Source organism: Schistocerca americana, chromosome 1 (assembly GCF_021461395.2).
Source record: "Schistocerca americana isolate TAMUIC-IGC-003095 chromosome 1, iqSchAmer2.1, whole genome shotgun sequence".
NCBI classification, from domain to species: domain Eukaryota; kingdom Metazoa; phylum Arthropoda; class Insecta; order Orthoptera; family Acrididae; genus Schistocerca; species Schistocerca americana.
This window is the reverse complement of record NC_060119.1, coordinates 323,614,513-323,686,601: the sequence shown is the minus strand read 5'-3', so window position 1 is coordinate 323,686,601 and position 72,089 is coordinate 323,614,513. Positions and strand designations below refer to the sequence as shown.

General features: G+C 41.6%; 1 protein-coding gene and 1 non-coding gene across 2 annotated transcripts; one reads left to right on the top strand and one right to left on the bottom strand.

The window, feature by feature from the left end:
- The first annotated feature begins 15,699 nt into the window (after positions 1 to 15,699).
- On the top strand, positions 15,700 to 50,448 carry LOC124546785. Its single transcript, XM_047125066.1, has 11 exons — positions 15,700 to 15,784; positions 17,181 to 17,248; positions 17,766 to 17,857; positions 19,620 to 19,805; positions 21,958 to 22,072; positions 22,442 to 22,493; positions 27,674 to 27,815; positions 39,516 to 39,654; positions 42,161 to 42,310; positions 44,468 to 44,625; positions 50,274 to 50,448. The coding sequence occupies exons 1-11, from the start codon at positions 15,700 to 15,702 to the stop codon at positions 50,446 to 50,448; spliced, it is 1,362 nt and encodes a 453-aa protein (XP_046981022.1).
- A 12,465-nt stretch (positions 50,449 to 62,913) lies between these two features.
- Trnat-ugu lies at positions 62,914 to 62,987 on the bottom strand. The gene has a single exon. It is a non-coding gene; the product is annotated as a tRNA-Thr (tRNA).
- Positions 62,988 to 72,089: the final 9,102 nt, after the last annotated feature.

Sequence of the window (72,089 nt, the reverse complement as noted above, 5' to 3'; positions counted from 1 at the left end):
TTATCGGCATTCAATCTCCTCCGTGTAAACGCCACCTGTGATGCTTACATAGAAATACCTGATTAGGTGTCCAGATATTACCCATGCAACTTGAGAGACAGTGTTGCTCAAGTAACTCTGAATATCGTGGTTCTCTTTGAGCTGTACGATAGGCCTTGGATGCAGTATCCTGTGCAAGACGCCTATGCAGAGCTTGAAGTGTCGCTCATGAGAAAGGGGCGTGTGTGATTGATGCGTCGCCCTATACTCGATCCCATCACACGTCACATGGTCTGCATCTGAATGCCTCTGGTAATAGTCCTCTAGCACTCTATGTTTTCTTTAGGTCATCTGCTAGACAATTTTCTTTCAAAAACAGAGCTGCAAATTGAAAACATATATGTAGTCGAAGCTGCTGTCAGCAAAGCATACTGCCATAACAGAAATAAGAAAGAAAACTTATTTACACTCTTCCACCAAATCCTACAAAGTTTTGTTATTTATAAGGATGAAATTGTAGTTTGAGTAGAGGAATACGAAAAATAATATTTTGCACAGAACCTGATTTAAAAATTGATAATATTAGGTTAAAAGAAAACCGTATCAGTGAAGAGAGCTGCGGTCACTGGAAGCTAGCAGACTGATTATATTACTGTAGGACAGAGCAGTTGAAAGGGCAGTTGAAAGGCATGGATAGTGGGTTGAGAAGAGATCATAAAACGGCCGTCAACAAAAGTAAAACAATGGTAATAGAATATTGTCGCACAAGAGCAGACGATGCTGAGGGAGTTACATTATAATATGAGACACCAAAAATTATAAATGAATTTTGATATTTGCGCTGAAAAATAACTGATGATGAACCAAGTAGAGAGGATATAATATGCAGATTGCTACTAGCAGAATAGTATTCCTGAAAAATAGAAATTTATTAATATCTAATTTAATTTTAAGTGTTAAGAAGTCTTTGCTGAAGGTATTTGTCTCGCATTTAGCCTTCTACGGAAGTTAAACGTCGGTGATACGCAGTTCATACAGGAAGACAATGGAATCTTTTCAGATATGGTACTATAGAATAACGCTGAAGATTAGATGAGAAGATCGATTAACTAAAGATTATGGTACTGAATCGAATGGGGAGAAGCAGTTTATGGCACAACTTTTCTAAAAGAAACCATCGGTTGAAGGAACACATCACGAGTCATCATGGAGTCGTGAGTTTTATAGTGGAAGCAAATCGGTGGGGGAACTATAGATGGAGTAAACAGTTTGAAATGCATGTAAGTTGCACATGATAGACTAGCACATAGAGCTGCACCAAACAAGTCTTCGGAAATAGGACCACAATAACAAGTGGAGTTACAGCAGATGTGTTATTATCGTCAGAAAGTAACTTACAAATCACTGGAAGTAAGCAGAAACATCTGTACGAATACAAGCTAAAGCTATGCTACTATACAAACAGCAAAGGTAAAGACGGGCTGGCTATAAATACAACGTTCTGTGACAAGTCCCAAGTACTACAACGTAATAGCTATTGTTTTGGGTGTTGAACACATCTTTAAATGTGTTATAATAGCAGGGGGTCTGGAAGCATAAGTCTTTTCGTTTTGTTTACAGGCCATTCGGAGGAGACGATATTACATTGGACTGTAGACTCGATATTTGCAAAGGTTTTCATATGAAGGTCATGCTTGGTGGTGCTGAAAGAGAGCACCTATATTTGTTGATAACTAGCTATGGATCATTTCCCACAGTACAGCATCCCAACATGGATTTTACGTCAGCAGCTGTTGTCAGATTGTTTTAAGACCTCAATGTCGTCGATGATAAATATATAAAAACGACATCGTTTCACTGACTACGATGGTCTAAGACTGGCCACAAGAAAAATCACTAATCATTTATACTCAGGACACGAAATACAGCATATAAGAATAACATAACAATCAACTCAGTCACGAAGGAAAATTGAAAGAACAGTCGGAAGAGTTTCACAAAGCAGACAGCTGACGGAAACATTCATTTCCACTAAACATTATCCTTTAGATCCTCGAGTCAAGGATTAATAAGACAATATTAAACAAAACTAGGGAGGGGGATTGATAACACGTGAGAGTAAATTATCCCGTGTAAGGAAGAGAATAGCAAATACTGAGGACAAGAGCAAACGAAGAATTAATTTAATACAACAAGTGACATGCAGTAGCCAAGACACTGAACTTACACTCGAAAGAAACGATGTTCACTTACTCCTCCAGAACTAGATATCCCAAATTACCCGTAAATGGTTAACGTAAATGCTGGGCTGGTCGTTTGAAGAGTATACTGATATATTTCGTTATTGCCGTCCGAGTCATTGCTCCATTTCTACAGACCTTGTCGTTGACGAAACGTAAAAAGCTAAACTATCTTTCATGCATTCCACAATTAGAGTATTGTAAAATCCTTCAGACAGCTGACAATAAACAATACTTCTCTGCCACACAAAAAAAATGATACACGTCAACAAAGAAAGCAAATTAGCCTGAATAATTACTAAATAGCACAAAAATGAAAAAATTGTCGAAAATCTAACTCACTTCAAAATGGTATTTGAGATGTAAATGGATATAAAAATTATTGCTTCAGAATTTCAATAATTACTATAATTCAATACTGAGGAACATTACACCTGATAATAAACAACAAAATATAGGTGAATTATATTTACTCGGGCAGCAATTACTTAAACTTGCACCTCGAAGATGATAATGAACATCCTGTCATCAAAAGGAACTCATATTTCTGGAAATGGTTAGTATCTATCAGAGAAACAGAAGATTGTGGTGACATACATGAATTATATGTCATCTCTCAAGAGCCAAACGATATTTCTTCGCAGCATATCTATATCCTAATCTGTGGATGAAAACTTAGGTAAAGATGTCCGACTACATACCAGTTTAGCCATTTCCACTATATCCTAAATGTTTAAAGAAGTGACCTACAATAGAACACTGTCTCGTTTTTCACAGAATAACTTGTTAGCTTTTTTGTGTATTGACTGAAGAACGTCTTGCATCCTTTCACTACCTTTCGTCTTACAGAATTATCTTCAGGCAAAACGCAGATAAAGTAAACGTCTGGTAGAATAAACGTCGTACTATTTGTTTAGCAGTACCTGCAGCTAAGAGTACTGTGTAAAGTTTGCAGAGGCCACCTCGTACATTTTTAAAGTCTTACACTCACTTAAGAGAACATTTACTCTCTAATGGTTTTTGCTGATAATAATAAAAATTAATAGTGTAATTGTAATTTACGATATCACAAGACCCAAAAATAATTTCCATTTGTACTTTGTCTCCTTGCCTAGAATTCAGAATAAGTTTTTGTGATCTTACCTGAACGTCTTCAACAAGTTGTAATTTGTCACAAAGCAAGAAACAGCTATCAGTTCAAAAGAAAATAATAAAAAATTGTTAGCTGCCACTACATGCAGAAATTCTTACTTTAAGTGAAAAGGAAAAAAACATAATGTTTTATTCAGTTAGTGTTACTTTATAACTGGCTGGTTTCTGGGTTATTAGACCACCATCAAGTAGCAACAAATGATAAATACTACCAATACCGCATACCTCTCAGACATATACGGAAGCTTAATAAAACATAATGGATTAAAATTAAACAATTAATGGGGGAACCAAACGCAGTTCTCTGCCTGTAGCAAACCAATATGGAATAGTTCTGACTAGGAGTGACTGAGAAAGAACTTAACATCAATTATTATCTACACTCATGCTCATAAATTAAGGGTAATGCTGATAGATGGTGAAACAACTCTCTGGTGGGCGGTTTGCGGGTTTAAATCACCTCGCACAGTGTCGCTGGTAGCAGTCCACATAAGCAGAGGTGTGTTGGTGCATGTCAGAGTACGGTGCAGCGAGTAAGTGTGCGGACGTTTTCAGACGTGCTGATGGTGACTGTGTGTTGAAAATGGCTCAAAGAACACATTTTGATGACGTTATGAGGGGTAAATACTAGGGCGACTGGAGGCTTTTAAAACATAGCAGGTCCGTGTGGCACAAAGTGTGATCTCAGGATTATGGCAACGATTCCAGCAGACAGGATACGTGCCCAGGCACTACAGTACGTGACGTCCACAGTGTTAAACACCACAAGAAGACCGATATCTCACCATCAGTGCCCCCAGACGGCCACGGAGTACTGCAGGTAGCCATGCTCGGGACCTTACCGCAGCCTCTGGAACAGTTGTCTCCGGACACACAGTCTACAGACGACTGAACAGACGTGGTTTATTCGCGCGGAGACCTGCAAGGTGCATTCCACTGATCCCTGGTCACAGGAGAGCCCGTAAAGCCTGGTGTCAAGAACACAGTATATGGTCATTGGAACAGTGATCCTAGGTTATGTTCACGGACGAGTCCAGGTATAGTCTGAACAGCGATTCTCGCCGGGTTTTCATCTGGAGTGAACCAGGAAGCAGATATCAACCCCTTAATGTCCTTGAAATGGACCTGTATGGAGGTCGTGGATTGATGGTGTGGGGTGCGATTATGATTAGAGCACGTACACCCCTGCATGACTTTGACAGTGGAACTGTGACAGGTCACGTGTATCGGGACGTCATTTTCCACCAGTACGTCCGCCTTTTGAGGCGTGCAGTTGGTCCCACCTTCCTCCTGATGGATGATAACGCCCCACCGAGCTGTCATTGTGAAGGAGTACCTTGAAACAGAATATATCAGGAGAATGGAGTGGCCTGCCTGTTCGCCAGACCTAAGCCCCATCGAGCACGTCTGGGATGCTTTCGGTCGAAGTATCGCTGCACGTCTTCCAACCCCTAACACTTCAGGAGCTCCGACAGGCACTGGTGCGAGAATGGGAGGCTATACCCCCGCAGCTGCTCGACCACCTGATCCAGACCCGTTCTGTGGCCTGTGTACGTGTGCATGGTGATCTCATATTGATGTCGGGGTACATGCCCAGGAAACAGTGGAGTTTTGTAACCTATGTGTTTCGGTACTGTTTTCTCAACTTATCACCAATACCGTGGACTTGCAGAGCTGTGTCGTGTGTGTTCCCTAAGTGCCTATGCTATTAGCGGTAGTTTTGTGTAGTGCCACGTTGTGTGGCACCGCATTCTGCAATTATCCTTAATTTATGAGCATGAGTGTAGATTCAAAGACTGACGATTCTCGTTAAAAGCATTATAGCTAGGAGATCTGTATTCCTATGTAACTTAAGCGACCGTAGCTCGCTGATAAAAATCAGTGTCGGACTATCAAAATTAATGCGGTAACAGGCGATAAAGAACAGTTGTTCCATGTATGAAACTATAGTTCTTTTAATTCCAAAGCTGCAGTTCCTGTTAATATTACTATGTAAACTCATCTTGTATGTTCATGAATTAGTGTTTCTTACCACGACAATTATTTTTCGTTTCAGGTTTATTTTCTTTATTCGACTCTAAATCTCGAAACGTGGAACTGAAGGTACATCGACGTATATTTCTCAGAGACAAAGTCGTTTTAGTATTTGACAATGATGTAGATACACATGGTATTTTCTTTTACGTACACATTACAATCAACAACGTCGATCGTTTACTGTTCAAGGCACTATCATATTATATCTTAAAATGCTTTCCGATCACCTAGATTCACGTTTCGATTCTTTCAACAACCCCACCACCGATTAATACTTCTGTCCTCCTTCAAAGATGGAACCAGTGCTCTGTCTGTAAAACCCACCTCTAGGATTTTAAGTGTAAAAATTGTTCACGTAGTGGCGACTTCAGGTAACTAAGAGTCGCATAGAGAAAAAAGTAATTTTGGTTATACCCTAGACCGCTGCCGCACGGTTATGCCCTGCCGTTCTAGACGTAGATGGCCGCTTCAAACCCCGGTGAAGCATAAAGTTTCTCTGCCAGTATTTGATCAGTGGTTGGGATGTTAGCACTAGTTAACTGCGTATAGTTTCTAACCAATAGACTAACCACCAGCCGCCTGGACTAAATTGCAAACCTGTCTTAAGAGTGTCATGGAGTGGAGCTCTTTTGACATCATGGATGGGATGGCGACATGTTCGCAGATTCAGCGACTAAGTTAATTTAACCGATGTGTGTGTGTGTGTGTGTGTGTGTGTGTGTGTGTGTGTGTGAGAGAGAGAGAGAGAGAGAGAGAAAGAGAGAGAGAGAAAGAGAGAGACAGGTTCAGAAAATTGAAAGAAAGCAGCGCGTTTCCTTTCGGTACGAGATGGTTAAGAAAGCACAGGAGAGGCTGAAATGCTTTCTTAACAACCTTCAATAGCAGACGCTAAAAGTTATAGAGGAGGACCTTAACGGAGGCTCCAAATTTCAGTTTTAACGAATTAGTATGCTATTTCACCCATGTCGTGTCTCACATAATGACTATTGGAGAAATAAGGAGGTTATACATAGTGGTTCCGACAGTCTTTCGGCAACATCCACTAAAGTATGTTCCGTCAGCAGATACGGATGTAGGCGTGTGTGTGTGTGTGTGTGTGTGTGTGTGTGTGTGTGTGTGTGTGTGTGTGTGTGAGAGAGTGTGTGTGTGTGTCTGTGTGTGTGTGTGAGAGAGAGAGAGAGAGAGAGAGAGAGAGAGTAGGTTTTTCAATGCCGTTATGCCATTGTGTTTATATAATTATCCTCCCCTATCCGTATCTATACCGTTTGTTTTTATCTTGTATAATTTAAAAATCTATAATAACAAATGTCCTGTAATTCCTATATCCGAATGCTGGGAAAAGAGATGTGAATTTTTCATTATTTCCTCTTCCCCCTTTCAGTTTCAGCGTATTTGGGTTTCATATTAAAACATTGTATCTTTCTACAAAACACTTGTATTTCTGTGTTATGTGCCCTTATTAATCTCCTCTGAAATTATTACTGTTGTAGTGCTGTTCCCCAGCTGCAGTCTTTTCGGAACGTTCAGCGTTTTCAACATAATTTGAAGACAGTCGTGTGCAACAAACATTTCTTCTGTGTAACGGGTCTCGGAGAAGGAGATTACAGACTCATAATGGGATCGCATCTTCTCGTTGTCACCTGTTTCGCGCCAGAAATGAGAGTTACAGAAATGGGAGCCCTAGCTGGCCAATTATTTCGAAAAATAGCGTTTTTGGCATGAATCGGGTGCTATACGAGCCATTTACATTTGCATGGCTTATAGACAGCAGTTGGCATAGCGGGAAGAGTACAAATCTGATGGTTGTAGGGTCATGTCTCTAAGCGGGAACCTTTCTTGTTTTCATTTTTCACGTTACTTACAACGGAAATAAACCGAAACAATGCCCCGTGTATTGTATTTTTAATATGTTCATAAAAGGCACGGAAAAGGAAAATACGGCATTGCGTATAAATATTCAGAAGACTTCAAGGCGTACAACAGAACTTCATATATAAAACTAGACTCTTTACTATTTCAACGTTGATGATTCACATTACCATCCATAAGTTTGGAAACTCCAACTACGTATCACAAAATAGTAAAATGGATGTTATCTGTATCAGTTATTGGTTACAGTAGAAAATAACATTTTCCAATAACACAATATTGTACAGACACTTATTGGAGACATACACACATGTTGGTACGCATTGGTATCGCTCAGTTTTATATAAACAGACTTTACATGTCCAAGCAGTTCTACTAAACACGTCAGCTGGCATAAGTCGACGGCACGACTGCGTAGAAGTACCGTACATTGTTTACAGTTCAGTTCACTTGTAGTTTCATTTGTATAAATATAGGATATCCCACGAGAGAAGGTGATACAAGCAGCGAAAGTAATTGAAAACGGCCCGTAAGTGCCAGATTCCTTATGATTTATGCGTGGAGATAATCACTATACAGCAAGAAGGCAATAGACAAAGAGAAGGGGGAAAAAACGTTTCCACATACCGATTCGACCCCGCAACCCTTGGATTACCGCTATGTACTCTTTCCGTTACGCTAACCACTGCCCAGAAAATGTACAGATGTAAATGACTCAGGCCTCGACAGACCAGAGCCAAAAATGCTGTCTTTTCTAAACACTTGGCCATAGGGAGCTCCCACTTCCGTCAATCTCATTTCTGGCCAAGTTTTGCAAATACAAATTCGGATGAAATGGGTGACGACGAGTAGGAGCGGTCCCCTTGTCAGACGAACTGGAAAATAAAATAAGCCGAAGTTCTATGCAGAACAACAGAAGAATAAGAGTGGTAAAGAAGAAAGTTTGAAAACTTGTTCTAGGGAATCTCTAACACAAGGAAAAAAGCGTTCTGTAAATTCTGTATTTGTAACATCGATATATCAAATAAAGTGAGTGTGAAAAGTCCATTTCGTCCAAACTGCGAGATAACAATACGATAGCTAACAATAGAGAGTATCGAGACTGGTAAATGAGTTTTGCAAGAGCGTGTAACTACAATGGAGAGATAGCAGCTAAATGAGAGCCCTAGGAAGAGGTCTCTCACATTGTGTTTGTGTCTGTGACACCAAAACAGCGGCCAGCACAAAAGGCGCCGCTCCGGCGTTCCACTTGCTCTTATCGCTAGGCTTCAGTAGCTTACGATCTGGTTTCCATTTAATCCGGTTCGGCGCTGTCAGATACGGAAAGCTCTCTTTTATCTGTTGGCAGAGCCCGTCGGCGCGCCGAAGCGTGGTGCGTCAAGGAAGCCGAGCGCTAATCCCTCGCAAGCTGTGACAAGAGCTCCAACTCTCCGCTGACACTATCAGGTAGCATACGCTCAATCTCTCAGATAACACTCAATGACTTCTTTATTTAGCTGCTACGTCCACTTTCAGCCTACAATCTTCGCCTATTTTGGAAGATGGTGACGGCGCCGGCGCCGCTTCCTAATGCGTATCTGCCATTCCACTGTCACGGCTCTTTCATGAGATTGTATCGAAACATATTCCATTTTTAAGTACTAGAGACTATGAGTGAACTCGTGGCTAGTGTAATGTAACATCTGTAACTGTTCGGTTGCTGTGCTGACAACAATGGATTTTACTCTTAGAGTTTTCACCACAGTTAAAATTTTTTGCAAACTCTAGAATTCGCACGAAACTTACGCTTCTTTACAAGGAATCTTAGGTTAGGTGAACAAACTTTTATTTCAAAGGAAATAGACAGAAACGAATACAAACCATGCATGCTTTACGCCGTCAGTCCAAACAGTTACGAAACTGAATTAATAAAATATAGAGAAACGTTAAAATGGTGATTTCAGTGCGTCTTGTTTTCTATATAGTAGCCTTGTAAGAAAAGTCCTTCTTTTGTATGTTATTCAACTCTTGCTTCTCATTGCATTGAATGTCGGTTATGTCGTCAGTGTTGACCTTTCATTCGAATTTCTGAAGTACTTTTTTGCAGTAGGTTCGCCTAGATAACACCAAGTCTCGTCACCTGCGATGATTATTTTCCAGAAAATAATTGTAGGCGTTTTCTATTTCCATCATATGGCAGTAGGCATCCGCGTTTCGTTATTCTTGCTCGAGAAACAAGGTGTGCGGGACAAATTTTGGACACACTTTCCTCTTCTTAAAAACATTCTGGAGAATGTCTTGAATATTTGACTTAGAAATGTTGTTCCACTGCTATTTGTAACGCAACAACGTTGACACTTAAAGATCGCACGTCCATTGCTTAACATTGCTCACAACTGACTGGTCGAATGCACATCAGCTACATCTACAACTACAGTCTGCAAGCCATTGTGAAGTGCATGCATTTCTCCAGTTATTAGTGATTTTTTCCGTTTCATTCGCGTATGGACGGGTGTGGGGGTGGGGGGGGGGGGAGAATTACTGTTTAAATGGTTCCGTCCGTGCTGTAGTTAATCTAATCATGTCCTCACGATCCAAACAGCGGCGACATGTAGGGGGTTGTGGTATACTCCTAGAGTTTTTTACAGTTGTCATCTCAAGTAACCATCGTAGTTACTGCTCTGACGTCGCTTGTACTCTAGAAGAAAAATCATATACTGAATTTTATGGACGGGCGGTGTAAGACGATGTAAGATGAAGCCTCCAGTTACAATTTAACGTTTTGTTGATTTGCTAAAGGTGTCACACAGTACACTGAGTTTATGTTAGGTTAGGGAATATAAACGAACCTGAGTTTCTACAGAAATGGTTTCGGCATTCGCCTTGATGAGTTCGGAGCTTCTGCAGACAGGATGTTCTTACTGTCGAGGTTCGAACCCCATCGTCCTAAATTAGAGACAGTGCTCCATCATTGCGCTCGTCTGTCACGGATACATCTGCTCTCTTTCAAAAGCTAGAAATGCCATTTCTTTTTAGTGTGATTATACTCTTTATTCAAAGACCACCTAAAACATGCACCACCGAGCGATGTGGAGCAGTGGTTACCATACTGGACTTACCTTCGGGAGGACGACGGTTCAATCCCGCGCCGGGCATCCTGAGTTAGCTTTTCCGTGATTACCCTAAATCGCTTCAGGCAAATACCGGGATGGTTCCTTTGACAGGGCGCGGCCGACTTCCTTCCACATCCTTCCCTAATCCAATGAGACCGATTACCTCGCTGTTTGGTCTCATCCCCCAAATTAATCCAATCCAATCTTGCTGCTGAGCACATAATAATTTTTTGAATGAATTCGATTTGGATTGGTTTCATTTTGCTACTGTGGGTTTATGTAATTTTACAGCTACATTGCTTTTGATAGTTCCCAGTTGCTGTTACTGTGAAATACCTAGTATATCTTATATTATCTTAGGATAACGATAAATTTCCAGTAATGTTAAGCTGACAGGAAACCTTTCCCGACTTTGGTTCTCATAAAGAGACTGAAACTAAAGAACTACACTTATTTTGTTAAAATTGGTATTACTGTGATACATTTACCCACTTCTATATACAAAAAGGCGTCACGCATTTGTATAAGTAAACTTATTAAGTGGCAGGACATTCTTAGTATAAAACGACATTTAAAGCAACTTCGACTGAAAAGGATTCCTATAAACTAAAACTGAATGCCTGCATTCTATGGTGTCGAGCACTAATTTGATACATTATTATTCATTGCTTAGTGTGCGTCATACATTGGCGTTTATGATAAGAGAGTTAAATAATTACAACTATTTATTGCTTACGTCTAACTAAGCTCAACAGTGCTATTTTATGTCTGCAGATTTTAACAACCAATTTTGTCCTTTCCATTGCGAATTTTGTGACTGAACGGTAAAGACAGAACAATTGTAACAGTAACAGCAACCAGTCGTCTTGAAATGTTAGTTTTATTGAAGCAATCTTTCAGTCATCAACCTGTCATAATGCGTTGATTGAAAAACTACACACTAAAAGCAAACTGTGCTGCAGATACCGTCATCAAAGAATAGTTCTCATGCGACCAAAACAGCGAATGTGCTGTAAATGTCCCATTGTGGCGATAAACCTGCTAAGATCTGAACTCTAGCTTACGGACAATAAAAGTTTCTAGATATTACATCACGACAAGTAGTTATCTCTGTTACAATTCCTTCTGTGCATTACAACATACTGCATTAAAAAGTTGTATGGTTAGTTCTAAATCCACTTAATTGGTGGAGAAGTAAGTGCGCATATACCTCTTGCCCTAGTACAGTATTAGTCGTCTTCTCGTACGCCGACTCCATGTTCGCTGCTCCATATTTACAATTTATAGATTTTTTTCGTACCACTTGTGCAGGCAGCATTGAATTGCTCTCTTCTATAGTCGCAAAACGTTTACACGACGATTGACTGTTAATAAATTTGGAACATTGTTGTATTACTGTAACTCGTTGCTGTTTTCCTTCCATTACATTTTAAACTTAATGTCGAGACCTATGATATTTCTCATCTTCTTCAGTTTATGTGGCAGACTTAATTCCACTGCATTTTCGCAAATAATTTATCATGGGTATGCATCTAAAACTGAATTTCCCCACCACTCATTCATGTAATTGATTCACCTCGTTGGGCTATGAATCCACAACCTTCAATGCAAATTAACATGTACCGTACATTTGATTTCCAGCGTGAATCTAAAATTAGCGATCATGGAGTGCATGGACAGGGACTGTGGGTGAGCTGGGAGTCAGCCAGGGAGCGTGCCGCGATACTTGTTGGATTTGCGATAAACACTATGTCCTATTGGAGCAGTGGTTCAACCAACTGCCTAATAAGCATCAGATCCAGATTTCGAGATCCGGTCCAACACACATTTTCACTCTTGGCGCTGATTCCACACGCGGCTCATGTTATTAGTTCCTTCCCTTTCCTCCCATCTCCCCCTTCCATCTACAGCTGGCATAATACGTATCACAGCTGCGGATTCCGCGCGGCGTCTGTTCTTTTGGACATGACTGAAAGAACACACACCATTCATTCATATAAACTGGCACCAAGGTAAAATTTTAATTACGATGCGTTACTTAAATCTGACCTCAAGTTTCAAGCTTCATCCACACAGAAACTGTGCTCTTGTGAAATCGTGTGCATCTTTCGGAAACTGCCTGTGCTACAATACCTCAGTTGGTTATCGAATCGGTACTTGCTCGTCCTGCGGTCCGTTCCTGAACACTGTACAAATATACAGAGTACAACGAGTATAACTGCCGATATATCTATATGTGGTGCCTTAAGATGTACACACATCATTGTGATGGTTGCTTTTTCTCTGCGTCCAACTGTCTACACACAAACACGTCACAGACTTTACGACTGCTATTTTCTGCATAATCGTCACTGCGCCACTAGGTGGGCAACGCGTATCGGGGATACACTAACCGTTTTGTGCCCATGCGTCCTCACTGTAATACCTGAGCCGCTGCCCAGGGGAAAATAAGCATTAATGGCTTGCTCTTGCCCCGAGTACTTGGAGGTACTAATCAGCCTAAAAACATACAATTTGCAATACCTACAATTATTAGTCTGCAAATGATTTAAATACTGTTGTGTTGTTATTCAGCACGCTATCCTCCACCTATAAAAAAATCTGCACTTACACCAGATACATCTTGCGTGTGAGTAAGAAATGTGTGGAATACCTAATTGGTCGTTAAAAAGCAGAAATTCATTGCTAGAAGCCCATGCGACATACGAGAAGGTCGTGGCTACATGTAAGCTTGTGTGCGCTCAATTGGAGTTTGTTTAAAGAAACACAAACGGAAAAATACTTGGAAGAATGTTGGTACTGAGTCATGCTATATTATTGATTTTGTCTTTTCATCCACGTCATGAAGTTCTCTCTTGGTTAACGATTTCAATAAGAGATGACGTGATAATGATAATGGATCACAATGTAATATAGATCCGGAACTGTAGCTAGCAAATGTTTCCGTTGAATAAACTTCGACAGTCACCCAACAACTGACTGCAGCGCAATGTAAGTATGAAGGCCTAAAAGTCGCATTACTCCAGTCAGTGTCACTGGAGGTACACGAAAAAGCGTTACCTATCAGAATGCTATATATTTCTAGCACTGGAACACAGCATGGACACAAGAATTCACTGCAGCTGCAATCCAGACTTACACTGACGGTAAAAACACCGCAAAATCAAGGATTTGTGCGACGTAAACGACAGTTTGTACGCGTGTTACTAGATCTCGAACATGATGGCAACAGTAGCGCCACTGTAAGGATGCAAATCAAGTCTACTTTAAATACAAGCTATAGCGCTCATGCGAGTTAGTTACCTGGTATGTTAATATTAATGAACGACGCCTTTAAGGCCACAAACACGCCAGTATCACCACCTGACTGAGTTTGAACGAGGTCATGTAACAGGGCTACGAAAAGCTGGATGTTCCTTCTGCGATACTGCAGAGGGGCTTGACAGGAATGTAGCCATGTGATTGTTGGCAGCGATGGTTACGAGAATGTACGGTCGCAAGAACACCTGTCTCCGGACGGTCACCTGGTACTACCGAGAGGGAAGACCATCGTGGTCGGTGTATGGCTCTGGTGCATCGTACTGCATCTGCAACAATTCGACCAAGAGTTGGCACCACAGTGACACAACGAAGTTTTACAAATCGGTTACTTTGAGGAAAGCTCCGAACCAGACACCCCGTAGCGTCCATTCCGTTGACCCCAAACCATCCCCATTTGCTACTTCATTGGTGTCAAGCGAGAGCTCATCGAAGGACAGGTCGGAGATCTGTTGCGTTTGCTGATGAAATCTGGTTCTGTACCTGTGTCAGTGATGGCTACGTGTTGGTTTAGAAGGAAGCTAGTTGAGGACTTGTAACAAATTTGTTTGCGTGCTAGACACATTGGAACTACACCTGGAGTTACGGCCTGGGGTGCTATTTTTTGTGAAAGCAGGAGCACTCTCGTGGTAATACCATGCAGTCTGACTGAAAATTTGTGCGTCAGTCTGGTGATTCGACTAGCTGTGCTCCTGTTCACGAATAGAATTCAAGGTGGTGTTTTCCAACAGGATAACGCTCTCCCACATTTAACTGTTGTAACCCAACATGCTCTGCAGAGTGTCGACTTGTTGTCCTGGCCTGCTCGATCTCCAGATCTGTCTCCAATCGAGCACATATGGGACATCATCGGACGTCAACTCCAGCGTCATCCACAAACAGCAACAATCGTCTCTTTACGGACCAACCAAGTGCGACAGGCATGGAACTCTATCCCACAAACTGACATCTGGCGCTTGTACAACATAATGACGCACATTTGTTTATTTGCATTCAACATTCTGGTTGTTACACCGATTATTAATGTACCAGAATTTCCCATTTACAGTTGCTTATCTCTCGTTTGCATTATCCTGCGATCTTGCACTGTTAATAATGTAAATGCATGCCGAAATTCCATTGTTCTACATTAATTAGTTTTAGGTGTTTTGGTTTTTTTCTATCTTTGTATTTCATTTCGTTGGTACACTTTCGGTAGTAACGAATATAGAGTGCCAGTTTATCTACGGTAATGTTTTATTGAAATGTGGTGGCCACTCCATTTCATCTGGCGGAAAGATGGTGTCTCTTGTTTCCCGTGATTCAAATGAAATTGTGAGCATTGATTGATTTCTTATTGCTAACAAAATAACTTCAAAATGTCTTGTTAGCCTTTAGCAACGATGTAATGAAAAAATACTTGAGAACAATGCAGGTAATGAATGAAACAAGTCATTTTATAGCACGAAGGCGAATCAGGTAAACACAGGCACTTTAAATACGGATTTTTGGAACATTCATACTTGACATCGGAACTCGTGCTATTTGAAGTCCGCCTACATCCACATTTAAAGACGTTTGTGTGACAGGTATGTTTAGAGCTCGCTGAAGAAGTTAGAGCGTCCGGAGGTGGGTAGCTCGCAGACCACCCACGTGTGAGCGAAGCACTGGGGAGGCACTGTACATAGTACGCTAAAGGAGGCTGTGCCGATGAATTTGTGCATGTGTTAATAATAATAATAGTAATAATAATAATTACAGGCAGTAAAAGCGACGTTGTCCGTAATGGTGCCACGAGCGCCCAAAACGATACTTATCTTTGTAAGTACTGGTTATAACACAATGACTTGTACACCTTTCAAGGAAGAAAATTAAAATGTTGACATCCAAAATTTCAATACTCCCCACTTTTTTATCAGAGCATTTTAGCAGTCTAAATCTTTTCCATCTCCAGCCTCACGTAAAATCTGGGTACTTGGTTACTCTGTTTGCAGAGATTACGCAGAGCGTTGGTGTTCTGCGCAGCCGACATCATGCGAACCATCCCTGCTGTGCTGTTGCTGTTTCTGGCAGGGAACACCGTCGCCATGCCAACCAAGCAACAAGGCTCCTTCCTAGGTATGTCGCTGTAACGTACGTTACCTAATTGCTGATTATATCTTGTTCTGTTTCATAATGTTTCATCTTTCAGGACGTATCACGCGCAGTCAATTATGAATTTCACATTTCAGTATCACACCTTCACGGGGAATGAGGTGGTTCATTTAGTAGATAACGGTACATTTCATTTAGAAGTGGCACTCGTTGCAGTATGAATCGGAAATTATCGTGTACATCCTGGAAACCAAATACATTCTAATTGAAATTATTCTATGGATCCATTATATGAAAAAAGTAGCTGTTTTTTTAATGCTAACTTACTCCCGTAATGTGTAGAGTTCTATTTTTACACAATTGTAAATCACTGAAATTATGTCCACAAAACAATTTTTTTAATGAACATGCTGTGTTTTTGTTCGAGACCTGATAAGATGAAATGTGGCGTCTCGGAAAGCAAATCCATTTTAGTGAATCGAAATTCTTCAGATATTGCAATATGCTTCAATTTTTTCATAGATCCAATCTATGAAACGAAGTAGCTCCTTTTTAATGCTAACTTATTCCTGTAATTTGTAGAGTTCTATTTTTACAGAATTATAAATCATTGAAAGTATCTCCTCAAAATAATTTTTGTAATGAAATTGCTATGTTTCTGTTCGAGATCTGGTAAGATGAAATGTGGCGTCTCAGAAAGTTAACACTTACAGTGAATCTAAATTCTTCAAGCATTGCATACTTTTCATCTAAGTGATGATAAATGTCTTTAGCACAGGTCGCAAGCCATTAACGTTAAATAATGTTTATTTGAAACAGATCAGTAATTTGTTCATGAGTAAAGCTAACTGCACTTCGTGAAAGTAGACGTTCTCGTTGCAAAGATCCGAATCAATGGTATAATTATAAGTTTTGTCCAAATCTCCCGTTTTTTAAAACTTATGTATTCAGTTTTTGCGTTTTAAATATAGTATCAGATTCAAAGTATTGAATTTAATGCCATGTGAGGATACAGTCTTCTATTTATATGGTAAGTATAGGTTAAACAACACAGAAGGGTTTTTTAAATCGTAAATAGAGTTGTTGCATACGAATGTGAACGGAATCCTGTGACGTAGGTTTTCCTAAATCTGCCACCGTCCCATTTCGGTAGTTTCATTAAACCATGCGATAGAAAACAAGTTCTTAACTGGTAGTTTACATGCAAACACCAACACACTTGTCTGTTACTGCTTCCTTATAAATTTATTATTGTCACCCTACGTCCAGATTAAATAGTGTTCTTTTCACCCCATGTTATCACTCTCGTTGGTTGTTAGTGAAGACCTCGGAACATTTACATTTAGAGCAATATAAATGACTATACGGCTTGAGTTTCGGCAATTTCACTCATAGTATCACGTTGGACTTCTGTTCGCAGCTATTGAAGAGCCCTTGAAGACAGCTCTGAAGAGTGCTGAGCCGCGCTTTAACGCTCACATTATTGACGTAAGTGCTATTGTCTCTTATGTATACACTTAAAATACAGAAATAGTCATGATTGAAATATTCATATTAGTTTGATTCATTTAGTAACATCGTTGTTGAAGAATTCTTGCAGAAGTAGTCATTCCACTTGGCTTCACTAGTATTACTAGACAGAATACTGAATACCTGTACTAGTACAATGGATATCCGTCAAATAGTTTGTCTCATAGGTTCAGCAAGAGCAAATAAAAAAAAACGCTTTATTTTAAAACTGAAACCAGTTTAAATTTTGATGCATTCTAGAGAAATGTATTTCCTTATTGTCCATTTTGTGTGGGTAAAAATAGATAAAACAAGTTGTCGATCTGTATGAACAATAATACTGCACTACGTAACACATATTTTATTTCTCTGGTTACTTAGTCAGAAAATTCATGGTAATAAGTAGAAAATGTTTCGATTAACATCATGATTAGTGAGGTGTTTTCACTTCTTGAGGTGGGACAATGACAGGTTTTTGTTTCTGTATTTACTACAGGCGTCCAAGACTATGCCACCCGTGCCCGCCTTTAGATCCCTGCAGGCTATCCTCAAGGACATCTTCTTCCAGCCTACTAAGGAAACGTCGGTGTAAGTAGCTGCTAAATATATGAATACTTTAGATTTCACAAATGTCCTATTTCAGTTCGTTGTTGGTTACATTCCTTGACGCTCTTGTGGTCAGCTTGTTCCCGCTCCACTCATTGTTATAAATCCTGATCATGACCTTTATGAACAGTACGTAATTACATAAAAATATTGAATGAATCTTCAACAAGTCTGGCTCAACCACATACAACACCAACACACAATTTTTTGCGTAGCAGAAGAAATAAGTGTCTTCAGCATCATAAATATGTTAGTACAATAACTGTATTTCCGGGAGGGTATTGACGCACTTTCACCTAATCATAGATAAAATCAAAATTAAAATCAATATTGCGTTTAGTAAAGGTGTTTCTCATGTTAAAAGCTAGTATTCATCGTCAGAGGTGTTGCTATAAAGGTCATGTTAGCTTCATTCCACATTATCAAATTTCTGATTTCCTTGTAAATTGTCAGACTATGTGCCAAGAAAGGGAGGGCACTACTCTGAGAATGTTATCAGTTTCTGTACGTTAGCCATAAACTGTAATATTAGCTATTCAGATCCTTATATAGCTTAATATGAGGTAAAAGAATGCCTGTGACTATTACACAATTACATTAACACTGCTTCAGGTCGCTAAGTAACAAGAGTTCACATGTTGTAAAAACTTAGGCGACGCTCTTCAGGAAAAACCATTATCAGAATATCTGTCAAACGGAAGATTAGTCCACTCGGGGTAGCCGCGCGGTCTTGGGCGTACTGTCACGGTTCGCGCGGCTCTCCCAGTCGGACGTTCGAGTCCTCCCTCCGATATGGGTGCGTGTGTTGTCCTTAGCGTAAGTAAGTTTAAGCTAGATTACGTAGTGTGACAGATTAGGGACCAATGGCCTCAGTAATTTGGTCCCATAGGATCTTACCACAAACTTCCAATTTCCAGAAGTTTACAATTGTAATGCAAGCACAAATTACATGTCCATATTAAGTACAAACCTACTCAAATTCATAGACAACCAAATTTATGCATCAAAAACAAAATTATTACAAAGTATCATTTCAACTGAATGTGTATAAGTGGAGTTATCACTTGACAAGTTTCAAATGGTTCAAATGGCTCTGAGCACTATGGGACTTAACATCTGTGGTCATCAGTCCCCTAGAACTTAGAACTACTTAAACCTAACTAACCTAAGGACATCACTGCCGGAGGCAGGATTCGAACCTGCGACCGTAGCAGTGGCGCGGTACCGGACTGAGCGCCTAGAACCGCTAGACCACCGCGGCCGGCACTTGACAAGGTACTGTGTATTGTATTGGTTTCTTGGTATGTAAACTTGGATGTCTATGATCATGTCTAGGTTTGTATTTAAAATGTCATTTGTAATTTGTGCTTTTGACAACTGTGCCGGCCGCTGTGGCCGAGCGGTTCTAGGCGCTTCAGTCCGGGACCGAGCTGCGGTCACAGGTTCGAATCCTGACTAGGACATGGATGTGTGTGATGCCCTTAGGTTATTTAGGTTTAAAGGTTTAAGTAGTTCTAAGTCTATTGGACTGATGACCTCAGATGTTAAGTCATATAATGCTTAGAGTCATTTTGACAACTGTCGTGTAGTTTTTGACATGCATACTGGAGATGAGCCATGCCTGAAACGCGACAACATGGTTTTGATAACAAGTGCATAGGTAATGGAACATGCGCTAGACCCCTCACTAGACTTTCGCTCAGCTTTCTTCGCGATGTCTGCTGCAGAGACCATCCTGTTTCAGGGAGCTGAACGGTATTGAGATCATATCGACACCAATTCTCAACGTGACGTCGTGCAAAGTGGACCTGCCGTTCCTCAACATGGTCGTCGAAGGCAGCATCGGCACCATCGCCATCGCGGGCAACTACTCCATTGTGTCGCACCCCATCCTCAGGATGCTGCCTGCCTTCAGCCGCGGGACTTTCGGGTAGAGTGTCTCCTTCCTTTTTTCCCGCTAATGAATGCGCCCACAGAAAATCACGCTTGTTTCAAAGTAATTCACATTGTCTTATGTTTCAAACAACGGTGAAATTATTACGATGGACTAACTGGCAAGCAATACTTGTTATGTTACCATTATTTTGATAAATCATAACGTTTAGGGTCTAAGTGGAACCACCAGTCTTTCGACGTAAATATTAAGAATCGAAAATAAACACAAACGAGGTTATGTCATCGTTTGTGGTAAGTTAAAACTGTATGTCGGTCAGGACTCGAGCCCAGACACTTGCCTTTAGTAGCCATACTCTTCCAGATGCTAGTATGGAGCATCCTCATTGGCCTACAACAAGCCGAGCTCTCGAGTGACTTAAATAGTAGAGCAAAGTCCACTGAAGGCAAAGGCAGCTGTGCACATTCGAGTCCTCTGCCGACACACAGTTTTAACTTATCGCAAATGATAGCTAGGGCGCAAAATGTGCCAGTAGTAAAACATTTTCTGTGCAAATGAGGTTCCTGGGCAACACAAAAACCAAACACATGTTATGCTACCCACCTACCACTTAAAATTTAAATGAATCTAGATGACATTCTGCAAAAGAAGCGTTCTTCGCAAAATGAACACATACTTAAATTCTGTGTACATAAAGTGATCAGAAAAGTTTATTCTTTTTTCATTGGAAAAGTATCTGAATTTGAAAGAAGTTATTTGATTAACAGACTGAGAAACGTGTTTCACCTGATTGATTAAATAACTTGCCAAATCTTCTTCACTAATCTGCGCGTATTAGAACATAAAAAACGATAAGTGACACTGATATCTGAGATCATTTCATTTCGGATTTCATCTGGTGACGTCGACTTTCGGTTAGACCACCGGATCGATTGTCACAAAGAGTTCCCGTTTGCTCCCAAATATCGCAAATTAATTTACGCTAGGAAGTCAAGTGTACGCAGATAAAAGATTGGTAGTCAACACACTACGGTTGAAACTGTACCTTGCGAACGAGTACACCCACGTCAAATGCATAGACGTAGCACACTAATGCAACGAAGGTGACTAATAGGAGTGCTTCTAGCAACCCAAGAAATTACCGTGTAGAAAGTTAGGAAGCTCTGTAACATGGTCACTGATCAATTGAAAAAAGAAATGACTACTCAAGCAAATCACATCGTTGACAGCAAAAGCACAGTTTTCCTTCCAGGACGGCGACATCTGTTGATTTTCGTACTCAGATTGATGCCATACTGCGTCTTCGTGGAGACTAGTAACCATTCTACAAAGCGTTAGGAAAGTTGCGGATTATCTCAATACCACAGACATTGAGAGCGTCAGTGATGCTTGTCAAAAGAACACGATATTACTGTGATTTTGAGAACACGACTTTAAATTCCAATGCTTGCCGTAGTACTAAAACTTGCGGAATATGGAGTTAACCATCACACTTCACAAATTGCTTCCTCTGAATTCTTAGAAGTTACATCGACATTTAATTCCACTTACGCCTAGCCTGGTATTAAGTACCTATAAACGAGTTCCAAAGGTTGTTTTCAACCATTTTAGAACGATGCTTGTAGTAAAACGCCCTGTCGAATATTTTACACATACTTCGTATGTATTACGACTGATCTCTCGTACATGTGATGACACATTTCTGTCGAAGAATACGGGTGAAGTGAAAAATTATCGAAAACAGAACCTGCAGAATAATCATGAATGTATTTAACGCAGAATCCAATGTTGTTCCTGTTTAGTGTTTGCTTAGATACAATGGAATTCTCTAGGTGCAGCGATTTCGGAACATGCAACGTGCGTACCGGCAGTATCTTCTAAATTAGCTGAATTTCAGTGTTAAGACTAGTTTTGGTTTGACCAAAGAAAAGTGCCTCTCTTCATATGAAAATATATTTGATGGTGTGTTTGTACAAGACACAGAAACATTCAGCGTGCTACAGTGACAGATTTGAAATTGTATGTGCTTAATTATAAAAAGTCCCCGTGGTAAAACCTCAACAAATGGTTACCAGTAAGGCTAGGCACAGGAACGAGATACAGTTTTGTTAAAAAATGTTATATATGTTCGTAAACACAATAGTATACAAAATATGTGTATGTGACGACGTTTGTGTTGTTGTAACAGGGTGTCCTTGCGGTCGATTGGATTCAAAGGGCGCATTGGTCTCAAGGTGGACGGCGACAACTTACGCTCGCAGAACTACGACATTGAATACTCGCCCGTGCATACTGCAGTGACAGTGAGTAAACCAGCACTTTTCTCAGTGCATTAGTGACGTTCCTCGTTACACTTGTAGTTCTCATCCAGCACACCAACTGGTGCATGATGTGTCACACACGAGGCCCACTTGCTTCCACAAATTAATTACGTGTGTTATGTACTTTGCGCTTATTGGTAAAGGTGTAAATTGAGGCTAAGAGCCAGCCAGATAGTTCTGAAGTAGTCGAAACTAATTGTAGCTAAATAAAGATTCATACTAGCTTTTTAGTGATGAAGGCAAAAAAAGAAACAATTGAAAAAATTATTACGAAGCTTATTTCTGCTTTCCGCTATATTTACGATTGTTCCTGAAATTTATAGTCTGTACGCTGTCAAATTATTGTTTCAGGTGGAAAGCGACACACCCAGTGAAAGCACTCAGATTTCAACAAAATTATTTGGTGAGTACTGACTGAGAGACACCTCCAATTCTTTATTTGTAGTGCATAAACACAAAAATTGTCAGATTATCGGACTTACTTCAGTAGTAACTATCTTTAGATCTACATCTACATGATTATTCTGCATTTCACACTTGCGGACTTTGCACAACCACCTTAAGACTATGGCTCTACCGTGTGGAAAATGAACGTTTAAATCTTTCTGCACAAACTCTGATTTCTCTTATTTAATTCAGACGATCATTTCCCCCTATGTATGTTGGCGTCAGTAAGATATTTTCTCTTTCAGAGAAGAAAGTTGGTGATTGAAACTTCATAAGGAGATCCTGTGCAACGAAAACGTCTTTATCTTAATGATTGCCATCCCACCTGGCTTATAACATCCATGACTCTCTCCCCCCTATTTCGCAATAATACAAAACGAGATGCCCTCCTTTCAATTTTTTCGATGTCCTCCGTCAAACCTATGTAGTAAAGCTCCCATGCAGTACAGCAATTCTCTAGCAGACAAAAAAACAAGGTAGTCTCTTTACTAGATCTGTTGCATGTTCCATGCGTTCTGACAGTAAAACGTAAATCTTAGTTTTCCTTTCTCACTACGTTATCTATGTGATCATTAAAATTTACATTATCGTAACTGAAATTTCAGGATATTTAGTCTAACTAACAACCTTTAAATTTGTGTGATTTATCATGTAACCGAAATTTAAGGGATTTTTCTTTTTGTTTTTTTTTTTGTTTTTGCACTCTTGGATGACCTCACAACTTATCCTCATTGAGAGACAATTGCCACTTTTCGCACCATACATATACGAGATGACGAAAGTCATGGGATACCTCCTAATATCATGTCGGAACTCCTTTTGTCCGATGTAGTGCAGCAACTCGGCGTCGCATGTACTCAACAAGTCGTTGGAAGACACCTGCCGTCCACAATTGTGAAAGGATTACCAGTGCAGGATTTTGTCCACGAACTGACCTCTCGAATTTGTTCTATAAATGTTCGATAGCATTTATGTCGGCCGATCTGGGTAACCAAATCGTTTGCTCGATTTATCGAGAATGTTCTTCAAACCAATCGCGAACAGCTATGACCCGGTGACATGGCGGAGTGTCATCCATAAAAATTTCATAGTTACTTAAAAACATGAAGTCCATAAATGCCTGCAAAATTTCGCGAAGTAGCCGAACAAGTCGTCTTCAAGTAGCCGAAAGTAACCATTTCCAGTCAATGATCGGTTCACTTTGACTAGAGCAGCCAGTCAATTCCATGTAAACACAGCCCAAACCATTGTGGACCCACCACCAGCTTGCACAGTGCCTTGTTGACAACTTGCCTTCTTGCCTTCGCGGGATCTGCGCCGCACTCGAACCCTACCATTAGCTCTTACCACTTGAAACCGGGACTCAACTGAGTAGGCCTGGGTTTTCCAGTCATATGGGGTCCGATTGATATGATCATGAGCCCAGGAGAGGGGCTTCAGGCGAAATCTTGCTGTTAACAAAGACAGCAACAATTGTCTGATGCCGCAGTTCATTAAGGCCAAATGTCGCCTCAATGTCCTAACGGATACATCTTCGTACGTCCCACATTAATTTCCGCGTCCCTGTCTGTTAGCACAGACAACTCTATGCAAACGCCGCTGCTCTCGGATGTTAAGCGAAGACCGTCGGTCACTGCGTTGTCAGCAATGAGAAGTAATTCCTGAAATTTGGTGTTCTCTGCGCATTCTTGACATTGTGGATCTCGGAATATTACATTCCCTAATAATATTCAAAATCTAATGTACCATGCGTATAGTTCCAACTATCATTCCTGTTCAAAGTCTATTAATTCACGTCGTTCGGCCACAATCACGTCGGAAACCTTAATCACATGAGTCTCTTGAGTGCAAAAAAACAGTTCCATCAATGCATGGCCTTTTAAACCTTGTCTGATCGATACTTCCGCCATCTCTATATGTGCATAACGCTATCCCGTGATTTTTTTCACCTCAGTGTACAGATTACGTGTATAAGTAATTTTCCGATTGGTTTTGATTTTCTGGTGACTTTACTAAACGGTAAATAATAGCATCATCTGCAGACAGAATGTCTTCTAAATCGATCATGCATATTAGAAACAGCAGAGGCCCTACAACAAATTCTTGGGCAACGCCGGATATCGCTTCGGTTTTACTCGATGATTTTCCGTCGATTACTACGTACTATGACCTTTGTGAAAACTGAATACTCCATAGTCGCGCAGTTTCATTAGAAGTCTCTTGTGAGTACCGGTGACAAACGCCTTCTGGATATCTAGAAACAAGCAATCAATTTGAGATCCGCTGTCGATAGTACTCATTACTTCGCGAGAAAAAAGAGCTGCGTTTCACAGAAATGACAATTTTTGCAGTTCAGCTGTTTACCGTTATTTCCTTACTTGAATATTAGTGTGACCTGGGAATCTTTACAGTCTTCTACTATAGATCTTCTGTCGAGCAAGTGGTTGCATATGATTGCTACGTATGAAGGTATTGTATCAACATATTCTGAAATGAACTTTATTGGGATGTGTTATGACCGGAAGAGCCGGCCGCGGTTGCCGTGCGGTTCTAGGCGCTGCAGTTCGGAACCGCAGGACTGCTATGGTCGCAGGTTCGAATCCTGCCTCAGGCATGGATGTGTGTGATGTCTTTAGGTTAGTTAGGTTTAAGTAGTTCTAAGTTCTAGGGGACTGATGACCTAAGATGTTAAGTCCCATAGTGCTCAGAGCCATGACCGGAAGAATTTCTTTCGTTAAGTACTTTAAGTTGCTTTGTTACACCTAGGCTATCTGCTAAGTTACCCACGTTAGCAGCAGCTCCTGATTTTAATTCCAGAATACTTACTTCGTCTTCTTTCGATAAGGAATTTGGGAAAACTGTGTTTAATACAGTGAGGTCACAGTAATGCGATAGCGATATCCATATATAGAGATAGCGTAGTACAGCGTACGCGAGTTATAAAAGTGATTGCATTGGCGGAGCTGTTACTTATACTAACGTGATTCGCGTGGAAATCTTTTCGATGTTATTATGGCCGAACGACAGGAATTAACAGACTCTTAAAGCAGAATGATAGCTGGAGCTAGTCGCATGGAACGTTCCATTTCGAAAATCGTTAGAGAATTCACTGTTCCGAGATCCATTGTGTCAAGAACGTGCCGAGAATCCAAATTCCAAGCATTACCCATCACCGCGAACAACGCCGTGGCCGATGTCCTTCACTTAATGTCCGAGAGCAGCGGCGTTTTTATAGAATTATCAGTGCTAATAGACAAGTAACACTGTGTAAAATAACCACGGAAATCAATGTGGAACGTGCAACGAAAATATCCGTTACAGCAGTGCGGAGAAATTTGGTCTGAATTGGCTATGGTAGCAGACGACCGACGTTGCATTTTCTAACAGCACGATATCGCCTGCAGCGGCTCTCCTGGTTTCGTGACCATATCAGTTTGACCCTAGACGACTGGCCAATCGTGACCTAGTCTAATGAGCTCAGATCTCAGTTGGTAAAAGCTGATGGTAGTGTTCGACTGACCACAGACCCCACGAAGTCACGGACCCAAGTTGCCAGCAATGCACTGTGCAAGCTGATGGTGTCTCCACAATGGACAGGGCTGTGTTTGTTTACATGGATGAACTGGGTGCTATGGTCAAGCTAAACCGATCATTAAACGGAAATGGTATGTTCGGTTACCTGGAGACCATTTCCAGCTGACCATAGACTTGATGTTCCCAAACAACGATGAAATTATAATGGATGACAAGGCACCGTGTCACCAGACCACAGCTGTTCGCGACTGGTTTGAAGAACAATCTGGACAATGCGAACGAATGATTTTTCCAACCGGATCTCCCAACATTAATCCCATCGAACATTTATGGGACATTATTGAGAGGTCAGTTCGTGCACAAAATCCTGCACCGGCTGAACTTTCTTAGTTATTGACGGCTTTAGAAGCAGCATGGCTCAGTATTTCTGCATGGGACTTCCACCGACTTGTTGTCTACGCCACGTCGAAGCGCTGTGCTACGCAGGACAGGAGGAGATTCGACACGACGTTATGAGACGTGCCATGACATTTATTATCTCAGCGTAACTGTTGCTGAGTGGTGCTATCGCTGATATTATCATCAGTATTTACATTTTAGTTATTGATTGTGGATGGCAACTCTTGTACTTTATATACACTAGAGTCTCGTTGTGTTGTCTGTCAGACTTCGAGACATAGGTTCGTTGTGGAAACTATTAGAAGCATCTTGCACTGACGTCCATGTTAGGTTTCGAGCGTCAATAAAAATTCGCCAATTTCGGAGATTTTGTGTTCTTTTAAATTGGTATGCTTTTTTCTTTGCCTCTGTAACAGAGTTCTGACCTGTTTTGTGTACCAAGGAGATGAGTATCATCTTTTATTACTATTTCTTTCAACTGAATCCACATCTAATCTACACAATCTAATCTTAAATAGTTGGGAACTATTGAACACTGTCTCTTAGGAATCCGCCAAGAGAATTTTTATCCGCTTTTTTAAAATAGATATATTGCCGTTAATTTTGGTGGATTTGGATGTTGCGGTAGTCAGTCTCGCTACAACGACCTTGTGGTCATTGACAGCTGCATCCGCCATAGCACTTCCTATTTACTCAGAATTATTTGTTTATAACAGGTCAAGTATATTTTTCAAGCAATTGCAACTCTGCTGGCTCCTGAACTAATTGCTCAAAATATTTTTCGGAGAAAACGTTTAATACAATCTATTTAAAACATATCCTAATATAATAACGCCAGATTGGTAGTGTATACTATTTTTAGAGCATGGGGGATTGGAGTCATTCCACAGAGTGTGCGATTAATGGATCGAAATAACAGGCTCAACACATAAAACTCTTGTTATCACTGATCCCCTAGCCTGATCCACACGTGGTTTACTCATTTCCATCTGCAGAAGCATCGAGAAATTACTTAGTACCGAAGAAGAGGACGCTACCTTAATCATAGAAGTTAACGACTGAGCAATTGCAAGCAACTAGAAGGAATTTGAAGCTGTCTAAACGTTGATAATATTAATGGAACTAACACAATATAAAGGGCAAAAAATGGCGAAATGGTGTATGTGCCATAAGAATCTGTCTTGATATACTTCTCCGTTGCAGACTCGGAGCTGGTAACCAAACTGAAGTCACGCCTTCAAAGCTGGCTGAACAGGCAGCTACAGAGCCAGTTCGATGCCATTCTGGACAAATTCTCTCTGCGGGAGTTGTTCCTTCGTGACGACAAGACTGTTTCCGGCTTCAGGTGATGGATTCAATGTGTTTTCTCTGTTAAAAACTGCTCTGACGCTAGTTATTGATGTTGTTTCACCAACTAGAATTTTAACATCCACTAGAAAGTTATTTCAATAAAAAAAAATCATAAAACCAGTCGTGCTACTAAATAAAAACGTATCAGCAAACGCAGCGGCTACACATTAATTAATTAAGTAAATTTCATGAAAACATTTTCTTCGGTCATTCATAACGCTATGATGAAATGCGTTTATTGTTTCTTTTTTCTAAATATTCAACGGCATTCCACTGACAGTGAATTTTCAACGGTAATGAAATCTGGCTCCTGGATGGAGCGGTCCATGCAGGGACTGCCGGGAACGAAGTAATAAAATGAAGGGAACCAAGTACTGGAAACTCTCATCTGAAATGAATGCAAGCACTCCACTGCCCAGTATTTCCTCTATGTGCCTACGCTCTTTCCTGATGGGATAAATCAAATAAATTATTACGTTTCTCGCCAAAACGCTGATATTAAAATTTATTTTACTGCAGTTAGTTTCGACTATTTCATCATCTTCTGGCAGATCTAAGTCTCCAAGTTTCACAGCATTAATTACGTATTCAACATACTTTACAATTAACTTAACCGTGGTGTATAAATGGACACTTTGAGATTTAAATTCTGCCAGATGATCACGAAAAAGCTCAAATTTGTTGCAGCAAAATAGTCTGTTAGCGGCTTTTTGGTAGTAGGTATAAAAATACCTTCCATCACAACTGTGAAGTAAAATCCAATGAAGACAATCCAAATACGTAATGCATTTTCCACAAACTTCATTGATAAAAAATTTTCGCTGTATATTTAACAGGTAAGGAGAATTATTTTGGAAGAGTGATTTCCTACTCTAACTGTTTTAAACGGGGCTTGAATATTGCTATTAAGTAATGTGAATAAAGTTGATGCGTATTCTGTAATGTAGTACTCTAGATTAAATACTGACATTCATCTGTTTTACAGATATCTGCTAATGCCTATCAAATAAATATTCACATTTTGAACATCTTTCACAGTTTTGTCATTCTAATTGTTATTTGTTCGGATCTCAGCAGAAATCAACACTGGTCTGTTTCAATGTGTTTCACTATTCTCGAACGTATGGACGATGACTCAAATGTCGATGTGTCCTGCAGACCACTTAGGGTGTTTGCATTACCACCGATGATAACAACAGTGAAACGAAGAAAAGTAAGCGAAACGCTGAGTGGCGGAGAGACTGTTGATCCACAATACTATCCAGCTGGAGTCGAGCTGTTGGTAGCTACCCGACGGCGAAATATTGACAACCGCATGTCGCGAACTTATTTCGGGGTATACTGCTTGAATATTTGTTATTTAATCAAATTCCTCCCCCTACGGTCTGGTAGTCAGAAAGTGTATGATATAAATTATTATTCTTCTACAACCGAATACATATAGTGGCCAACCCGGATGCCTAAGTGTCGTGATCGGTAGCACTGGAACAAACTCAAAATGGCAGCGTACAGTCGTATGACAACAAACCGTCGCCTCCAGCAACCGCGAACAGGCGTCAGATTCTCCGAGTCTTGGTCACTCAGTCCAGCATGCTGCAACATCCGCACAGGTGTCTGCTCTTCTTCTTGGTCTTCCAAAGCGTGGTCTGTTTTTTGTGGAACGAATTTCAAACAGCTTCTTCTCCCAAAGTAATATTGTTGATTTCGGTGGTGTTGCCATAGTAAGTCTGGTGGTGAAACCATTTCGAATCTCTATCAGTGTTTTCCCAGTGTGACGTAACTCTGAACCCAGGTACTCATGACGATTCGTTGTTCCAAAGTGTAATTGGATTCATCAGCCATTCTTCTCACAAATCAATATCACCTACAACAATAAAATACTACTAGTACAGAATTAGATAGGGCCAACTGGGACTTTTGGTACAGCCTGTATTTGACGACAGGAAATTCTCCACATTCCTTATTGAAAAACATCATTTGAATATTGGTTGTTTGTGAGAACATATTATGTCTCGTGTAAGAGGGAGAGACACATACCAGCAATTCTACAACTTCAGGAACGAGCCATCGTGACTGAGTTAAGGGTTCTGCGATAAGATGCCTGATACTGTGAATATAGAATCGATTGATTCAGAACGACCATACTCTACATCACGCAGGATTTCAAATTCCTTGCATGATCATCATCCTAGAGAACAGACCTAATGTTTGTACCTTGAGGCAAAGTGATTGTTTGCTGCGAGACAAGCAACCACGCGGACAGTGCCGTAAGCAAGGAGCACCAAGGATATTCAGCAAGGCAAATTTATTTTTGATTTATTGTATTTCGGGCCGTGACCATTCATACTCGTGTGATGTCAGTTATGATGATACGACCGAAAGGAACATACAACACCCAGTCCCCTAGTGGAGAAAATTTCCAACTCCGCCAGGAATCTAATCCGGACCTCTTTGCGTAGCCATCCGCAGCGCTGACCGCTTTGCTACCGAAGCAGAAACAGGTATCAACTGGTGCTGCCATTGACGTGGCAGCAGAGGGAATGGCACCGGTGGTGGTACGCCAGGCAGAAACACTGGACACAGGAATGGCACCAGGTCGTTATTCCAAAAGAAATAGCGATAGGGTGTGTCCACTGTTGGCACTGGGAGTGCCTCTCACTCATTGAAACTGGTCGCCATTCCGAAAGTCCGCTGCGCTCCAGACGTCAAGGTACGTCGGTGAAGTGAGACACACGGGCCCTGCAATGAACGCGTGACGTCACACTAGCCGGCTTGTCCGCCACGCTTTGCGAACGCTCAGTTCCGTGCAGGGCCCACGGAAAATCAACATTTAATTGGAAAGATGCCCTCTAAAGGTCTCGATTTTGTGAGAGCTATCGAGAACTTGCATACATTTAAAGACGCAGATCAGAATTATTAAACTTTTCTGAAATGGTTAATCGCTGTCCGTTGGAGAAGGCTGCAGGCACTCGTAAGACCTGTTTCGAGATACGCTATGTCATCAAAAGTACCCGGACACCTGGCTGCAAATGACTTACGAGTTCGTGGTGCCCTCCATCGGTAATGCTGGAATTCAATATGGTGTTGGCAAACCCTTAGCCTTGATGACAGCTTCAACTCTCCCAGGCATACGTTCAATCAGGTGCTGGAATGTTTCTTGGAGAATGGCAGCCCATTCTCTTCACGGAGTGCTGCATTGAGGAGAAGTATTGATGTCGCTCGGTGAGGCCGGGCACTAAGTCGGCATTCTGAAACATCCCAAAAGTGTTCTGTAGGATTCACGTCATGACTCTGTGCAGGCCAGTCCATTACAGGGATGTTATTGTCGTATAACCACTTCACCACAGGCCGTGCATTATGAACAGGTGGTCGATCGTGATGAAATATGCAATCGCCATTCCCGAATTGCTCTTCAACAGTGGGAAGCAAGAAGGTGCTTAAAACATCAATCTAGGCTTGTGCTGTGATAGTGTCACGCAAAACAACAAGGGGTGTAGGACTCCCTCCCCCCATGAAAAACACGACCACACTATAACACCACCGCCTCCGATTTTACTGTTGGCACCACACGCGCTGACGGATGACGTTCGCCGGGCATTCGCCATACCCGCACCCTGCCATCGGATCGCACATTGTGTACCGTGATTCTTCACTACACACAACGTTTTTCCTGTGTTCAATCTTAAAATGTTTACACTTCTTACACCAACCGAGACGTGGTTTGGCATTTACTGGCGTGATGCGTGGCTTATGACCAGCCGCTCGACCATGAAATCCAAGTTTTCTCGCCTCCTCCCGCCTGACTGTCATAGTACTTGCAGTGGATCCTGATGCAGTTTGGAATTCCTGCGTGATGGCTCGGATAGATCTCTGCCTATTACACATTACAACCCTCATCACTGTCGGCGGTCTCTGTCAATCAACAGACTAGGTCGGCTTTTACGCTTTTGTGCTGTACCTGTCCCTTTACGTTACCACTTTCTACCACATCGGAAACAGTGGACCTAGGGATGTTTAGAAATGTGGAAATCTGGCGTGCAGACGTATGACACAAGTGACACCCAATCACCTGACCACATTCGAAGTCTGTGAGTTCCGCGGAGCGCCCAATTCTTCACTAGTGTCTAATGATTTCTGAGGTCGCTGATATGGAGTACCTACCAGTAGGTGGCAGCAAAATGCACCTAATATGAAAAACGTATGTTTTGGGGTGTTCGGATACATTTGATCACATAGTGTACCGGTACGTGATGTGACGTGTACAGTCCTGCACGGTAGAGGGAATAGTATTTCTTTCCTCTAGGGCTCTATCGCCTGCGGCCGCTGAAATCTATATGGCCCTCCTGAACCCATCGATCCCTTATTCACGAGCCATTTCCCGGATCTCAACCAAAGCGAGCAATAATATTTATTTCATTTAGTTATTGGTTGCTTATTTAGCCTGATCTTATTAGAACCTTGAGTCATAATCGTAAATCTTATCGAAAACAAACCACACTAAAGAAATCCATAACGACCACAGTAATAATAATTTGCATTAATAATAGTAGTAATAATAATGATAATAATAAGGGAGTCGTTTCCCTGTGCTGTTCCTCTGCAAAATATACTGAGGGTGACATGTGAGGACTGATGAGTTCAGGAGGTATGTGTTGATAACACTCACACCGGACTACGATGCATACGGGAGTATCTCGCCAGTATGCTGCCAGCTAGCATGGAGCTACCACCAGATAGCTTGCCCGCTTGTGAGCTGCGCTCTTCTTTTTTACAGCAAAACAACTATTCATTGAGACTTCCTGGCAGATTAAAACTGCGTGCCGGACCGAGACTCGAACTCACGACCTTTGCCTTTCGCGGGCAAGTGCTCTACCCTTGAGCCACCCAAGCACGACTTACGCCCTGTCCTCACAGCTTTACTTCTGCCAGTACCTCGTCTCCTACCATCCAAACTTTGCAGAAGCTCTCCTGCGGACCATGCAGAACTAGCACTCCTGATATTGCGGAGACATGGCATAGCCACAGCCTGGTGGATGTTTCGTGAATGAGAAGGCAAATGCAAAGGTCCCGAGTTCGAGTCTTGGTCCGGCACACAGTTTTAATCTGCCAGGAAGTTTCATATCAGCGCACACTCCGCGGCAGAGTGAAATTTCTCATTCTGGAACTATTCACTGATCTACTGTCGTCAATCCATCGGCAGTTAACCACTCTCTATGGGATGGCTGTGTGAGCATTCAAATGGTTCGACGCTGGGATTTACAGATTGTGAAATGGCACGAAGATGTGCATGACGAACAGCGCACAGGGAGGCCCACTATAGCGACATATAGTGATGCCACTACTTCATTTCGCAATATCGTGGAGGAAGATGGTCGCGTCACCACTGAAAATATCCTTACGCGGCTACCTGCTGGGGCTTCAATTGGACGTTCAGCACCGCAAACATCCTGACAATCCATCTTCACTCCGCAAAATCCTTACAAGATGAGTCACGTTTTCACAAACAGCAACGGATGAATTCGGTCAGAATGTTTGTGGAAATGCTTCAGAGAGGGGGAGATCTGCTATTCAAATGGACTGTCAATGGAGATCAGTCCTGCGTCAATCATTCAACTCTTGAGACAAATCGTCAGCGCATAGTGTGGAATAAACGTGGCCAAAGTGCCCCAAAAGTGGTAAATGTCACACATTCGGCAGGGACAGTCAGGGGATTTTGCTCGTTCATTACCTGCCTCGCAAAACTACAATGAATGAAGGTTGGTACTGTAATGTCTTGAAGAATCTGCAAACTGACATCAAAAGAAAATGTCCAGGGATTTTGTCCCGTAAAGTTCTCTTCCTTTATGGCGGTGCTTGGTCTCATAAATCTCGAATGGCCCAGGCAGAGCTTGGAAGGTTCAGCTGGGAAGTGTTCCCGCATCCTCCATTTTCACCAGGTCTTGCCACAAATGATTTTCCCATTTTCCCCCAACTCAATGGTCATCCTGTGGGTAAGCACGCCAGCGCGGTTTGAAGTCACATCAACAGTGAACAGCTGGTGACGAGCGTAGGACCAGAGCTGAAGCACAACACTGATTTCGAAGACTTAGGTAGCATTACCAAAAAAGCTTGGAAACCATGGTGACTTCGTAGATTAGCAACAGAAACATCACATAATTTCAAGAAACTTATTTTTATAGGACAAATTTTGTGTAATTTATTTTTATAAAATAGGGAAACTCAATTATTGGTCGCCCCTAGTAGCGTTCACTAAGAAGCATTGGTTGCTTTAGAGTATTTGAAGCCGTGTTTAGTGCCAGAAGTGGAAGGACTAATGAAAGAGGAGAAGATTAAAACGCAAATGACAATGTTTCTTAAGAGAGACAAGGGGGAGCGAAAAATGGCGCGAAAGATATATACAGGGTATATACAGATATATACAGGGTGGTCCATTGATCGTGACCGGGACAAATATCTCACGAAATAAGCGACAAACAAAAAAAAACTACAAAGAACGAAACTTGTGTAGCTTGAAGGGGGAAACCAGAGGGCCCTATGGTTGACCCGCTAGATGACGCTGCCATAGGTCGAACGGATATCAACTGCGTTTTTTTAATAGCAACCTCCATTTCTATTACATATTCGTGTAATAGGTAGAGAAATATGAATGTTTTAGTTGGACAACTTTTTTCGCTTTGTGATAAATGGCACAGTAATAGTCACAAACATATGGCTCACAATTTTAGACGAACAGCTGGTAACAGGCAGGTTTTTTGAATTAAAATACAGAACGTAGGTACGTTTGAACATTTTATTTCGGTTGTTCCAATGTGATACATGTACCTTTGTGAACTTATCATTTCTGAGAACGCATGCTGTCACAGCGTGATTACTTGTAAATACCACATTAATGCAATAAATGCTCAAAATGATGTCCGTCAAACTCAATGCATTTGGCAATTCGTGTAACGACATTCCTCTCAACAGCGAGTAGTTCGCCTCCCGTAATGTTCGCACACGCATTGACAATGCGCTGACGCATGTTGTCAGGCGTTGTGGGTGGATCACGATAGCAAATATCCTTCAACTTTCCCCACAGAAAGAAATCCGGGGACGTCATACCCGGTAGACGTGCGGGCCATCCTATGGTGCTTCGACGACCAATCCACCTGTCATGAAATATGCTATTCAATACCGCTTCAACCGCACGCGAGCTATGTGCCGGACATCCATCACGTTGGAAGTACATCGCTATTCTGTCATGCAGTGAAACATCTTGTAGTAACATCGGTAGAACATTACGTAGGAACTCAGCATACATTGCACCATTTAGATTGCCATCGATGAAATGGGGTCCAATTATCCTTCCTCCGACATTGCCGCACCATGCATTAACCCGCCAGGGTCGCTGATGTTCCACTTGTCGCAGCCATCGTGGATTTTCCGTTGCCCAATAGTGCATATTATGCCGGTTTACGTTACCGCTATCGATGAATGACGCTTCGTCGCTAAATAGAACGCTTGCAAAAAATCGGTCATCGTCCTGTAATTTCTCTCGTGCCCAGTGTCAGAACTTTACACGATGTTCAAAGTCGTCGCCATGCAATTCCTGGTGCATAGAAATGTGGTACGGGTGCAATCGATGTTGATGAAGCATTCTCAACACCGACGTTTTTGAGATTCCCGATTCTCGCGCAATCTGTCTGCTACCGATGTGGGGATTAGCCGCGACGGCAGCTAAAACACCTACTTGGGCATCATCATTTGTTGCAGGGCGTGGTTGACGTTTGACATGTGGCTGAACGCTTCCTGTTTCCTTAAATAACTTAACTATCCGGCGAACGGTCCGGACACTTGGATGTTGTCCTCCAGGATGCCGAGCAGCATACATAGCACACGCCCGTTGGGCATTTTCATCACAATAGCCATACATTAACACGATATCGACCTTTTCCGCAATTGGTAAACGGTCCATTTTAACACGGCTAATGTATCACAAAGCAAATAGCGTCCACACTGGCGGAATGTTACGTGATACCACGTACTTATACGTTTGTGACTATTACAGTGCCATCTATCACAAAGCGAAAAAAGTGGTCCAACTAAAACATTCATATTTCTTTATCTACTGCATGAATATGTAATAAAAATGTGTGTTGCTATTTAAAAAAACGTAATTGATATCCGTTTGAGCTATGGCAGTGCCATTTAGCGGGCCAACCATAGCGCCATCTGGTTTTCCCCTTCAAGCTAGACGAGTTTCGTTCTTTTTTCATTTGATGCTTATTTCGTGAGATATTTGGCCTGGTCACTATCAATGGACCACCCTGTAGAAGATATAGCTATTATGATAGGTGGACCGTTACCTTTCTTTTGAAGTAGGAAAGGAATTTCATACCTCTGGTACCATGAGGAATGTCGTTCCATAGTCGTGTTTCTGATACCTAAAATGATTTAGAGGACATGGCAGTGTTATGTAGTGGTACAGAGACGACTCTACTTTGTTGAGAACGAGTATTTCTGCTGTGCCGTTTACACAGTTGTGTGGGTTGAAGACAAATAAGAGAGAGTGCAACGATTGAGAAAGCGATAGAGCAAACAGAGGATGTGATAATCTCTGCGCTTATCGGGACGTAGCCACGTCACAGTCCCCTGGCAGGAGTGATATAGTCGAAGTAGCGTACGTCATGAATGCATCGCACATAAGCATTCATCGTCAGTTACAGCCGGCGTGAGCTCTCATAACAAAGTTCTTGGAGAATAGGATCACCATAATCAAGAATGGGACGTATTAGTAAATCTATGAGATCCTTTTTAAACTTGGATGGAAATGCTTTCCTAGCGATTGAGCTTCGAAAGACGAGCGTGAATGAGACGACGGTTCAACTCCCGCTCAAACTTGATTATTAATCAACTTTTTTCACCATTGGACACATCATTTAATTTATATGAAGTTCGAGAGGTAATGAAATGAAAAAGCACCTGTATTTTCATGAAGTATTTGCGTCATATTTTAATTTATGTTTCCCATGTCTGTACGACAAATACCATCCTGCAACGTGTGATGTGGAGGAAAAATCCGACGAGTAATTCTACGTTACTCTTGTGGTCTGGCATATTGTGAGTTACTGTATTACTGATTGTGAATAACGTCATTCGCATCATTATTTACCGAGGTTTGACTTTGGCTTTCCAAGTCTGTCCACCGTCCTTGAAACATTAATTACAAACAGTAAATAGTCAGAGAACATTACTTCTTAATTATCATATAAATTAAATAAGGTGACCAGCAACAGATAAAATATAGATTAAAAATTGGTACAGTGATTCGAATTGCGGCCTCGCCAAAGACGGTCTTGCCACACGCGAACGCTAACAACTTGATCATAATGACTTCTCAAGGCTGGTACCGTCACATAAGTACATCAGAGGCATAATAGAAGCGTAAAACTTCTCTTGCAAGTTTCTCGGGATCCCCAGACTAGTGCACCTTCTACTTGCACATTATGTTGTTTTAATGGCCTGCTTAAGGTGTATAAGGCTTAAAGTAAGTCCGTGATCCCAACGTCGTGGCCTCCCATTGTGAGTACGCTGCGTGGCCTTGGCCCAGAGACACGCAAGACGCCGACGTGACGTCCTTGAAAGACTTGCACTGCGTTGTTATTGTTAGTAAGCTCGAGCATCTCGAGGTCCGTGGTTCTTCCCTCAGCTTAGTGAAGTTTCTTATTATTTAGCTTATTTCCCACATGTGACAGGGTAATCTATTGTCAGGAAATCGCTCTTCTAAGTTTCTGTCACCGTACTCTCTTCCCGTCTCTACAAGAGAAACTAAGTGAAAAAAAAATAAATGTTAGACGCACCATCTTCTTATGAATCATGTAAATATTCGTCTGTAAGTACATACATATTCATTCTCAGTACATTACGTTCTTAAACCAGACGTGGGACCGTTATAGTTACATTTACTTAGCATAAACCGCATTAAAACAATGAAAACTAACAGCAACCTGTTTCAATAGCAAAATTGGCGGATGCGATCTTTGTATTACCTCCATATCTTGCAAGACAATGCATTGCACGGAAAGGAGTAATATAAGAGTAAATTTGTAATATGTTCTTTGTAATGCTTGCGCACAACTCGTCGTGTTTTCAAGGTCAAACAAATAATGTACTGTTGAAAGACCGTCCTATTTCTGTGTAATTTGTGATATGATACTGAACTATATCCAAAATACATTGATAGAAAAATAATCGCATCACCAAAAAATAGTTATTGTAGAGTAATGAGACTTCGAGAATGTACTTCCCTAGTTAATATATTTAAGTGATTAACATTGCAAGTTTACGGGTTAACATAAGCACAAGATAAGCCATTGCAAACGTCAGATGCTGGTACACTAATAACCGGTGTATTCGCTAGAATGTTTAATGAAAGCACGCAAACGTGCATGCATTATATTGTACAAGTGCCGGATGCCAGTTTGTGAGATGGAGTTCCGTGCCAGGTGCACTTGGTCGGTCAATACACGGACGACTAATGCTGTTTGTGGAAGGCACTGGGGTTGTTATCGAATGAAGTCCCCTATGAGTTCGACTGGAGACAGACCTGCTGATCGAGCGAGCAAAATGTCGACAATCTGTAGAGCATGTTGGGTTACAACAGCGGTATTTGGGCGAACTTTTATCCTGTTGCAAAAGACCCCCTTGGATGCTCTTCATGAACTGTAGCACAACAAGTCGAATCAAGAGACTAACGTAAAAATTTACAGCCAGGGTGCGTGGAATAACGACGGGATTTCTCCTGCTGTCAGGCGAAATTGCACCTCAGAGGATAACTCCAGGTGTAGGTCCAGCATGTCTAGCACGAAGACGGGTTGGTTGTAGGTCCTCAACTGGTCTCGTTCCAACCAACACACGGCCATCACAGGCACCGATACAGAAACAGCTTTCATCATAAAACACAACAGACGTCCACCCTGCCCTCCAGTGACACCACTGAAGTCGCAGGTGGTTGTCGTTTGGGCTCAGAGGAATGCACGCTGCAGGGAGTGTGGCTCGGAGCTGTCCTTGAAGTAACCGATTTGTAACAGTTCATTGTGTCACTATGGTGCCAACTGCTGCTCATATTACTGCTGCAGATGCAGTACGATGCGCCAAATCCATACGACGAACAGGATGGCCCCCCGGAGCCCGGTCTTCTTGCTACAGTACATTCTCGTGACCATCGCTGCCAGCAATCACGTACAGGGCCACATTCCAGCCAGGTCTTTCTGCTATGTAGCAGAAGGAACTCGTAACCCTATTACACCACCTCGTTCAAATTCATTGTTTATAATGTCATCTCCGTCGCCACAGAGGTATTCTTGACAAACGTCAACTCTCCACGTCCAGTCTCAATGCTCACGACTGTTGCAGCGTGTATTAAAAGCAAACTTGATTTGCATCCTCATAGCTGCGCTATTAAAACAACTCTAATGCGACTGGCGTTAAATTTGTATAGATGTAATCTTTCAAATGTAGAAACAGCCTACCAACTTTCGTTTACGTCGCACAGTTCCTTCTTGGTGTTTTAATTTTTTTCGTAAGTGTAACAAGCAGAAATGGTAAGAAAAATCAGAATATGTATCGTTAATGTATTAATTACTGTTGATAAATCATAATGGCGGAGGAAGAATTTTCACGGGCAGTCTTAATACACTAACCTGGTCCACCACAGGGCCCGCGCTCTCTCGCTGTCTTTCAACGCTAACGCGTACGTGGATGCAGTGCTGGAGCACGTGGCGGCGCTGGTGAAGAAGATGGGCCTGCAGAAGCTGCCCATACCGCTGGACCTGCAGTTCTCTTTCTCCAGGGAGGTCAGTGCCAATTATGCTCACTGTGCCGCTATCTCCATCCGGTAATGTTGTAGCCTGGATGTGTCTCACAATGTTCAAATGTGTATGAATTGCTAATGGACCAAACTACTGAGGTCATAGGTTCCCTTAAACGCACTACTAAAACTAACTTAAGCTAAGAACAACACATACACACACCCATGCCCGAGGGAAGACTTGAACTTCCGTCGGGTGGAGACGCGCAGTCCGTGACATGGATGTGTCTCATTCAATTACAAATAGACATGCTTATTATCACGTTCAGATAAGAATGTAATTTCTTTAATTATTTTAATTTTTACACTGCATAACGACTAGTTTCATATATAAGCAAAACCAAAATACGAAAACTGATGACATAATATATAAGGGGTAATCAAATGAAAAAGAGACAGATATAAAAAAATAATTTCGCTACTTACAAGAGCTATTTTGTTCCAACCTCTGATCGCTCACAAAATTAAAACGGTAGTGAAAGTCCGTTAAAGCTCAGCGCAGATGCATTGCGCAGTGTCTCTAGTATTCCTGTCACCACCTCACGTGTTTGTTTTTAGTTTTGAGCGCACAGTGAGCTCGCAAAGATGCCTGGAAAATAGTGTCCGCAGCCATGTGTGCCGTCTGCTCAGCGGTTTCGCCTGCTTTCAGTAGCACACATAACGTAACTGTCACGTGTTTCCTTCTTTATCAGTGGTAATTACCCTGTTTCCTACCGCCCACTAGTGGGCGTTCCTGCTTTCGTAGTGGGCAGAAGGCGTTAAGAGTTTTGAAAGCTTTTTCATTAGATGCCATAAAATTTTGACGCAATGCATATTGTTTGTAATTATTGTGATATACTGTATCTTGCTGTAATTTTGCTTCCTAAATTTTATAAAGTAAAGTTACTCCCTAACTATAATTCACCATTGCGGCGGAACAGGTGGGCGGTTAAAAATTTTGCTACTAACAGGGACACAAACTTTGGCCGCTGGTAAAAATGTTTGACTATCCTTGTTCCTCATGACAATTCACGGTCGCGTAATGGAGGTGCCTAAAATGGTTCAAATGGCTCTGAGCACTATGGGACTTAACTTCTAAGGTCATCAGTCCCCTAGAACTTAGAACAGTAGGATCAATACTTAGTGGCCTTGGGCCAGGTATTACAAGATGTGTAGAAGTAACACATGTATCACATCACGCGTCACAGTCACAAAAAGAGCAAGCTAGAAGGAAACGAGTTCAACCGCAGAACAGATTTGACGTTAAAAATCAGTATGTTGCGTGGTTATTGAAGCAACACGTTTATGTTACGACAGATCACGGTTCATTAGTGAACAGCTCTCGGAGAAGTTAAATACGTCCAGTCTGCAAATCTATTGGGGCATGGAGAATACATAATATTTTGCACATATCCGTGTAGTGTCTTAGGTGGGGTAAAAATAATACGTCTGAAGTGACTTTTAAGGCATGTATAGTAGGAATTTATGAGCACAAAGTGGGCATTCTTAATATAAAAATATTTTCCGTCCTTGTTGTACAAGACACGTCATACAAAGTTTAGTAATAAGTAACGTTTTGGGTACTGTTTGTAGAAAAGTGTTGAATGGGACAATACACTATCTTCTCATTGTGTTCTGTGTTAAAACACCTATCTGTAAGACAGAGTAGAATATTCCGTATCTAGCGTGAAACACCGAACTATAATAACGTAAAATGGATACCGAAAGTGAAACAAACAGATACACTCTTTGGAGAAGGAATAATCGTAATCAATGTCTAACGTTTTTTTCTGCGCTTAAAAACCTGAACAATGTTGAAGCAGAATAAACGCAAAGTTTACAAATAAGAACTCACCTTTAATAGGAGAGCAGGTGAAAAATAAAACTGTACACTGACATCTACACTAACAGCTCCGGTTCAGACGTGAGCAAAAAGCTTCTTAAATTAAAAATTCTTCTCAGAAAACCATACAGTACTGAAATGTGAATGCTGGGAATTCCTTCAAAGAAGAAACCGTTAGTATTTCTATCGGAGTATAATATAAGCATATTATTTAACCTCTGATGCTGAAGCTTATGTGTCGAAATACTACGAATTATTAAAATTAATTAATAAGTTCAATAAGATGAGACTGTTTACTCCTACGAAAGCCTGTTGTAGCCATTTCAGATAATTAACTGCACCGATAATATATGAAATTATAAGTTGCAAAGCAGAAATATGTCACAGAAGCACAAGGATAGCACATAAGAGAGACATTGATGAGACGTGTAGCCATCTGTGTCTACTCGTAGCTAATTTTACCTGAGCCAGAGATGCGAGGATCGAAAGATAAATTAAAATGCACGACACAGACCACTGAAAGACTTTTCTGTGGAATGCATGAAGAAATAGGGAGATGCCGCAGTAACAAAATGAGGAAATCAATCTAGTCTTACGAGTAGTATGTGAAAAATGTAATAGTAATAAAATAATTTGAAACAAGTTTGTTACAGTGTTTTTTAATTTCCAGATTCTGTGGATTACTTGGCACGGTTCGCTAGCTGTTGACGGTCTGTGGATCAAGAACCTCGTGAACCTGCGGAGGAAAGACGACATCAGCCTCGCCTATGAGGGGCTCGGCGTCACCGTCTTTGGATCTCTGGGCATCGCTGACCTGCAGGTACGGTGGAGGGCAATGTCCTGTTTTCAGTAACGCACGGATTTTGGCTTCTCCTTGTTAGTCCCACAGACTCGCAGAACTGAAATGTTCTAATCGAGGTCCGGCTGCGGATTGGATCCACTTAATGTTGCAAAGACGGTGGATGCTGTAATAGCATTATGTCTACTTGCGCAAGCTGCTTCTCAGGGAACATGAAACACGACGGAGAAGGTGAATACTTTTGATCTGGATATAATCAATCGGTTCACATTTCATCAACTTCTCGAACTGAAAGAACAGGTACCCAATCACTTTGCCTTAAACTCATGACAGAGTTACTTATTGTTAAAAATTGTAATCTGCGCGTTGTCTTGGCAACTACAACATTTAACTGAGCTGCATAAGCTCAGACTTTCGCCCTACAGTTATTCTATCAATCATCTTCATGTTTGAACACAATCCCATGTGTCATGATGACTGGAGCGAAGCGTATCTTGTCTGTTGAGATTCAGAGGGGCATCTAAACCCATCAACAAGGGGGACTAGAATGGCAAATAAATTTCGGAGTGACTACGTGCCGATGGAATTTCAAACAGTGTTTATAATTATCAAATTCGAAGCGCGTGTGCAACAGTACAGTTTGTGACGTAGAAATTCATATTTTAAGTGCAATTAGTTACAAATGACTTTCAATAATGGATACTACGACGAATCACTTAAAATAAAATCGGTTAGTCTGGTAAACAGCAACAATTCTGTCTGCCTTAACTACGTTTTACTTTCTAAAATAGCAGTTGGTGCCTTAAGGTGGAAAAGCGCTCGTTGTTAATATTCTATTACACATTAAATCTTACTAATATTTTTGCTCCATGGTGGTATTATTGTAGTTCTTTTTCCTTGAGTTATTCATCTTTTTATTGAAAACTTCTTGTTTACTGAAAACTTTTATTCATTCGAGACCATTAAGTTCCCTTTACTTTATTCCATTTACATTCTACGAAACGAGTCCTACATCATCTTGACCCTAAAATTTCTCATTCTTCAAATTTTCTACTGCTATCTGACAATCACACAACAGAATGTTTTTTTTTCTTTTTAATGGAAACATTGTTTCAGATATAAAAATCAAAGAATGAGCGTAATTTTTTCTTAGTAGCTTCGAGATGGCGTTGTGATTGAGGCACTCCTGTTCGAGAAGTCCGTTTACCTGCCTTCATTACAGCGGTTTGCATAAATAACCTCATTGTTTTGCCAGTATGGTTTCCCCAACAACATTACAGCTTCCATAATGAGTTTTGCACTTCGTAGGAGCTAGGATACTGTTGCATCAGTGGAGCAGCCTGAATGCTCACCTTGGATGATCGAATGGAACAAGGTGAATCCTAATCTGTGCATGGATAATTCAGGCTGCAAGACTCTCGGTCAAGCATACAGTTTTAACGTAAAGAAAGACTAAGGCTGACAACCTATTCGTAAGTAACAATACCAGTGCTTCTTATCGTCCTTTCCTCAGAACACTAAATAAACTCTGTTCTTTTTTTGTACTCCCTCTTTCTATTAATATTTCGTTCATTGTTATCACTGTCCCTGAAGCATTATGAAGAAATAGAAATATCTATAATTAATAGATGATCGATCATGGCAACGTGGAAGAACGACGTTAGTAAGCTGTTAATGAATCTGCTTTTCAATTAAGCCAGAGTCGAACATGCGATTATACGTGTCATATGTGGATTCTGTTAATGTTCTAGTTGAACACATCTGTTTTGTATCATTCACTCCTCTTTTACCAAGCCACTAATGGAAATTACACATTTTCATTAACGTTTGGCAAGTGATTAAAGTTTATACAGAAACCATTTGCTTTTTGCAGAATCGTCACTCCATCGAGATTCTACACAGTAACCTTCGGCTTGCTCACTAATGACGATCACTGCACGATCACAGTCTTAGAAAAAATATGTTTTAGGAACACAAATCCTTCATGATCAGTAGCGCTGCTGTCCTCCTTATGTAGCTATAGTCCATTTTACGAAGACAGTGCTGCTATTGTGCTGCCGGTTTTCTTTAGCTTCGAGACTGATACGAAGTTATTTAGGAATTAAAACTACCTCGTTGTCACTCGTCGAATCCAAACGTTATTTTAAGGCCTAATTGGCACTTTCGTTTGTTCTGCAGGTGGGCCTCGACCATTACGAGGTGGACTTCATGGGCCTGGGACCCAACGGCTCCATATCGGCCACCATCGGCTCCGCCTCGGCTTCACTCAAGGCCAGCGTCAACCTCATGTCGGGCATCGCTCCCACGATCGAGAAGCTCAGCATCGACTACTTCGAGTAAGCTTGTTGCCCCGTAAAGAATTCCTGCTCTGCGCCAGCCTCTTCATCTCAGGGCAGCATTTGCACCCCATGTCCTCAGTTATTTGTTGGATGTGTTCTACTCGCTGTCTTTAGTTTTTACTCTATACAGTTCTCTCTGGTGCCATGGAGGTTATTTCGTGATGTCTTAATACACCATACCCATTTTTCTTGTGAATGTCTTCCATATGTTCCTTTCTTCGCAGAATCCGTGGAGATACTACTCATTCTTTATCTTGTCATTCAATCTAATTCTGAACATTTTTTTGTAGCTCCATGGCTCATACTCCTCTATTCTCTTCTGTTCCGGTTTTCCCAGTGTCCATGATACACTGCCATACAATGCAGTGCTCCAAATGCATATTCTCAGAAATTTCTTCCTCAAATTAAGGTATATGTTTCATACCACAATTTTTATAGGGGTACCATCTTTGATTAGTAATCAAAATGTCCTCGGTCCCGGGTTCGAAATACACCACTGGTTAAATTTTGATTAATAATCAGCATTGGTGGCCGAAGACTTCCGGTATAAGAAGTCACCATCATCCTACCTACGGCTTTGTCAAACAAGGTGGAGGAGCGGACAGCAGGGCACTCTCTTCTCCTAGGTGTGGGAAACTGCCCCTAAAGGCGGAACAATCAGCAATGATCAACGACAGGAGGATGCAGAAGGCAATAGAAAACACTGCACTAAAGATACGTAACGTGTATCCCCAGTACATGTGACCTGTAATTAAAAAGGTGTCATGATGATCTCTCCATTCGGATCTCTGGGAGAGGACTGCCAAGGGGGACGTTACTATGACAAAAGGTTTAACAACCAACGGAGGGATAACGTTCAGCGAATCGGGGCGTGGAAAGTCAGAAGGTTGAACGTGATAGGTATACTGTCTCCCTAAATAAAGAGACTTATTTCCGACAGTATACAGTAGGACTTTATAATATAATAAAAATATATAATAATGAATGTTAATATATATGGAAATAATGAGATTAATTTTTCGGCGCTAGGACAAGCAGAATAAGTTGGGCTATACCTGCGAATGGGTTCATACGTATTGGTTCATATTAGTTCTGTATGGACGAAATATTCTTTCTCTTGTTGTTGGTTTATGCTTACCAATTAATAATACGAGTACTACGTCCCATCGCCGTAGCCACCTACAAATTCTTCACCGTGTCCATCATTCCCTTTGTAATCGGATCTTCTATGTAATTCCGAAGCATACGGGTGGGCTTCTTGAATTCTTCTATATTACTGTACTACTTGGAATAATAACTCAATTTTTCACTGGTGAAAATACGAATGTATTACTTCTTCTACACAGATCAAAAATACAGATTTTTTACTTGTACTCTCAACTTAAAATTGCTCCCGCTGATCACGCTCTAAATTAAAGTGCGTTCCTCTTACCGAGGAACAGGAAAAAGGTCTTATGCTTTTTAACATTTTAAATAAAAAATACGTGACGGTAGGCGCAGGCTCTACGCTGGGCTACCGCTTCTCCTTTTGTCTTCGCCTTCAAAGAAAACGAAAACATAAAAGCAAGAAATGCAAAAGTTACATCACATAGGGAAACTAGCAAATCTATGAATTGAAATGGAAAGAAGACAGGTATTTCTGGTCAAATGAGCAGAGGGTAATGTCAACAGCAGCAGAAAATGGTATAACGGGAGTAGAATTCGTTGTGAACAGGGAGGTAGGGAAGAGAGTTTGTTACTGCGAACAGTTCAGTGATACGGTTATTCTTATCAGAATCGACAGCGAACCAACACCGACAACGGTAGTTCAGGTACACATGCCGACATCGCAATCTGAAGATGTAGAGTTAAAAAAAAAGTATGCCGGCCGGAGTGGTTGAGCGGTTCTAGGCGCTAGTCTGCAACCGCGCGACCGCTTAGGTTAGTTAGGTTTAAGTAGTTCTGAGTTCCAGGGGATTGATGTTAGTTAGGTTTAAGTAGTTCTGAGTTCTAGGGGACTGATGACCTCAGACGTTAAGTCCCATAGTGCTCAGAGCCATTTGAACCATTAAAAAAAGTATATGAGGATATTGAAAGAGTAATACAATACACAAAGGGAGATGAAAATCTAATAGTCATGAGGGACTGGAATGCAGTTGTAAGGGAAGGTGTAGAAGAAAAGATTAATAATTAGCGAACTAAAATAATTAAGAGAATTTGGGCTTCGGACAAGGAATGAGAGAGGAGAAAGATTAGTTGAGTTCTGTAATAAATTTCAGAATCACAAGAGGAGGAGGTATACTTGGAAAAGAACGCGTGAGACGGGAAAATTTCAGACAGAGATTTAGAAATCAGATACTGTATTGTAAGGCGTACCCAGGAGCAGGTACAGACCTAGATCACACTGCAGCAGTGATGAAGAATGGGCTGAAGTTTAAGAGGTTACTGAGGAAGAATCAATCCGCAAAGAAGTGGGATACGGAAGGACCAAGGACTGAGTATATGACCATAGGAAGAAAGATCCAAAACTCTCAAAATTTAATTGTGAACCACACCAGCTATAAATATGTGAAAGAGTTCAAATATCTTGGATCAATTTTTACAGAAGTAACATCAACCAAAGGAGAGACAAAAGCACGGTTGCAGGCGGGAATCATATACTATCACTCTCTAGACCCTATATTAAAATGTTGAAATGTTTCTGAACAACTAAAGCTACAATTGTATAAGATATTAATAATGCCAGTAGTACTTTATGGTTCTCAAACTTGGAGCGCTGGAAAACAACACCTTATCTGCCTGCTTACATTTGAAAGGAAGATCCTCAGGAAAATATTTGGAACAGTCCGAGATCAGATTACCGTAGAATGGAGAAGACGCCAAACCACAAAATTAGAAGACCTTTACAAGAACCCTAACATGTTGGGAATGATGAGAACCAAAGACTGCAATGGGCTGGACATGTAACTAGAATGGAGGCAACAAGCGGCTCCAAAATTGCAATGGACTGGGTCCCGTCAGGTAGCAGACCAGTGAGAAGACCTAGAAAGAGGTGGATCGATGGAGTGAGTGAAGACTTGTTGCAGCAGGGAGCCACGGAAAACTGGAGACAGGTAGCAGAAGACAGAGGCAGATGGAGAGCTCTAACTGTGCTGGCGCGCGGTCCACTGGGTCTGATCACGTGAATCAGTGAAGGAATGACGAGACGCGCTTGAAGTTCTCTAAGGATATATATACAGCAGTAAGGAATAGCTCATTAGGTAGTATGTTCATTTGATGAGGAATGAACATCTCTTAAAAGAGCCATCACAGAAGTTGGAAAGAGAAACATATGTACAACGAAAATAACTGCGAAGAAATCATAACTAACAGAAGAAATACTTCGGTTGATCGATGAAAGGCGGTGGTACAAAACTGTGCTGGGAAACTCAGAAGTGCAATTCGCTGAGGAATGAGCAATTAGGAAGTGCAGGGAAGCTAAAACGAAATGCTTGCATGAAAAATGTGAAGAAATCGAAAAAAATGATTGTTGAAAGGACAGTCTCAGCATACAGGAAAGTCAAAACAACCTTCTATGACATTAAAACAAGGGTGGTAACATTAAGAGTGCATCGGGTACTCCCCTGATAAATGCAGGAGAGAGAGCGGATAGGTGGAAAGAGCTCACTGAATTCATCTATGAGAGGGAAGATTTGTCTGATGTGATACAAGAAGAAACATAAGTCGACTTTGAGGAAGGGGATGCAGTATTAGAATCAGAATTTAGAAGAGCTTTGGAGGACTTAACATCAAATAACGCAGAAGGGATACCAACATTCTATCAGATTTCCTAAAATAATTGACGTTTGTGTGTAGAGTCTCGCGACATACTATCTGAGTTTCGGAAAAATGTCATCGATATAATTTCGAATATGGCAAGAGCTAACAAGTGCGAGAATTATCCCTCAATTAGCTCCGGCTGATAATGGAAGCAAGACTAAAGAAAGTCAAGACACATTCATAGAAATACTGAGATCCACACAGAGTGCAATGGGTGGTCACAACCATGAGACACTTAAAGTATTAGATGAGTTTTGATTTATAGGGAGCACTCTGTGTGGATCTCAGTATTTCTTTTGAACGAGTTTAGCATTTTGCTGGATGCAGAATATTCACGCTGTTGCAGCGGCAAGACGATGTAATAACTCAGCATAGTTCGAAGTAGAGAGGACATAAAATGTAGGCTAGCAATGGTAAGAAAAGCGTTTCTGAAGAAGAGAAATTTGTTAACGTCGAGAATATGTTTGACTGTCAGAAAGTCGATTCTGAAAGTATTTGTGTTGCCATGTACGGAAGTGAAACATGGATGGTAAATAGACAAGAAGAGAATAGAAGCGTTCGAAACGTGATGCTACAGAAGATTGCTGAAGATTAAATGGGTTGATTACGTAACTAATGAGGAGGTACTGAACAGAACTGGGAAGAAAAGGAATCTGTGCCATAACTTCACTAGAAAATGGGATCGGTTGGTAGGACACGTCCTGAGGCATCAAGGGATCATCAATTTAGTATTGGAGGGAAACGCGGGGAGTAAAAATCGGAGACCGAGGCATGAATACACCAAACAGATTCAGAAGGATATAGGTTGCAATAGTTACTCGGAGATGAAGAAGCTTGGACAGGATAGAGTAGCATGGAAAGCTGCATCTAACCAGTCTCTGGACTGAAGACCGCAACAACAACAACAGGTAGTGCTTGCTTATCTTCAGACTTCTGTATCTTCATGTACATACTTTCTTCATATATACACTGACTTCACTTCTAATTTCTCTTATAACCACGTCCCTTACGCGATAATTGCTTTGGAAGCAATAGAATCATTCTCCTGTCAGCTGGAGAAGCTGGTTCTCTAGATTTTCTCAGTAATTCTTTTACCTTACAATGAATTACATCAAAAATATAAAATATTTCCAGCGACTGCTTCGTCAGTGTGACGTAACGTCTTTTAGTTTCCTTAACCTGTCGGATATACCTGGGTGCATAATTTAGATTCTTCGTACCTACCCATGACCCTCTTGCTATCTTCCAGAACTTCGCAACAGATTTATGGCACCTGCATGCGTGTTGCGTATACAGGCTGTTAATATAAGTGTCTATACTTTGAGAGGTGGCAGTAACCACCAAAAGCAAGAAGAATGGTCTGATGAATATGGGCTGTAGATTGCATACGGTAAGAGCTATGGGCACTTGATAATTTTCGATACTGTGAGACGCATCTCTTCCACAGCAAGCTCTTTGAGTTCCAAGGTTTAGGGGACAAGAAACATAGACCAGAGCGAGGAGAAATAAACACGGGCTCTAAATTACATACCTTAAGAGCTATGAGCACTTGTTGAATAGAAAATTTTTGTTTCATAGTATCGAAGAAGAACGAGTGCCGATACCTGTATACATTTTAGAGCCCTTGTTTACTGGACTTTTTCTGTGTTTTGGTGAGTACTGCCACCTCTCAAAATGTTCGGCACATCGTGTGTGTGTATGTGTGTGTGTGAGAGTGTCTGTGTGTGTGTGTGTGTGTGTGTGTGTGTGTGTTTGTGTGTGTCTATTAAAGGATACTGCCTACTCACTACACTTTCTGGAGATGCAGTCACAACATTCATAAGACAAATGTTTCTTTGTGTCCACAGGAACGTTGAGGTAGAGATAACAGGCCTGGGCATCCTCAACTGGCTGGTGTCGTTGATCGCCTCGTGGCTGCTGGGATTCTTCAGCGACAGCGTGGTCACCATCATCAATGATCAGCTGCACAGCTTGGCTTCCATCAGCCTCAGCGCCATCGACGCCACGCACTACTTCTACTGAGTGGCCAAGAGTTAACTCGCTTGATATCTCCACCTTACCAAACTGAATCCAAAAGACACCTTATGATACGTAATACTGTGAGCGAGAACTCTACCAATTCTGCGTCACTAGATAACGCTGCTTGTAACATTTCTTTGATTATACGCTAGTGTCGACTTCTTCAACTTAAAAATAGATTTTATCCCATTTGTCATACACACTTATGTACATGCACATGAGAATGTCTTGTAATAATTATTCCAATTTCTTTTTTTCTTCTTTGTAAAGAAATAAAACAACGTTAGCCATTTCATTGACTATTAGTTGAAACCTCTGTCTATAGTGAAAAATATTATCATCATACTGTTCATCACATAACGGGTATCAAATAATTAAACTTTAATATATTTGAAACTGATGTCAGCATTTTCAGAACGCAGAAACTCCGATGGATTTGTTACTTTCCTCGATCATGTCCAGTGTTGAGCAATGTTGTTCCAGCACAGAGCATGTGAGCAAGTAGACTGGATCTTGTGCTGTTCCCCACTTTCGGCGACAGAAATGTTCAGGCTTAGATACGTTGTAATTTCCACTTAGAAACGGCCTCCGGACGCTGTGGCAGAGCGGTTCTAGGCGCTTCAGTCTGCTATGGTTTCAGGTTCGAATCCTGCCTCGGGCATGGACATGTGTGATGTCCTTAGGTTAGTTTGGTTTAAGTAGTTCTAAGTCCAGGAGACTAATGACCTCAGATGTTACGTCCCATAGTGCTTAGAGCCATTTGAACCATTTTGAAGCCGCTTCATATGAAATCAATTATAAGTTTTACGAACAACGAAGGAGTTTTGTCACTCTCTGTCCAAACAACCCTGACCCTTGCTTGATCTCAAACCAGAAAGGTGACTGATGGGAAGTTAAGTCAGAGAACGAAGCTCCGAAGAAAGCAGTAACAAAATGCACAGAGGAAAGGAAGAGAGCCCTTGCAGAAAAAATAAGAGCAGTGTGGAAAGAAAAGGAAATAGAACCAAGAATCTTCGGGTGATCCGACAGGGTATAATCGCACACACACACACACACACACACACACACACACACATATATGTCTGTGTGTGTGTGTGTGTGTGTGTGTGTGTGTGTGTGTGTGTGTGTGTAATAATGTGCCGGGTATGACTACCACTCACACACTGAAATTTCCGAACAAACTTGATTATGTATACAAACAGTTTATCGATTTTATCGATTTCCGGAATCGAGGATATTGACAAGTATTGCCTGTTACGGACATTGATACCGCCAGGATGACGGTCCACAGGGATTCCAAGACTTAAATGAAAGTTTAAATTTTAATTTGGAAGTCGGATAACAAATGAGAAAAGAAATATTTTTCGTCTCACATATAGCTACAAATAACCATTGTTTATTTGTACTGTAAAACACTGCTTCTTGCCAGATTTCGTGATTCTAAGTCAACGGGTTTTTTTGAATGAGTTTCCCCGTACCAGAATACTTTATATGAATTGCCGTAACTTTTCATTGGATTGACTCATAAGCTTAAAAAATTTATACCGCTAAGGTACAGACATAATTTTAAAAAATTTGTCACTAATGCCAGAATAAGCTTCAAGAATGTGGTGTGGTATAGTAAAACAAATATAAACACTTCAGAAATCTCTTGTTTAAAACTTGCTCAGAGTTTTCTTTGCTGTCAATTTCATCTTCAGACATTACCAAGAGACTGCTCACAAAGCATGCGCTGGTGGATGAGGAGTTAAATGCCGATTTGGCGGCCAGCCGGAGCTAGCCTCAGGTAAGCCGAGTGACCGGTGGGCGCGCAATTTTCGCCGGCGGATCCACAGAGCCATGGGCCAAACGACGACCACTACATAGACGAAAATATCAGATGGATATTGTATTTTCAGGGAAATTACGTTACAGACACAATAAAAATAAATATACCATAAAAATCACGGTGTTGAGATGAGCACATTACAACACTAGACTTTCTTCTACGATAAGTATTAAGAAGTTCCAATTGTTTTTAATTATGAATAACGCAATGGACAGTAGAAGTTAATATTAATTTATCCATGTTAGTGATCACATGATATGAAGTATCAAACGAAAGCTGACACAGTCAGCAAACACCAGTCTACATTTCGAATACATGATGTACACTCCTGGAAATGGAAAAAAGAACACATTGACACCGGTGTCTCAGACCCACCATACTTGCTCCGGACACTGCGAGAGGGCTGTACAAGCAATGATCACACGCACGGCACAGCGGACACACCAGGAACCGCGGTGTTGGCCGTCGAATGGCGCTAGCTGCGCAGCATTTGTGCACCGCCGCCGTCAGTGTCAGCCAGTTTGCCGTGGCATACGGAGCTCCATCGCAGTCTTTAACACTGGTAGCATGCCGCGACAGCGTGGACGTGAACCGTATGTGCAGTTGACGGACTTTGAGCGAGGGCGTACAGTGGGCATGCGGGAGGCCGGGTGGACGTACCGCCGAATTGCTCAACACGTGGGGCGTGAGGTCTCCACAGTACATCGATGTTGTCGCCAGTGGTCGGCGGAAGGTGCACGTGCCCGTCGACCTGGGACCGGACCGCAGCGACGCTCGGATGCACGCCAAGACCGTAGGATCCTACGCAGTGCCGTAGGGGACCGCACCGCCACTTCCCAGCAAATTAGGGACACTGTTGCTCCAGGGGTATCGGCGAGGACCATTCGTAACCGTCTCCATGAAGCTGGGCTACGGTCCCGCACACCGTTAGGCCGTCTTCCGCTCACGCCCCAACATCGTGCAGCCCGCCTCCAGTGGTGTCGCGACAGGCGTGAATGGAGGGACGAATGGAGACGTGTCGTCTTCAGCGATGAGAGTCGCTTCTGCCTTGGTGCCAATAATGGTCGTATGCGTGTTTGGCGCCGTGCAGGTGAGCGCCACTATCAGGACTGCATACGACCAAGGCACACAGGGCCAACACCCGGCATCATGGTGTGGGGAGCGATCTCCTACACTGGCCGTACGCCACTGGTGATCGTCGAGGGGACACTGAATAGTGCACGGTACATCCAAACCGTCATCGAACCCATCGTTCTACCATTCCTAGACCGGCAAGGGAACTTGCTGTTCCAGCAGGACAATGCACGTCCGCATGTATCCCGTGCCACCCAACGTGCTCTAGAAGGTGTAAGTCAACTACCCTGGCCAGCAAGATCTCCGGATCTGTCCCCCATTGAGCATGTTTGGGACTGGATGAAGCGTCGTCTCACGCGGTCTGCACGTCCAGCACGAACGCTGGTCCAACTGAGGCGCCAGGTGGAAATGGCATGGCAAGCCGTTCCACAGGACTACATCCAGCATCTCTACGATCGTCTCCATGGGAGAATAGCAGCCTGCATTGCTGCGAAAGGTGGATATACACTGTACTAGTGCCGACATTGTGCATGCTCTGTTGCCTGTGTCTATGTGCCTGTGGTTCTGTCAGTGTGATCATGTGATGTATCTGACCTCAGGAATGTGTCAATAAAGTTTCCCCTTCCTGGGACAATGAATTCACGGTGTTCTTATTTCAATTTCGAGGAGTGTATATTGTAACATACAGGTATGCAAATGCGCCACGGCAATAAGTCCTGCACAAGCTACACGTGGTAAGAAGGCAGCATCAGTCACATAACTGAGATAAAGACAACCTATCCCTTAGCTATCGGATGCACATCAAATGATTGTGGATGTCAAAGGCATTTACTAAAAGTTGTATTAAATCACTGCTGAAGTGCGATTAATAAAACCATGTGCACGAAAAAACATGTATCTAGGGGGCAAAAGGAAGAAGTCTCTTCCGCCTCATCGCATACTTACTTTGTAATTTTAATGTAACTATTTCATATTGTAAAACCAAATAAAAGGATGTTTAGAAATTCTTTTAGTAAGTTAAGTAATATTATGTTGTTTTGTAACGAGACGTCACAAATTAATCGTAGTAACCGTAGTTTTATTGTGCCATTATGTATTTTATTTTGTAGCATAATAACTTTAGTCTTAAAAAGCAAACATATCAACATTCAGGTACTATATTAATGTAGACGTCCAGTAAATAACAGTGTTAACTTTTTCTACACAACACCGAGAGAGTGACGCATTGGGTAGCACACTGGTCTCGCGTTCGGGGCGACGATGGTTCCAACCCGCGTCTGGAAGTTCCGATTTAAGTTCTCCGTGATTTCCCTAAATCGCTTCAGGCAATTGCCGGGATGGTTCCTTTGAAAGGGCACGGCCGACTTCCTTCCCCATCTTTCCCTACTCCGACGAGACCGGTGACCTCGCTGTTTGGTCCTCTCCTCCGAAATCAACCAATCAATGTACATAACTTGTAACAGCGGTTAAATAGTACGATGTGAAATTTAAATAAAACGCTGGCCTATTTTCACGTTACGTTAATATTCGGGTAGTTGGCAATGAAGTACTTGTTTCGACCGTTCATATTAAGTGACTATGAGCTAGAAGACAGTGTTTGATTCCAAGCGCGGTCTACAGTCCAGGCGGTACAATGTCACGCAAAAGTAATACCCGTTTTGATACATCAAAAATTGTAATTTTTCACGCGAAAGGTAAACCATATAGACAAACTGCTGCCACGCTGAGTGAGAATGCAGAAGGAGATACCGTCAGATGATTATAAAACGAGGTTCTATACCTCAAAAGGGCCATCCTAAGAAGCTGGAGTCGAGTACGAAAAGGAATGTAATATGAAAAATAAAGAAGGATCTTACACTCAGAGCACCCAGATTACCAAGTGAACTTCTAGACGAGACCAGAAAGAAGGTACATCTCAAAAGATTCTCAGAGCATTGAAAGATAGTGGGTACAATGGAAGAGTGGCTAGGAAGAAACCGTACGGGAAAAAGCAGAATCGAAAGAAGAAAATGGAAATAGCCAAAGAGTTTACTACGAGGGGAGAAACATGATAGATTCTTCTGTATGGCGAAGATCACGGAAATCGAAGAGCCGCTCGTCACCTTCATCAAGGTCGCTGTGCACGTTTGTTCCATCGATTACCCTTTTCAGCACAATTACGTAATGGTTTCGAGAAAGAGGCACCTTCACCGGCAGTAGACGAGACTGTGGAGTTCGATGGAGACGTCGAACACCTGGACCATAAGAGAGTGTACTGCATCATATTGAAGAGAATCCGTCAACGAGAAGACGGGCAAATGCGCGTGCAATGGACGGTACTTCCAGCACCGTCTGCTATGACCAACACCACCTCCAACACTCCATACCACCTCACAGACACATCAATGAGGCTCAAAACAGATGAGAGAGGTATGATAGGCGACAAAAGACAGTACCTAATCCGACGTCAAGACCCCCCTCCCCGATAACTACCCTGTTGAAAACCTACCTAGCAAACATGTTTTCAGACGGCTGTAACACAGAAACAGTATATTTCTGGACATGGTTTCCTATTCAAAGTAATATATACTCAATCCCCTTAACAAGTCCTAGAAACTTGTAACGGGAATTTCCGAACACCCTTTATATATTTGTCACAAAAATTTGTATTCAAGTTATTAACTGTGAAAAGTGTGCGAATATTAAAGTAACGTGAAAACAGAACCGAGGTTCATTTAAATCTTATTATTAAAGAACTTTTACAAGTTATGTCAATAAAGTTTATGTAATTATTTACAGGCTCAATATAATAGGCCTACTTGGTTATGTTTTAGTTTGTTTTGGTTCAAATGGCTCTGAGCACTATGGGACTCAACTGCTGAGGTCATTAGTCCCCTAGAACTTAGAACTAGTTAAACCTAACTAACCTAAGGACATCACGAACATCCATGCCCGAGGCAGGTTTCGAACCTGCGACCGTAGCGGTCTTGCGGTTCCAGACTGCAGCGCCTTTAACCGCACGGCCACTTCGGCCGGCCTTAGTTTGTTTTATTAAGAATAAAGTTATGATGCTACAAAGTAGTGTCGGAGTATTAACGTTTTTCACTGTATATCCGTGGAAATAGCCTTGATTTACGATGGTGGTCATTGTTCCGACATTTAACAGGCACTCAGTGGTATGGGACCTCACAGAAGCATTTAAGGAAGAGTAGCAGTGTGCGTACCGTCTTTAGTCTTTTCTTGGTTGCCTGTCATTGTTCGGCGTTGTCGTCTTTTACGAGCGGATATTCTCGACGGCAGTCGAGATAGTCTGGGCTACGAAGGAATTGCGCTAGTGAAATACTTTAACTTATCATCTAACTTAGAATATTTGATAGTGGTTTTTGGTCACTGAGTTTGAGTGTTTATACGAAATTTAAGTTTACTTGTAGGTCTAGAGGAGGCTGAAATTTTTAATTATTTTGCTCCGGTTAATATCGAAACTCCCTTGTAATAGACTTCCTTTCCATTTTTTTTAGTTGATTATGTAGTTTTATATCGCAGTTAATCTCAGTCAGACAAAGAGCGTTTGTTTTCGAATCTTATTATTAGTGGGCTGTTAGATAAACATTGCTGCCACGTGTTCCATTTCGTTGCTCTGTTGCACTGCGCTAACGCTTATTTATCTTTGTTTTGATTTGAATCGGCAGTTGTGTTAGTCCACGAGTCACAAATGTGTGAAATATTTTCAATATATACCGATGGGCCAAAACACTTGGACCACCTGTTTAACAGGGCATGTGTCTTTTTTTTCAAACACAGTATAGCAGCGATTCTGATACGCATGGATTCTACAAGTTCTTGATAGATTTCCAGAAGCATGTGGCGCCGCTCGAGCGGTCTCAGGCGCTGCAGTCATGGACTGTGAGGCTGGCCCCGGTGGAGGTTCGAGTCCTCCCTCGGGCATGGGTGTGTGTGTTTGTCCTTAGGATAATTTAGGTTGGGTAGTGTGTAAGCTTAGGGACTGATGACCTTCGCAGTTAAGTCCCATAAGATTTCACACACATTTGAACATTTTTTTGAAGTATGTGGCACCAGATGTCTACTAACAGGGCCCTAAATTCCCGCAAATTACGGGACGGCGGTATGTGGGCCTGCAGCTGACGCCAGATATGTGTTGCAAAGAGTACCGATCACGGACATTTTCCGGCTAAAACACGAATGTGTGTTCAGTGTCACGCTCCTCAAACCACAGCAGCACGATTCCGGCCTTGTGTCGCGGAGAGTTGTCGCTATCTGAGAAGACTTCAACCACGTCCACAATAACGTTCACGTGGTTCACCACCTTCATGGTGTCTTCTAGTAAAATCAGAATCCCAACTTGATGTACCCTAAAGCATAGTTACATTCTCTCCGGCCTTCATCTGTGGTACGGTGCATGTTTCAAGCAGCTATTTCCCTGGATGACAACGTGTTAGGTCCTCAACCATCGACCTGGTGTAACAATAAATGCGATTCATTCGACAGGCGACACGTTTCTATTGATCCACGGTGAAAACTCAGTGACGCTGCGCCCACTGCTATCGTGACTGACGATGTCGTTGTGTCAATACAGGGACACGTAAGGGTTGGGTTAATACAGGGACACGTAAGGGTCGTGTGATGTGAAGCTCCATCGTCAACAATGGACTATGCGGACTGTGTGGTCCGAAACACTTGTACCTGTAAGAGCAAGATCTGCCACAGATGGTATCTATCCTGGATTACACAGTGACGGGAAACTCCGACCTCTACGTTTTGCGATGAGACTAGGACGTCCACTACCACCTGGCATTCGCCTTATTCCATCACTTTCCATAGATGCTCGCGACAGGAGTACGCAAACAGCCGACCATCTTCGCTGTTTGAGAGATTCTCATTTCTAGCGGTAGCGCCACAATAATGTTTCCTTTGTTAAAACCGCTTATGTCAGTGCATTTCCGCATTTGTTGCCCGTAACTTTGTTATAATGACTGCCCATTTGTCTCTCTTCCGCTTACATTCTTTCCTTACTGCGTCATTTTCCCGCAGCATCACCAGAAGGCATTCAACCTCGCGGTCGGCAGTGGTCCTGTTTTATCGGTATTCCTTTATTACATTTAAACAACAGGCATTTAGTTTTGATAACATTATTAATGCTATTGCATTTACCTCCGCATTTTATTTACCTGTAAATTGTTTGTCTACCGTCTTCTGTGTTTCAGAAATAATTTGTAAGCGTATCGAGCTAGAAAGTCACAAAACTGTACCAGCAGTTATGGGAAATAAATCAAACTGAATTAAAGTCAAACCTCCGGAATTTTGCAGATGATTTTGTAGTACTTTAAGAAAATGTAACGGGAGCAATGAGTGAAATAAATATTCTGGGAAGTACAGCGAAAAGAAAGGCTCTCGGAATTTAAGGTTACAGAGCAGAAGTTCATGGAAAATATAAAAATTATATCAAAATACATAAAAACACAAATAAGTGAAATACAGCAAGTTAGTAAATTAAAATGGAGAAGTCAGTAAATTAAAATGGAGAAACCATACATCAAGGTGAACTGGCAAAATTAGCAATAGATGTAAGAGTTAATAGAATGGAAAGAGCATCTATAACGGGAAATGCATAATTAGAAGTATGTAACTAAAACTCTGTGCCACAATGTTTATATACAGCTGGAGAGGATAGAGATACTGTGTGGTGTCACCGCCAGACACCACACTTGCTAGGTGGTAGCTTTTAAATCGGCCGCGGTCCGGTAGTACACGTCGGACCCGCGTGTCGCCACTGTCAGTGATCGCAGACCGAGCGCCACCACACGGCAGGTCTAGAGAGATGTACTAGCACTCGCCCCAGTTGTACAGCCGACGTTCATAGCAATGGTTCACTGACAACTACGCTCTCATTTGCCGAGACGATAGTTGGTTGGTTGGTTTGGGGAAGGAGACCAGACAGCGTGGTCATCGGTCTCATCGGATTAGGGAAGGATGGGGAAGGAAGTCGGCCGTGCCCTTTCAGAGGAACCATCCCGGCATTTGCCTGAGTGATTTAGGGAAATCACGGAAAACCTAAATCAGGATGGCCGGACGCGGGATTGAACCGTCGTCCTTCCGAATGCGAGTCCAGTGTGAGACGATAGTTAGCATAGCCTTCAGCTACATTTGCTACGACCTAGCAAGGCGCCGTATTCAACTGATATTGAGATTCTATTAATGTATCATCAAGAGCGATGTTCTACAAATGTGGATTAAAGTTAAGTATTCCAGAAGCTACGTACTTTTCTTTATAGCATTCATTACGTATCCTGTTTCAGACCTCACGTCAGCCTGCGTGAGTTTAAGCGCGTGCCTTTCGGCTTCCTCTCATTGTGTCTAGGCTGTCTTGTCTAGACACAACATACATGATGCCGAATTATTGGAAAAATAATGGGTGAACTACAGACTATAGATAGTTGTAAAATGAAAAGAAATTATGACATCTACCAGGATAGAGAGAAAATATTACAAATAATGGAAAAGTGAAGTTTAATCTTCTTTCGACCCCTCCAGCGAATGAATGAAAACAGGCTAAAGAAACAAATATTCCTGTATTTCTGGAAAAATGAGTTAAGAATAGCGCACAACACAGAAATAAGAAACGAGTTAGAAGGAGAAACATCAGGAAATAGTAAATAACATGAAGAAACATTTCTAAGAATAAAATATTAGCTTTAGAAGACTTTCAAGGCAGGAGAAATAAGACATCAGGTACAACATCAACAGAAGAATGGAAAAGACAATATTGGGATAAGATGCAGCACGTAACATGTGAAAGTCTCTCTTAACAGGAGGAATAACGTCTCAGAAATCCGTGACCATTTGTCATTATAACTGAAGAAAGACACCGTCTGGATCACTTCGTACGTTTACTACGATTATCGGTTACAGGTTATGCTCGGATCCAACACCTAATTACTGCGAAGTCCAGCTGTTAGCAGCGTGAAGATTGACGAACTGTGCATCCCAGTAATTAGACGTTGCATCCAGTAATAAACATCGAAACTGATAATCCTAATAAACATGCGAAGTGACCAAGACGATGTCTTCCTTCGTTTACTTGTGTTTACTTGTGCTTAGGTCGGCATTTATAAACTGTTTTAAACTTGTGATGCTTGAGACAATGAGAACCTGTGTTCTGTCTACGTTTTTGGGGTCTTACGATGTTATTTTGAGAATATCTGTGGGTTATGATGCCTGAAAACCGAAAATTAAAAAACTTTATAATCATCAGCATTTGGCGCTCTCAAGACATCTTTTACGGCATGACGAAAAATCTTCAAATTATACTTTCTTGAAGCCAGAATCCTCTATGGACACATAAAAAGGTTAGAAATCGAAATCGAATGATATTCATTACAGAGAACGAAAATTGTATAAGTAAATTCTGGTATTAGATATTTTGTTAACAACTTTAACGGCGTCAACACTAAAATCGTATCATAGGTTATTTTTGAATGGGTCCAAAACTTAAATGATTCCGGCCAATCTCATCGGAAGATCGGATTACGTATTTATCTTGCATTATAAACTTACTTATGACTGCTCTGCTAAAACTGTGTACCAGACTAATCTCTCAACCCATAATCTTGTCTTTTGCCAACATTGCCCTGCTAACAGCCACTCTGACCTCGTGTATGGGGGAGGGGGTGGGGGAGGGGGGTGGACAGTCGAGAATTCAGCTTACTGCCAATTCCTGTCCATAGTTTGCGCAAAGGCTCTCCTACGATCCTTCGGTACTAGAAACCGTGAGAGGAAAGAAATCATGAAGAATTAAGCATAACCACTGGTTCAGAGATGCTGGTAAAATGTGATGTATTACTTTTTAGCTGAGAGTTATCTTCGATAGACAAGCTGAGACATCTTGGTGGCGTCCTGGAATACTGCAATCGTTTGAGCGCTGTCTACTGATGTCTGGGCCATGATTTCGATTGTCGATCTGTTACGTTGTCACTAACGTTAATTACATGGTGTACTGCGCTAAAGAATTTAGGTAAATCATACATAATCTACTATATATGTGTTTTCGATTTATTGTGATGCCATCGTCAAGTCAATGCCCGAGCGCCCGGAAGCAGAGCTACCTGATTTATTATATCGTCCAGTGCTATTGTCGCCATGTAGTTGCCATGTAGTTATCTAGTGCGCAGAAAGCATTACCTGGAAATACCAAACAGATACGAGGAGCACGTGTTTGACCGTGGCGTATAGACGTCCGTAATTCCCTTGGCATTGTCTTTTTTATCGCTCTAGTTAAAATCACGCCTTTATCATTTAGTCCATCGGGCAGCCGGAGAAACTCTTCCTCAAGTAACAAAAGATTCTTGTGCACGAGACACGGCACCAAAACCTACACTGGTGACAGATAATCTAAAGGGCATTTACTTTATCGTCCTTTATTCGACATTATGTTACTGACAGCTGACTCTTTCATTGCATCGTTTGGGTTATCAAGTCAAGCCAATAGAGGTTAGAAGTTTACAACACTAAATAAAAAGCTATTTACATTCTACGGACACTGCCTCCACATATTTCGCCAGACATAACAAATACAAAACGAAAATCTTGTTTCCAGACAATTTCACAGAAACGGCTTTACTGTATCCTACTTCCTCTGTATCTTTCGAGTATTTACTTGCCTGCACTGCAGAGCTAGTAGGAACTGTGACGTCTATCGACAGATCATTTCTGCTTGAACTTCCCTTGCATGCAGACGTATACACCATTAGGCAGAAGTTTAGACATGCTGCTTTTATATGGTGACTGTCACAGAAATGCTGCCCGCCACGAATTTCTCTAATGTGTCAACCTCTTCATCTCAGAGTAGCACTTGCAACCTACGTCCTCAGTTATTTGCTGGATGTTTACCATTCTCTGTCTTCTACAGTTTTTGCCTTCATCAGCTACCCCTAGTACCATGGAAGTCATTCCCTGATGCCTTAACTGATGTCCTATTAGTCTGTCCCTTCTCCTTATAAGTGCTTTCCACATATTCATTGCCTCCCCGATTCTGCGCAGAACCTCCTCATTCCATACCTTATCAGTCAATTTAAGTTTCAACATTCGTCAGTAGCACCACATCTCAAATGTTTCGATTCTCTAATTTCCGGTTTTCCCCACAGCCCATGTTTCACTACCAAACAATGCTGTACTCCAGACGTACATTCTCAGAAATTTCTTCCTCATATTAACACCTTTATTTGATACTAGTATTCGTCTGTTGGCAAGCAATGTCCTTTATAACATTGCTAGTCTACTTTGATGTTCTTCCTTCTCCGTCCGTCATTGATTACATTACTGCATAGGTAGCAGAATTCCTTAACTTCCTATACTTCGTGACCATCAGTCCTGATGTTAAGTTTCTCGCAGTTCTCATTTCTGCTGCTTCTCATCACTTTCGTCTTTCTTCGACTTACTCTCAATCCGTACTCATTAGATAGTTCATTCCATTCAGCAGATCATTTAATTCTTCAATAAATGATGACTAACTGAAACCCTCAGCTGCCGACAGGTGTTGTTGATATACCTCGATGTGGACAGCTGAAAATGTGTGCCCCGACCGGGACTCGAACCCGGGATCTCCTGCTTACATGGCAGACGCTCTATCCATCTGAGCCACCGAGGACACAGATGAATAGCACGACTGCAGGGACTTATCCCTTGCACGCTTCCCGTGAGACTCACATTCCCAACTGTCCTTATAGACATTTGCCCATTCACTCACTACTCGCGCACGCTTTGGCGATACCCGTAAGAGTTTGGTCAGCCTGTGCGCATTCGCACAGACGAAGGTCAATGGCTGGGTAGCCACTAACTATATACATGTAGACAGTAACGGTTCTCGAAAGAACAGAATACTGTAGATGACCGTGTAGCTTTTCCCTGGAATAAATGATGACCAACTGAAACCCTCAGCTGCCGACAGGTGTTGTTGATATACCTCGATGTGGACAGCTGAAAATGTGTGCCCCGACCGGGACTCGAACCCGGGATCTCCTGCTTACATGGCAGACGCTCTATCCATTTTTTTAAATCCCACTTTGTTCGTTTTCGTTCGTTGTATCTACTCGAAGCGGACGTCGCAAGACACCCGTTTCAGTTCGTCGCTGATCCATTAACTCAGTTTTTTTTTATTACAGAGGGCAGCTAACTCTCTGACCGAACACGCTAAGTTACCGTGCCGGCAAATCTGAGCCACCGAAGACACAAATGAATAGCGCGACTGCAGGGACTTATCCCTTGCAACGCTTCTCGTGAGACTCACACTCCCAACTGTCCACAATTCTACATACGTAATGTACTTTATAGACATTTGCCCATTCACTCATTACTCGCGCACGCTTTGGCGATTCCCGTAAGAGTTTGGGCAACCTGTGCGCATTTGCACAGACGAAGGTCAATGGCTGGGTAGCCTTTAACTATATATATGAAGACAGTAACTGTTCTCGAAAGAACAGAATTGTGGACAGTTGGGAATGTGAGTCTCACGGGAAGCGTGCAAGGGATAAGTCCCTGCAGTGGCGCTATTCATCTGTGTCCTCGGTGGCTCAGATGGATAGAGCGTCTGCCATGTAAGAAGGATATCCCGCGTTCGAGTCCCTGTCGGGGCACCCATTTTCAGCTGTCCACATCGAGGTATATCAACAACACATGTCGGCAGCTGAGGGTTTCATTTAGTCATCATTTATTCCTGGGAAAAGCTGCACGGTCATGTACAGTATTCTTTTCTTTCGAGAACAGTTACTGTCTTTTTACTTAATTCTTCTTCACTTTCACTCAGGATAGCAATGTCATCAGCGAATCGTATCTTCTGTATCCTTTCACCTTAAATTTTAATTCCACTCTTAAACCTTTCTTTTATTTCTATCATTGCTTCTTCGATATTCAGACTGAACAACATGGACGAAAAACTACATCCTGATCTTACACCCTTTTCTGATCCGAGCACTTTGTTCTTGGAAATCCACTCTTATTACCCCTTTTGGCTCTTGTACATATTGTATATTACCCGTCTCTCCCTGTCGCTTAGCCCTATTCTACTTAGAATATCAAACATCTTGCACCATTTAACATTGTCGAATGCTTTTTCCAGGTCGACAAATGCTATGAACGTGTTTTGATTTTTCTTTAGTCTTGCTTCCAATATCAACCACAACGTCAAAATGCCCTCTCTCGTGCCTTGACGTTTTCTAAAGGGAAACTGTTCGTCATCTAGCACATCTTCAATTTTCTTTTCCATCTTCCTGAATATTATTCTTGGCAGCAACTTGGATGCATGAGTGTTACGCTGATTGTGCGATAGTTCTAGCACTAACCAGCTATTGCAGTTTTCGGAGTTGTGTGGATGATATTTATCCGAAACAAGATATGTCACCAGACTCATACCTTCTACACACCAACGTTAATAGTCGTTTTGTTGCCACTTCCCCTATAGACGTTGGAAATTCTGAAGGAATGTTATCCATCCCTTCTTCTTTATTTGATCTTAGGTCCTCCAAAAATCTCTTAAATTCTGATTCTCATACTGGATCCACTATCTCTTCTACATCGCCTCCTGTTTCTTCTTCTATCACATCAGCCAAATCTTCCCCTCATAGCTTCACAATTGGAAATAAACAATTCACTGGCTGATTCAGTGACTCATCACCACCTAGCCAAAACCGCTAAGGACAGAAACTTGAAATTTGGGGAAGGTGTTGATCTTATACTGCAGGCATCGTTTAGCAAGGACTTGTTTGAAATTCCATCCCTAAAGGACTGAAGCAGGCGATGAAAATTTCTTTGAAAATGTGGCATATTAAGGAAATTTTGAAGCCGAAACTATGAAAGTTGGTATTTTGTTTCTCAGTCAGAAATGAAAAAATACATGGGACAGCGTTTTCGGAAATTCAGCAACTAAGGATGTAAAGTAGTGGGCGAACCTCTGTTTTGAAAATAAATCTTTATTAACGCTTTTCTAAAGCATTTTATGAAGCTACATACGTGAGAAGTGGTAGTTTACTTCTCAGTTAGAAATAAAGGAATAGGTAATCAGTATTTTTGGAAATTCAGACCCAAAGGGATTGAAACAGGGGATAAAACTTTTTATGAAAATATTTCATTATTTACGAATTTTCAAAGCCATACCTAAGAAAATTTGTATTTGGCTCCTCAGCAAAGGATAAAAAATTACGTTTCAGTTTATGGAAATTAAACCACTAATCTTTACGAAAATATTTTGTTATATTAATACATATGTAAATTTAAATCTACGGAAATTGGTATTTGACTTCTAAGGAAATAAGTGTGAAAGAATGAGAGCTTTTATGGAAATATCACTGTATATACGAGTGTATTATCATTAAGATCTTTTCAGTTCAGATGCATTCACTCTCCTGAACTCTTGTGGGAATCCAGCTGGGAATGAGTAAGGTTGACGTAAGTAGTGTGCGATAACTTGTAAGATAGCCTATGGTGGCGGCACTTCTCCATCTGCCATAATGTCTAAAAAGTAGTAACCACTACACCCAAGAGGTGCCAAATTTATCAACAGCGCAAGGAAATCTGTCATCTGTAAATAGTGGCCCCTGTGAGGATCATCTAATTAGTTGACTAAATTGACATAAAATTAATTTAATGCCTTCATACCCACAACAAAATAAGTGACATCGTATGGAAGGAGAATGGGTGTCGTTGAAAAATTAATAACAAGGACCTGCAGTATCACAAAGAGATTTATTAATTAATATCAAGGTCAAGAGACAACAAACTTATAAACAGAAACTTCAGCAGTATAACATTTCATTAACATGAACTCAGGTTGTTTGGCAATAGACTTGGGGAACCTAACTGGAATTAACGTGTTGATGAGACTGGCTTTTGTGAATGTAAGAATGTTAATCTAGGCAAGCACATTCTGCTGTATCATTCCACTGATGGGTCTCTCACGTGAAAATATAATTAAGCATGCCAAGGACACTGGGAATGGACTGTGAGTTCAAGGCTGGTATAAAAGAAGGTGGCTGTGATTGATAAGCTTTTGAATTTACTGAAGCTGCGCAACATTACTGATATAGCCAGTAAAAGACGAGAAGCTGTCATCTACTGCCGAAGCTGCTAGGTACAGTGGGGCATCGTACTGCAAGAGATGACGCCACATCTGCCTGTAGTTGGCTCACGTCCGCGAAATTATACAATTTCGTCTGGGCGTCCGGACGTCCTTACAACTAACTGCTCTCTCCACAGCTCTAGCGACTGTACTCCGCGATGTTCGAGAAGCACGTCGTCTCCTCTCCCGTTGCTCACACCCTTCTGAAAAATAGATGTTCCCCAGGATGTTCTTGAATAAATCCATCATGGCCCATTAGTGGCTACTGTGCCAATCACGCTTTCTAGCAAAGCGACCCGATCTTCCTCAACCAATCACTGCAGTGCAGTACACATAATTTTCTCTGAAAAAAACAGCACACAATGCCTGGAGGTCCTGCAGCCAGACCCCCCAGTGCATTTCACAAGAAGATGGAACCTTCCTAGTGAAAACAAGCTCTGTCTCGTCCATAAAACGATTTAGCGGGCGCCGATCGTGGTGAGGCATGGTGGCATCTAAGAAACGCGACATTCAGAGAAATTCAAGGCTCCTTGTCACAAGGTACGCTGTTCTTGGAATAAACAAATTAGCCAGGCTCCAGCCCGAAACGGCTTTACCTGGACCCACACATGGGATAAGTAGTGCAGATTCCTACACCACGTCCACTCGCTAATAAAGTGGTTAGGCCAGCCCCAGGATGCATGGCACCGCCTGTTTCTAAAGAAGTGTGATTTCGCATTCAGCCATGGTGTTCCCACCCTCTTGCTTGGCCGCCAGCGGAACAAGGGCGACGGCCGGAATGGAGACCCATAAACAACTGCCCTGCAGGGCTCACGGCCTTCCGGTCGCTACAAAGTCAAGCTAGCAATGAGAAGGCTCAGAAGGCTCCCCCAACTCGCTTGCTACTCGGGGATAGTTGTAAGGCTGTCCCTAATGCAATGGCCACCTCCAGCATCCAAAAATCTGTCTCTGTAGCCGAGTTTAGTTATACTATTGCTACTCAAGTCATACAAGTACTGTGAGATCAATCAGTGCTTTACCCTAACCCTAATAGTCCATCAGATTACTGTCAATCAGGGAAAATTTAGATACACCAAAGGCGAATTGAATTGCATGATAATCACCGAAAGAAAATGAAAGGGAAAAAGCCTGACGGGTATTACTACAGTAGTGGCCTGCCCGGAAGGCACCGCTGTCTTTCAAACATAGGGGAGAAAGCTGAAGTAGTTAATCCGACTCTCACACAAAGTAAGAAATCTGGATTAAAGCCCTGGCCCAGCACAAATTTTGATTTGTAGCCATTAAATTCATTCTGACGCTCAGTTCTGTCCGATGACCGAATTTATTTCATTTCATCATGCTTTCATCTTCAATGCTTCATTGTAATTAGTTGCAAGTGGAGGCAAGTGTGTGTGTGGGCGGGGGGGGGGGGGGTAGGGGGTGATGGGAGGAGTACAAAGCACAATTAGGCTAGTTTGATATTTAAAATTTGTTTTACTCTGATTGGACACCTCCTTTTAATACTTCAAAAAAAATGGCTCTGAGCACTATGAGACTTAACATCTTAGGTCATCAGTCCCCTAGAACTTAGAACTACTTAAACCTAACTAACCTAAGGACATCACACACATCCATGCCCGAGGCAGGATTCGAACCTGCGACCGTAGCAGCCCCGCGGTTCCGGACTGCAGTGCTAGAACCGCACGGCCACCGCGGCCGGCTTTTAATACTTCACTGTGATTGGTCCTGAAGAGGAGTAGGTGTGCGCCATAAGCACAGCTGAACTGATTGTACAATTCTGGATTTTTAAATTTGATACAATTTTCTATTTTTTACTTTCCTATCAACAACAGTTTTTTCCCGCCAAAAGCAAGTGCATCGTCATGACCGTAGTGTCAACTAGAACCATCTGAAACTAGGAATTGAAATTGCCCTCTGTTCTATACTGATTACATATACCATCATCTACTTGCATGCCAGTTGAATTATCCCTTTCTCGTCTTTAAGATAGTATCTTGTGCTTCCCTCCAAGTGCTATGGTTTGCGCTGTGCCTGCGCAAACGTATAAAAATCTGTATAGGCCTTTGTAAGTGCTGTTGCGACCCGTGCTCTTGAGACGTTTGACATACCCGTACGCTCTCTCTCAGTGCCTCGTCTCTTGGGGCTACCACGCCTCCGTTGTAAGCTGTTAGCGCTGCGACAGCCAGCATCCTCACTTTGGTCTGCGTCAACCAAATGCCACGCACAACCAAAACCAGTCACTTTTAATCTCTTTATAGTATTCTGTGTCACAATGTGCCACTACTGTGTTCCAGTTTACATGTGCAGTTACCTTTGTCCTACTTGTATTTTCCCGACTCCTTGCGGAAATGATACACTACTACTGGCTTTTGGCCTCTTTAGCAAACACTCATAAAAATGCGCCACTCCTCTCAGCCATCTTTCAGGACACTGCGTTGTTCTGTTAATTATCCTGGTGCATATAAAAATGGTTATGAAACGTCATTCATTTTAACTGTGTTTAAATTACCTCATGAAAATCGTAAGCAACATATCTTCTCAACCAGTATTCACATTAACTCCTAAGATCTATTACCTAAAATTATTCATTAATAGTTAATTTGCTTGTACTAGAAAATTTGCGTGTTACTACTGTGAATCTCCCACTTATTCTTATTCCTCATTCCTGCTATTCGTCATACTTACCCCATTCATTTCACCTTTTTTCATGTGGAAACAACCGCTGTCATGTAGTCATCTCACCGATAGCCAACACAGAAGTTTCTAGCAAAGCCTGAAGCAGAAGTTTTCATGATAAGTCCAATGCATAAGGGTCGACCTTCTTTTCTTGAACGAGAAAAAACTCGAAAAGGAAGCGTCAGGCATATGATTGGCCTGTTTATGTTTTCACAGCCTACAAGCCAATTGTTTATTAAAAATAATCGTCACGCCTTCCCACACCACTCTTTTAAGACATACGTTCCACACTCTAACATTCTTTCAGAATTATACAGTCACCGAGATATTTTGCTACGTGATCAACACAGTTTAACGTGGACGAAAGTGCTGGAGCCAAGAAATCAGTCAGTCTCAGCTACTAAAATCTGTGCAGTCCTCTCCCTTAGATACACCACGGCTGTTAAACCATTCTTGGGAATGAGTTTCAGACGGGACGTGCTTTTCCTGTTTTCTAAGCCCCCGCCTAAACAGAGAATTAATAAAACTGTGCTACGTCTTCTCTTGCAGATACAAGTAACTGTACTGACGGAGCACAGTGCAATTAATTCCTGCTCTACTTTCAGTTCTATCAGCGACTCTTACATGTAAGATGAGCGATTGTTGTTTCTGTTTGTTTAATTTCGCATCCTCCCATATTTCACCCTTTTGTCGATAATGGTGGTAGCCCATCAGTTAATTTACAGTATATGCTTGTACTGGTTGTTTGCAGAACACTCTACACGTAGGTTTCCTGCAGGTGTCTATTAGTTTGTCAACGTTGAGGAGAAGTAGAAACCAGTTGCTTACCATTTTCACCGTGACACTTATGTGTCTATGCTGCTGGTTAACGACTTGAAGATAGCTATATAGTTCATCACCGTCGTAACAGTAAACACTTGTCATAAGTATTCAGTTCAGTCTGAGATACACACCCAGCCAACAAATCCTCTGTTATATTAAATATGGAGACCGAAGTTCCTCACATAACCGGCGGAAAATGAAATGTTATCGATTCACGGAAGTAATCTGAAAACTCAGTTTTCTTATGTACTTGTAGACGGATGAGCAAAAAAAGAAAAAGAAAGAAAAACAGAAAAGGTTAAAGAACAAAGTCTAAGTTCGGTAACGTTCCTTCCTTTGTTACTACTAGGTGACTTACTCGAACACATTTAGCGCAAAAAGGTTTCCTTTGTCATCCGGGAAGAAAGAAACGTTCTTCTCACTCACTAATTGCTTCACTTCATCTTCACTGGGAAACAATTTACTTCTGACAAGTATCTCCTTTTTCGCCAACAAATGGGAACCATAGATGAAAAGTGCACTCTGTAAAACGGGCGGGAAATATATAAACGACGCAGGATGTGAAAATGATTCTCGGATCTTGATTTGACAGTATTCTTTACGATCGATCCAAGCAAACGTTTTGTAGCATTACCTTACTGGGTGGCAATATAAGTATCCTGTAACAATACTGGGTGGAAATATTAGCATCTTTCCACCTTTAGTAATGTAAAATGGTCTGATGAGGTAATAGGCGAGAAGTGCTTTGTTTATTTATCGCCAGAGAATGAAGAGCGTCGCCCTACACCACAATGTAGGCTTAAATCGTTAACGACCAAGGTTCTTTTCTATTGTCTCCTTTTCTAGTTAGCTGGGCGTCCACATTAGTGAAGAAATTTGTTATAACGGATAATTCCATGATAATGCTACAAACTTTCAGGAATAGTGGAGAAGGGTAAACGAATCAAATTGAGGTAAAGAACTGGTTCTAACACTTAGAATGGAATGTCCGTCTGACAGGCGGATACGGTTCTCGGCAGCTAAGAGAGTCTCATTTGCTATTTAGTCGTACTGTAGTGAGGGTCGGGTGATTCGGCGTGCAGATTTGCCCAACAAAATTTTGCTTCCATTCCAGAGCCACCGTGCTTCACATGTGGATGTTCCAGGCAAGAGCAAATATTGAAATTATTGTGCCTCATACGTGGATAGCCAAACTTATGGTTTAAGCTCTTTTAGATGACATTTTCAGTTACCTAACTGACCCACAGTTTAATAGAGGTTTTAGTAAGTTTGCTTAGAGGAATTTAGACTGAATAACTTTGTCCGTGAAATCACAACAACCTAATTACTTATTTTCACTATGGCTTTAGTTCGTTTTAGTGTGTTGTTCTTTCTTTATGAAGTACAGTTTTACTCGCCGAAACATTTTCTTTACATAGATAAGTACTTTCCACAGTATGAATTTTGATTTCATTTATTGCACCCCATTCATTTTATTATAGTTTTTTGATTGTTGGTTCTTGAATACAGATAGCTACTCTTTTTTACAACAAGTTTCGTTAATTTCTTTAAAAAGAAAGTCCTAGCTTATATTGGTTTCTTACTCAGGCTGCAGAGTGTAATGTGCAGAGTGTAATGGCTAGAAAAATACCTATAAAATTGTCTAACAGAAGCAGACGAATTATGCAGGTGACGGAGGAGATGTTTTCTGAAGACTCTGACTATGAATTCGACTCTGGTGGTTCATATGTTCCTGACGAAAACGATCTGTCAATGGTAGAACACGACATACGACACAGACTCAGAAATATCCGAAAACGAACACGATCAGGATATTTTGTATGAAGAAACCGCAACTACAACTACTGAAGTTGAACAGCACCACCCAACTGGATCAACGAACACTCTCAATTCAGATGAAAATGTGCCAGATGCGGTAAGCACGGGTTATGACCCTCCTGATTCACCAAGTGTTGCGACTCCTGTGTTTGTTTATGTCAGGACTACCGGCGTGACACTTCTCGGTATTTATATGTAGCTAAAATATTGTACAAGATTAATAAAACTATGTTTAGACTCACGGATTTTCTTTTTGAAATCGGATAAAAAGATAAAATCTCTATGTTTCAACACTTCGCCCATTTTAAATTCTCAGATGAATCT

Coding starts and splice junctions, on each gene's coding strand:
- LOC124546785 (XM_047125066.1), top strand. CDS start 15,700: ATGCGAACCATCCCTGCTGTGCTGTTGCTGTTTCTGGCAGGGAACACC. Junction 15,785..17,180: donor GCAACAAGGCTCCTTCCTAG/GTATGTCGCTGT, acceptor TTCTGTTCGCAG/CTATTGAAGAGCCCTTGAAG. Junction 22,073..22,441: donor CCGTGCATACTGCAGTGACA/GTGAGTAAACCA, acceptor TTATTGTTTCAG/GTGGAAAGCGACACACCCAG.